Here is a 72,089-nt window from a genome sequence, read left to right as displayed (position 1 = left end):
CTCTCTTTTTCTCTCTCTCTCTCTGTGTCTCTCTCTTTCTCTCAGTTTGTACGTATGTAGTGTGTGTGTGTGTGTGTGTGTGTGTGCCCAGATCTTTTCTAAAATATTAATTTACTCAGCTCAGTAAGAGTCCTCTTAGAAAAAGGTAAGAGCCCAGTTTTACATTTAAAACACTTAGTGAAAATTGGCTTTGTTCATAAGTCAATGAAACAATAAGTTATCTCAAAATTGTTATTATTTTTCCTTTTACAAATTTTGTAGAACATTCACAGAGTCTATACAAAACTTTATAAATTTTGTCTGAGATTGGTAGAAGACAGAAGGATATTTGTTTGTTGTTTGTTTGGTTGTTTGTTTGGTTGGTTGTTTGGTTATTTGGTTGGTTGGTTTGGTTTGTTATTCAAGACAGAGTTTCTGGGTAGCCCTGACTGTCCTGGAACTAACTTTGCAGAGTAGGCTGGCCTCAAAATCAGAAATCCTCCTGCCCTCTGCCTTCCAAGTACTGGGATTAAAGGCATGCACCATCTCTGCCTGGTAAGGATATTTTTAATTAAGATCACGGAATTCTGTTATCTGTCTCTGTTTCTCTGTTGACTCTGCAATTGTGTCTCTGTGCGTCTCTACATTTGCCAGTCTCTCTCTGGCTTTCTCTCTGACTCTGTTTTTGCCTCTCTCATTTAAGACCTTATCATAGTCTCTGAGATACTTTTGAGGCTGCACTGATTTGCTTATTAAGTAAACAAGGGCCTAAAAGTTCCTGATTCTCAGTTACTTGGTTTTCTTAAGAGACTGAGGAAATTAACCAATTAAGCCCTAATGTTTGTATTGTTAGCAAACAATACATTCAATATGTGCAACCAAAGTTATTTCAAAAATAGAGTGCTTTAAAGGAGAAAGCAGTCAGACTCAGGGATGGGGTGGCAGAGGCCTACTTCCTACTACATAAACAGGTATAAGGAACTCTGAATTGTCTGAAGAAGATAGGGTCTGGTACAAGTGTGTCCCTAAAATTGTTGATGCATGGTGAAGTCACAGATGCAAGTTTATAAGCATCTTTGAATGATGTTTGGTTTAGCTGCCTTAAGTAAATTTCTTTTTTGATGTTGATTTGCAGAACTCAATGAATTTCCCAATTGAAAGCTGATAGGAAAAACAAAGTGAAAAGAGATACACATTTTAGGGAAATCCACAAGTTTTCTTTGTGTTGGATACTGAAGAAGAGTTAAACTGGAATTGATAAAGGAGAAGAAACAAGTTAAAAAAGAGTGAATTCTTGAAGGAAGCTTCCAATATAGGGCCAAAAAAAACAAAATAAACAACAACAACAACAACAACAAAAAAAACCAGAAATTTTTCTTAGTACTGGCATCATGTTTTCAAACTCATTTTTATTCATGAACTGAAACTAAGTTCAAATTCCCAGGCCCAAGGCCCTACTGTAGTGAAAGAGGAAAATTACTGAACTTTTCAACTCGGAGTCCTACCCCTCCCATCTAGAGGTTGTTCCCGGAACACACCTGAACTTTTTACCTCAGAGTACATTCTTGAACTCTTCACCCCAGGGTCCGACCCCTCCCAATTGGAAACAGCTCCAGGAACATTTTTTAGATAAGGGGTCTCCTGGAACAAACCTAGTCCTACCCCTCCTAACTGAAGACTATGCCAAGAACATTTTTGAGATAGGGGCCTCCTGGTACTACCCCAGAATGTTCCAATAGATCGAGTACATTGCCAAAATATAGGACACGACCCCTTGGTGACGTAAAACTTGTACTTTTCCCCTGGCTATTTCCTATAAAAGCCTGTGAAAATTTGGGCTAGTTGCCGAATCTCCTCTGCACCTTGCTGGCTGCATGAGTTTCGACCCCAGATATCTGGTATATGTGCTTTTTTATGTGCTTTCTTGTCGTTGCTGTATTAAATCTTACTCTCTATACATCTTAAGTTCGGTCTCAGTGTCTTCTTGGGTGCGCGGCTGCCCCGAGGCTTGAGTGGGCGTCTCCCTTTGGGAGTCTTGGAGTCTTTCAGTAGTCTCCAGTAGCTGAACAGTTTCTTTAATTCATTTTTTGCACCCTGATCTATAATGTCTATTCCTATGTAAAGCTTTCTGAGTCTTAGATTATTTTCACTGCTCAGAATCCACCAACGATTTAGAGTAGTCATGGAAACATAAGAATGTTCAGACTTACTTCTTAGTGCTGAGCAGCCATTAATATTCATTTATCCTAAGAGCTTTCAGAGCCTCTAGACTTCTTGAATACCTGTTTAGTCTTAACAGTTGATGGTCTTCAGAAAGAACTTCAACACTATTGGATGGTGCCTCAAATATGCTCATCAAAATTGATGGTGCCCTTGATTACAGTAGTAACTTTTAACACTGTGATTTCTATCATTAGCTCAGCCATTCTGAGAGTCTCTTTAAAGAGAAACAATTCCCAGAATTGTGTAATACAATATAGAGCAACATGACTTTCATTATATGTAATTGTGTGTGTGTGGTGTGTGCCAGATCTGAATGTAATTTGTTAAATCGAGCATCAAACTTTTTATACAGAAGAAAATAGGGAGGTTAGGTAACACACCTGCAAGGTACAATGAGGTTACTGGATTATTACACAAAACAGAGGAATGCAAACACGGAAGGACTGGCAAAAACCAACTGGGATAAAATTTAACTTTAACAACTAGGATCAAAAACAGCCCCATCAAAGGTCCACTTAATCTTAGAGGCCAGGGGCAAGGGCTTTCTGCCCTTGCCATAGTTCCTATTCTAGTCTACTATATAGCCCACCTTCCCCTATGCCATTGTAAATACTTGTATGTGGGTGTAACTCAGCTATGTATAGTTCTAAGAATCTATTCTCAGTAGATTCTTTATATGTAAATTGTCATAAAATTAAATATGTTCCAGAAAATAAAACAGCTAAATCATGACTCATAATCCAAACCAATAGGGTATGCTTCATTTTATAAGTTAAATTCATCTCACATCTTCATAAAATATATTGTTTTATAATTATAACTTTTATTACTTTTCATATATTGTGATCACATATCACTCCCACACTTTCTCCAGCTCCTCCCTACTTCTGTACCCTTTGATTCTGCACTGTTACTATGATAATATATGTAAGAAAAGACTGTCTTGAATTTGGAAATGGCATATTGTCATTTAATTGTTTACAGACAATTCTGCCACTTTTTGGTTTTACTCATATGAAAATGTATACTCACCCACTGGCCATGGCCAGGTTTCAACCTTTATATCTTCTATCTCTATGGATTTCAATCTACCACATGTCTCTTGTGTGCAAAATGTCATACTATTTGCTTACTTGTAATTTTCTCTTTTCAGAAGATTTCATAATTGCTTCTCGGCCTTTTGGCTAAGATCAAGCGCAGAAGATTTCATATGGTATTCATGTTCTGGGCCAGCTGTGGTGCAAAAGCATCACTTTCTCCCTCATGATTTCTAGGAGCTAGTGCACAGTAGGCTGAAATGATGAAGTGAAGCTGGGAATAGATGGGATCTATACTATCCCAGGCTATAGGATTCCAGTCTGGCTAGGAGAGATTGCCAGGAGAAGTCCTTCTCCAAGGATTTTAATGAAACACTTTTTAAAACCAAGCTAAACTTCTGTACATACTTTATTCAGAATGAGTTTGTAGGCACACATTTTATTTAGGCTCAACCAGGACTGTATATGAACCTTGGAGAGTGAGCATATTTTCCAGGTAGAGGGGGGCAGGGGTTGAGATCCCCAGAAAAGATCACAGGAGTTGAAGCCCTATGGTAAAGGGAATCGTCCACTTTGGATTGAGCTCAGAGAAGTTATACGGGCATGGTAGTGTATGTCCTTAATTAGCATGGTTTCCCCCACACTCTCACATATTAAATAACCTGCCAAAATCTTCTTCTTCAGATTTTTATATGCTTCAGTGATAAATGAACATATATTTGGATGACACTTTTGCTTTTTGTGAATAGTTCCATAAACATTGATATATGAACATCTATTTAAAGTTTTTCTTGAACTCTTTTGTAATATGCCCTAAAATTAAAATGATAAATAAACTTGGAATACCATATTTTAGAATTTAGAGATGGCTATGATTCTACAATGCCTACTCCACAGAAAATAAACAAAGATTTTTAACCATCTCACATCTTTTCTTGAGGTATTATGCTTTATTTACTTCTTACACAGAAGCACTTTGAACAAAAAGGCTTTATTCAAGCTGAGATAAGGAAACAAATAGACAAATATATTATATTTTCCTCAAATTTCTCTCCATCATGATTTTCGTTTTTATAGGCCACTGTTGACGACTGCTGTATATAACATAAAATTCAACTGTTTGTAGACAGTCTTACTGTGTGAGTAAAAATTCATCTAATATCAGGAGAGCCTGTGAGCACTGCATTTAATGATGAATTCTCCTGACATTGATTGTTGGTTATTATATCTCTATACTCTTCTGAATTAAAGTATATGATTTCACTATTTTACATTTTGTTCATATTGGATATCATACATTTGAGCATTTATCACAATTTCATGAGTATTGAAAGTTGTTTCTTAGTGAGAAAATAAATTTCATATATAATATCCTCTCTTGATAAATTTTCTCTTCAACAGCTCAACTCCCCCCAGATCGTCCCAGAATAGTCTTCTATTCAGGATTATACCCATTCTACCTGTCACTGGAATAGAAACCAAAATATAAATTAATAGTTAAAAATGGAATAGGATGAAAGCAAACAAGTACAAGAAGAGGACAAAATTCCCACAGAGACAAACAGACACATATAGAGACATATATTCCATAAAACCTCAACACTGAAAAACAAAAGCCATTTTTATAAAAGAAGGAAAGAGAACAAACAAACAAATGAAAAGAAATAAAAAGTGTTCATCCAAAGCATTGTGAGTCAAGGTACCTTCAACAACGTCACTGGGTTTGTTTTGTGTTGGCCATCTACTGCAGGGCATGAGGCCTGAAGTAAGAATAATTTGTATTCCCAGTGAGTCCCTATTAGAGTCTCAATTGGAGACAGTGATATTGGTTAGTGATAGGAGTGTTGTAGGACCAAAGAACGAGCAACTTGTTTAATAATCTTTATGCAAATTCATAGAACTAGATCATGAGGATAATGTGTGTATGTGTATGTGTGTGTGTGTGTGTGTGTGTGTATGTGTGTGTGTGTGTGTGTGTGTGTGTGTGTGTGTGTGTGTGTGTGTGTGTGTCAATGGGAGCCCTTGGTCTTGCGAAGATTATATGCCCCAGTACAGGGAATATATGTAATTCCAGGGCCAAGAAATGAGAGTGGATGTGTTGGGGAGCAGGGTCGGGGAGGGTATAGGGGGCTTTTGGGATAACACTTGAAATGTAAATGAAGACAGTATCTAATAAAAATTTTTGCATGTATTTTTACAATAGTACCAAATTAAAATATTTAGTTCTCTATACCAAGCAATCTTCTTTTTGATGAAACCAGATGCATAGCTTATTACTTTTAGGTATGTGGTTATGTTGATGGCAGAACAAGGTATCGAGGAATTTAACTGACAACTTCTTTATGTTGTTTTCAAACACACTGTATTCTAAGGAAGTAAGATGGACAGGTGAAACAAATGGTTTATTATGTTTCTTAGCCATGATGTAGCATATTGTTTTCTATATTTGCCATTATACCTGACCCTAATATTGCACTACAAATGCATTTAAAAAAACATGTAACTTAATTATGTGCACACTACTTAATAAATTTAGGTTTTGTTCTTATATGTCTGATAATTGTTCATTGGAAATTTAATTATCTGTATCTGATTTCCTAAACACTATTCTGGTGAACATTTGTAGAAATATCATAAGATACAGAGGGACAGCAGTTTAGAGATGTGTCTTCTACTAATGTCAGAATCTATATCCGTAAAGTCTTAGCATCATGACTGTCTGAACATAAAGTAAAATAGGACAAGAGCAATAGATATGTCAATATAGGTGGTACAAAACCTAAATCCTACACAGAGATTGAAAGACAACTAGGAAATACTGAAAGGAGCATATAACTTCTGCAGTATATCTTCAAAAAATGTTTAAAACATATCTCTAAATCACATCACTTGGGAGGCAACAGAGGTAAGTTGTGCATACTCACCGTTGCCTGGCTCTGGGCTTGCCTTTTCATACTGAGGAGCTTTATGGAACTTCAGGAGTACTCTGCTTCCCTAAGCAGGCCTGTGGGACCCCCAAGAACAACCAGCTTGAAGACTGATTCCTACCAACACTTCCCAGTCTGGTTTGCACAGGATCAGAGGTGAGTTACACAAACTCAATCTCCTGACCCCCATTGTCCAGCTCTAGGCTTCCCCTTCTATCTTGAAATTTTTTTCTGGGAACTATGACTTCCATTTTCTGATCTTCAGCTATCCGTCCATTCTTGGGGAATTCGTATCATCTAAATGGCTAAAGAACAGCAGAAAAATATCAGCAAGAGCCAAGGCAATATGGCACCACCAAATCCCAGCTATTTAGCTATAGCAGTTCCTGAATGTCTTAACAAAACTGAACCAAAGAAGATCATGCTAATTGCAATCTTCCAAAAATAATAGGCGTTTAAAGAAGACATTAATAAGTCCCTTCAAGAAATACAATAAAACACGTTCAAAAACAAAAACAAAATGCCTGGAGATGGAAAATTTAAATGGAAGAGGAACCACAGACACAAAAATGATGAAGAGAATACAAGAGTTGGAAGAGAGAGTCCCAGGTGTAAAAAGAAGGTGCATAAGAAATCGATCCATTGAACCAAGAAAGTATTAAAGCTGAAAAGTTTCTATGACAAAATGTCTAGAAAATATGGTGCACTATGTAAAGAGCAAAACATAAAGACATAGAAAAAGGAGAAGTAAGAGAAGATTCCTAGCTCAAAGAGCAATAAAACATCTTCATTAAAATCATAGAAAAAAATTACCTAACCTATACAAAGAAATGCCTGTAAATATACAGGAAGTTTTCATAACACCAAATAGAGTGGAACAGAAATGAAAATCCTTCTGCCAACAAATAATCAAAACACTAAATGTATACAATGAAAAATAAAAACTCCAAGGGGAAAGGCCAAGAAACATAAAAAAGCAGACCTAACAGAATTTCATTCAACTTATCAACAAAGACTATAAAAGCTAGAACTGCTAGGCAGATGTCTTTCAGAGACACATATGTCAGCCCAGACTCAAATTACTGAGAAAAAGTTTCAATGACTATAGATGAAGAAAACAAGATACTCCATGAGCAAACCAAATTTAAACAATATCTTCACTCTAATCCATCCCAAAAGAGAATACAAGTAGGAAAACTCCAACTCAATGGAGCTAAACACACTCAAGGAAACACAAGAAATAAGTAATTTAATACCATTAAAACCAAAAGAAAAGAAACACACACACACAAATACACACACTTCACAATTCTGAACAGTTATGCCCTATATGCAATGGCACACATTCATAATAGAAACATTACTAATTGATGGGGCTGGCCTGCGGCTCTCCTGTCTGAGTTCGAGCCTGGGATGCATCTTGGAACTGAAAGAAAAGAGGGAATCTAGGTAGGTGGAGACAGAAATGGATTCAAGACTGTATTCTGATCAAGACTCAACCTTAATGTCAGTGAACACGCTTTATAAAGAAGAGGGGAGGCCCATTCCCAGTCACACAAAGTTCCTTTGAAGTTGTCAGGTCAGCCTTTTAGTAGGAACCCATGAAAATCACAGTTTGAAGCTAACCAAGTACCTGTTCAGCCTCAGGCAGGTAGCAGGTAGTGGTACATCAAAGGAAAGGGATGAGAAGCAGCATAGCAGGTGGCTTTGCCTCAGTGAGCCTTGCTAGGCTGGAAGGAGGTAACATTTCCCCCCTTTAAATAATATTAAACAAAACTGGACTGAGGCATAAAATTTATTTATGCTCTAAAGTCCTGCCTGGGAATTATGGTGGCTGGTGGCCATGCCTGCCTTAGGATCTCAGATCTTCTCGAATTCTGTCATAGGAGGCTACGTGCAGCTAGTTTGTGTAATATTTCACACAAACATGGCTCTGTGGTGTATTATCAACAGCCATGGTCTTTTGGCATGAACCCCTGATTCTGGATTTGGTTCCCCAGTCATTGACTAACCGACCCTCATAGCACACCTTATTCCCAAATCAGACCAAAGCCACAATATGTACTTAGAATTCTTCTTGATGAAAATTAATAACTGACACCTGCCTTGTTGGAGGCAAGGTTTTACATCTGCCGTAGTCAGGCTGAAGAGCTTAGCTGGCCTGCTTGAAAAACAAAGGTGAGACAGTGAAAGGCAACAGTATAAAAGCTGCTTTGAAGAAGTCCAGGTATTCCATTCAGTTGCAAATTAGCAATGATCAAGCTCAGGCTTTGAGCTCCAGGTGTGGGGGCTTTGAGAATTAGCAGAAAGGCCAGAGATTCTCTGGAAGGTGCGGCTGAGCTCCAAATTAACTTTGCTAAGTAATTAAGAATTTTAGCTATCTACAATAGGAACCTCTAATATTGGAATTATTACTAGACCAGTTTAAGATTGAGTTAGAATAACTGGTCACATTGAAGAAAAGAGAAAAATCATTATGACTATATTATATGACTAATATTTCTAAGTCAGAATATACAGTCTCTGATGTTCTTTTTGCCATAAAGTTAAAAAGCTTGAAGCAAGGCAGCTTCACTAGTCCAAACTGGAAAAATGGTAAGCAGGGATGGGTCGAAAACATGTACCCAATTTAGCTTCCTTGTCACTTCAGTCAGGACTCTGAGCCAACTTATCTGCCAGCTTGTCACACGAATTAGCCATCATGCTTCTGCAGCATTCTGTGGAGAGAACGAACCTATGTTTTTCTCTTCCCTAGTAAGGTAGCTGTTCAGGATCAAACTATATGCCAATAAGTAGATCCTTTTAAGATACTATAAGGCATTTATTAAATTCTTTGACATCCAAATTTCATAATTCTAAAATAAAAGTATGATTTAAGTATTGTGCATAGGAATGCACTAAATAATATGCATGGGGATATAATTTCCCCCTTTTTTGTCTTTTAAGAAGCTAAAATTTTAAAGTTCCACAATACCTTATAATAATTTGTTGACAAAACGTCTCAAATACTTGACTGTTATAGTCAGTATTCAAGTAACATGGGCAGTGACTAATAGCACGTTCAATTGTTTCTCTTGAAGAGCGGTTGTAGCTCTAAAGCTTGAAAAGTTATTAATAGTCACATATGCATAATTTATTTATTTATTAATCAGAAATAGGAGCATTTATTTGCAGCAATTTATTAAGTATAAGTCCTCAAGAATTAACACTATTATGTAGAAACAAGTAGTAACTGAGGACACTAATAGCAAAGAAATTGACATGCACCATTTCCAAGAATATTAAAATATTTTCTTAAACCATAACTGTTTTGAATATATAAAGAACGAGATTATATATCCAATCTATCTTATATGTAAGACCTATAGATTGCCTGAGATATAAATCCAGCACGGCATTGCTTTAAGATGTCCAGGCAATCCAGAACAATTTATTAGATGTCTAAAAACAGCCTTCTTAAAAGGACAGCATTTTTTCTTATGAATTGTATATGCATAAGCAATCACAAATTTGAGAATTAATAGCATCTGAGGGACGAACAATCTTAAGCAATTGTGAGCTCTGAGATATAATATTGACCATTAATATACAAATTAAGGTTTGATTGTTCAGCATTTTAAAACACCATCTACAGCACATAACCAAATTATCTGTGCTGAAGTAGGGGGAAGCTCAAAAGCATAAGCGTGTGATCTAATTCACATGTATTTATTTCCCATAGAGGGGTTGTTTTTAAACACAATAATTGGGATGCATGCATGTATGCATTTATAAAAGATACAGAAGCATGCTTAAAAACAATTTTTAACTTATCTTTAGGATATTGATTGTCAATTTTATTTAAAATTATGGTATGCAATAGATCAATTATTAATTAAGAATTAATATTCTGTAATAAACAAATTAAATGCTGTTTGGAACAAGGAACAGACATTTTGTCAGGTTCCTAAGACACAATTTTTGTTATAGGTTTTCAAAATACACGGGTATATCTTACAATTCTTTATTAGCACCACAGTAGATTTAATAGGTTTTTGAAACTGTGCTTTGAGGTGAGTAATATCCTCAGCCCAGCCCACCTGCCTTGTCACAGCTCCTTGATCTCAGGCCCAACTTTGCCTACTCCTATGCAGAGCCACTCTGAAAAGGACTCTGGATTTTAACCCGCTGCTGAGCCCCACATCTCTGAAGTGGAGGCAGTACACGCCTGATGCACCCACACCGCTGCAATGTCAAGCTGTAGCTCTGAGGTCCTGGCACTGGTGGCGGAGCCGGCCCCCCCCACCCCCCCCACCCCCCCACAGCCTCTTCTGCCACTGCTGCCACCACCTCTCTCAAGGAAAGGTGTTTGCGCGCTAAGCAGGCCTGGGGACCTGTCCACCATGGGGCTTGGCCCTTGGCCCCCGGCCCCCGGCTAACCCGGCTAACCCGGCTAACCCGGCTAACCCGGCTAACCCGGCTAACCCGGCTAACCCGGCTAACCCGGCTAACCCGGCTAACCCGGCCCCGGCCCCGGCCCCGGCCCCGGCCCCGGCCCCGGCCCCGGCCCCGGCTAACCCGGCTAACCCGGCTAACCCGGCTAACCCGGCTAACCCGGCTAACCCGGCTAACCCGGCTAACCCGGCTAACCCGGCCAACCCAACCCGGCCAACCCAACCCGGCCAACCCAACCCGGCCAACCCGGCCAACCCGGCCAACCCGGCCAACCCGGCCAACCCAACCCGGCCAACCCAACCCGGCCAACCCAACCCGGCCAACCCGGCCAACCCGGCCAACCCGGCCAACCCGGCCAACCCGGCCAACCCGGCCAACCCGGCCAACCCGGCCAACCCGGCCAACCCGGCCAACCCGGCCAACCCGGCCAACCCGGCCCCGGCCAACCCGGCCAACCCGGCCCTGGCCCCGGCCCCGGCCCCGGCCCTGCGGTGGAGCACCCCAGAGCCTTAGTGGGAAAAATATGGCTATCCCAGTGGAGACAGGCGGAGGCTCATGGGCCAATGGCGGGCAAGGCCCTACCCTGAGTTCAATACAAAGCCGCCTGCTTTTTGGCAGCTTCCTGCATCACCACATTCAGGGAAAGCTGCATGCCCAAGGGCACCGCCCTGCAGCCCCCAGAGACTGGCTGGCCAGGAGCCAAAGAATACAGATAATAAAGGGTGTTGGAAGTTACAACAGGCAAAATACTAGAAGTTACCTGATAAAAAACAAAGGAATGACTTCAAAAGGATTAACAGGAACCAGATAAATGTTTACAGTAAGGATAAAGCAGCTCTGCCTAGGGATAGACTAAAGACAGCTAAGGTTTTAAGTAAACTTCCCTTGAGAGACATTAGCTAATGAAATACTTTCCACTTAGAAAGCAAAATACACTGAGAGATTCAAACTCTTGGCTTCTTGTATAGAAGCAGAAATGATAAAAAATTTCTTACATGATGTAGACCTATATTTAGTCATACCTAGAGGCAAAATTTTCCAGTTATTACAAACTCACTAGGAGCTAAACCTTTACAATTATTAAGATGCAAAGAGAAAAAACAAACAAACAAACAAACAAACTTTTTGATCTATAATAACTATATAAAAAGTAGGCAAACCAGATTGTAATGCCTTTATAAATTCAACAGTCTGATTGACCCTTATGAATTTGAACTTTATTAAAACAGCATCTGGCTAGATCTGTAAAGGTGCTCTTTTAGCTAAAAGAAAATTTCCTAGGAGGCAAAGAGGGGCAAGGAGAGATTCTTTAGGCACTGTTTGTAAGACAAAAGAAAGTCACACTAACCTCACTGAGGCTGGTCTGAGCTTAGTTCCTCCTTCCCTAAGGACAGATTTTAGAACTTTTAAGTTTCTTTTACAATATTAGACCATAACTATAACTTTGGGAAAGCAAAACCCAATTTCAAAACAATTTATCATCTATAGAATCAATATTAGAAGCATTACTATCATATTATAAAGTTTGGCTGCCAATTTATACCTATGAATACATGACAGTGAAAGGTTTAATGCTTCATTAAAGAGGCATTGCTTTAAATCTTATCTTTAATTTTACTTTCTAGGATAAGAATCCCATTAAATATTATCTCAGCTAGAAGTAACTTAGGAGGCCCAGTTTTTTTGGTCTGCTTATGCCACATGTTTGAAAAACTCCTGAGTTGCCAATTTAAGGCTAACCCTCTGTTACCAATGTAACAATTATTTAATCCTAAACAATAACTCATGAGCTGATTGTGAAGACACACAGAGCACATTATCAATAAAAAACCCAATGAAGCAGCTAAACTTAGACCAATCAGAAAATATTAATTTTTCTAGCTATAATTATAAAATAAAAAGCACCTTGTAATTAGCTAAATGCAGTAATCACGAATGCAGAGAATTTTCTTAGGACAAAACCATCTATCAGCTTTTTCCTCCCCAATACCATGAGGCTGTAGACTCTCTTCTTTATTAAAAACAAATAAACAAACCAACAAAAAAAACAAAAAAACAAAAACAAAATAAAACAAAACAAAAAACCAATTTTCCAGTAGGGGCCCTCCTGCTGTGCCTGATGCTGTGGCCACTCTCAGCTTTGCTATACCAGCAGAGAAAGTTTTAGTCATCTTTTATCTTCCAACATAAATCACAGAACATTCATTCCTTCAGACTAGACACAAACATACATGAGTTGAACATGTGAACAGACTGGTGCACCAGACATTAGACAAGACCTTAGACAAAAACACAAAGAGAGCAGAGAACTTCTGCTGTTGGGTCCAGAGAGAACAAAGCAGGGCATCACCTAAAATTTCTCTCTGCTTCTGGAACATTTTCCTCCCGCCTGATGCAGTTTCTGACTGTGGCCAATCCGCCTAATTATTAAATCTAAACCCTTTTTTCTCTCTCACCTAAGAAACAGCTTCTGGAGGCTGCGGCTAACTGCCTGTTATGTTACTAGATTCTGATAACTCACTGCTAAACCAAAGTGAATCCAGTGTACGGGTTTAGCGTTGTCCAGCTTAGACCTTAGCACACGGGTCAACCTTATGCCTGTTGCTTCTCGTGTTCTGGCACAAATTTACTTTAATTCTTTTCTTCTTCCATGAAGCTCCAAACCAGCAGTGCTTCTTCCAGTGTCCTCTGTCTCTCCCAGGCCCCACGTGGGACGCCAATTTGTTGGGGCCAGCCTGTGGCTCTCATGTCTGGGTTTAAGCCTGGGATGCATCTTGGAACTGAAAGAAAATAGAGAATCAAGGCGGGTAGAGAAAGAACTAATCCTTGAATTACACATCACAACCTATACTTTCATAGTGAGAGATTTTGACATCCTACTCTCATCAACGAGTGACATTAACAACAGCAACACGAAAATAATGGGAACTAACAATTATTGGTCATTATTATCTCTCAATATCAATGAAATCAATTCCGCAATAAAAAGCTACAGGCTAAGAGAATGGATGCATAAACTGAATCCATAATTCTCCCATATACAGGAAAGACATCTCAGCCACAAAGGTAGATATTAACAGAGAAAAGGGCTAAAAGATTTACCACCAAACAGACACAAGAAATAAGCTGGAGTAGCCATTCTAATACCTTATAAAATAGACATTCAGTCCAGTCGGGGCCACCCCAACCATCTTCCTTCTGAGCCCAGCGGAGACCTCTAAGGGCTCTAGAGTGCTCTCCTCGCCACAGTATATCAGGCTTAGCTCGGGATCATGGGTGAGTGGAACTGAACATCAGCTCAAAAGAATTGCAGAGAGTCTTGTGCCAGCAGGAACAGGGACAAAAGAACCCCACCCGACCAGAGTCTGGGATCCATTCAGGTTGGTTATTATAGTAAAAATGGCTACCCTGCTGAAAGCAATCTACAGATTCATTGCAATCCCCATCGAACTTCCAACTTAATTATTCAATGAGTTAAAAAAGGGCAATTTGCGAGTCCGCCCTGCAGGGAGCGCCATCTTGGCTCCAGAACTCCGCCAAACTTAACCTGCACAGGTGAGAGTGAGGACCACAGAGGCAGACAGCTTCTGGGACAGGCGGGAGCCACAGAGCCGCTGAGGCAGCACCCTTTTGGGGCCGCAGACATCCGGCACCCTCCCAGCTGGAAGACAGTGGTCTGCCCTGCACAGGAGCCCTCTGCCTCAGGAGCAGGGAGCACATCTTGGATCCAGGACTCCACCGAACTTAGGAACTTAGTCTGCACAGCTGAGAGTGTGCACCACAGAAGCTGACAGCTTCTGTGACCTGCCAAAGCAACACAGCACCTGGGAAAGGTCCTGTTTGCGGCCTTATTCTTCGGCCAGGAGGAGGTCCAAACACCACATATCTGTACACCTTCCCTTTAAGAGGAAAGCTTGTCAGCAGGGAGGCTCTAACCACTGAAACTCAGAGGAGAGAGACTGTCTCCCAGGTCTGCTGACAGATGGTACTCAGAATCACCAGAAGAACAACCTCTGAACAGAGACAACTATAACAACTCCAGAGATTACCAGATGGCGAGAGGTAAACGTAAGAATCTTACTAACAGAAACCAAGACCACTCACCATCATCAGGACCCAGCACTCCCACTTCGCCCAGTCCAGGGCACCCCAACACACCTGAAAAGCTAGACCTGGATTTAAAAGCATATCTCATGATGATGGTAGAGGACATCAAGAAGGACTTTAAATAACTACAGGAGAACATGGCTAAAGAGTTACAAGTCCTTAAAGAAAAACAGGAAAACACATCCAATCAGATGATGGAAATGAACAAAACCATACTAGACCTAAAAAGGGAAGTAGACACAATAAGGAAAACCCAAAATGAGGCAACACTGGAGATAGAAACCCTAGGAAAGAAATCTGGAACCATAGTTTCCAGCATCAGAAACAGAATACAAGAGATGGAAGAGAGAATCTCAGGTGCAGAAGATTCCATAGAGAACATCGGCACAAAAATCAAGGAAAATGGAAAATGCAAAAAGATCCTAACTCAAAACATCCAAGAAATACAGGACACAATGAGAAGACCAAACCTACGGATAATAGGAGTGGATGAGAATGAAGATTTTCAACTCAAAGGACCAGCAAACATCTTCAACAAAATTATAGAAAAAAACTTCCCAAATATAAAGAAAGAGATGCCCATGAACATACATGAAGCCTACAGAAATCCAAATAGGCTGGACCAGAAAAGAAATACCTCCTGACACATAATAATCAGAACAACAAATGCTCTAAATAAGGATAGAATACTAAAAGCAGTAAGAGAAAAAGGCCAAGTAACATATAAAGGCAAGCCTATCAGAATTACACCAGATTTTTCACCAGAGACTATGAAAGCCAGAAGATCCTGGACAGATGTTATACAGACACTAAAAGAACACAAACTCCAGCCCAGGCTACTATACCCAGCCAAACTCTCAATTAACATAGATGGAGAAACCAAAGTATTCCACGACAAAACCAAATTCACACATTATCTCTCCAGGAATCCAGCCCTTCAAAGGATAATAACAGAAAAAAAACAATACAAGGACGGGAACCAGGCCCTAGAAACAACAAGAAGGTAATCCCTCAACAAACCTAAAAGAAGACAGCCACAAGAACAGAATGCCAACTTTAACAACAAAAATAACAGGAAACAACAATTACTTTTCCTTAATATCTCTTAATATCAATGGACTCAACTCCCCGATAAAAAGACATAGACTAACAAACTGGCTACACAAACAAGACCCAACATTTTGCTGCTTACAGGAAACTCATCTCAGAGAAAAAGATAGACACTACCTCAGAATGAAAGGCTGGAAAACAATTTTCCAAGCAAATGGTATGAAGAAACAAGCTGGAGTAGCCATTCTAATATCTGATAAGATTGACTTCCAACCCAAAGTCATTAAAAAAGACAGGGAGGGGCACTTCATACTCATCAAAGGTAAAATCCTCCAAGAGGAACTATCAATCCTGAATATCTATGCTCCAAATACAAAGGCAGCCTCATTCATTAAAGAAACTTTAGTAAATCTCAAAGCACGCATTGCACCTCATACAATAATAGTGGGAGACTTCAACACACCACTTTCACCAAGGGACAGATCATGGAAACAGAAACTAAACAGGGACACAGTGAAACTAACAGAAGTTATGGATCAAATGGATCTGGCAGATATCTACAGAACATTTTACCCTAAAACAAAAGGATATACCTTCTTCTCAGCACCTCATGATACCTTCTCCAAAATTGACCACGTAATTGGTCACAAAACAGGCCTCAACAGATACAAAAATATTGAAAGTGTCCCATGCATCCTATCAGATCACCATGGACTAAGGCTGATCTTCAATAACAAAATAAATAATAGAAAGCCAACATTCACGTGGAAACTGAACAACATTCTTCTCAATGATACCTTGGTCAAGGAAGGAATAAAGAAAGAAATTAAGGACTTTTTAGAGTTCAATGAAAATGAAGCCACAACATACCCAAACTTATGGGACGCAATGAAAGCATTTCTAAGAGGAAAACTCATAGCTCTGAGTGCCTCCAAAAAGAAACTAGAAAGAGCACACATTAGCAGCTTGACAACACACCTAAAAGCACTAGAACAAAAGGAAGCAAATTCACCCAAGAGGAGTAGACGGCAGGAAATAATCAAACTCAGGGGGGAAATCAATCAAGTGGAAACAAGAAGAACTATTCAAAGAATCAACCAATCAAGGAGCTGGTTCTTTGAGAAAATCAACAAGATAGATAAACCCTTAGCCAGACTCACTAGAGGGCACAGTGAAAGCATCCTAATTAACAAAATCAGAAATGAAAAAGGAGACATAACAACAGATCCTGAGGACATCCAAAACACCATTAGATCCTTCTACCAAAGGCTATACTCAACAAAACTGGAAAACCTGGATGAAATGGAGAAGTTCCTAGACAGATACCAGGTACCAAAGTTGAATCAAGATCAGGTTAATGATCTAAACAGCCCTATATCCCCCAAAGAAATAGAAGCAGTCATTAATAGTCTCCCAACCAAAAAAAGCCCAGGACCAGATGGGTTTAGTGGAGAGTTCTATCAGACCTTCAAAGAAGATCTAATCCCAGTTCTTCACAAACTATTCCACAAAATAGAAACAGAAGGTACTCTACCCAACTCATTCTATGAAGCCACAATTACTCTGATACCTAAACCACAAAAAGACCCAACAAAGATAGAAAACTTCAGAACAATATCCCTTATGAATATTGATGCAAAAATCCTCAATAAAGTTCTTGCAAACCGAATCCGAGAACACATCAAAACAATCATCCATCCTGACCAAGTAGGTTTCATCCCAGGGATGCAGGGATGGTTCAATATACGAAAATCCATCAACGTAATCCAGTATATAAACAAACTCAAAGACAAAAACCACATGGTCATCTCGTTAGATGCGGAAAAAGCATTTGACAAGATCCAACACCCATTCATGATAAAAGTCTTGGAAAGATCAGGAATTCAAGGCCCATACCTAAACATGATAAAAGCAATCTACAGCAAACCAGTAGCCAACATCAAAGTAAATTGTGAGAAGCTTGAAGCAATCCCTGTAAAATCAGGGACTAGACAAGGCTGTCCACTTTCTCCATACCTATTCAACATAGTACTTGAAGTCCTAGCCAGAGCAATTCGACAACAAAAGGAGATCAAAGGGATACAAATTGGAAAAGATGAAGTCAAAATATCACTTTTTGCAGATGATATGATAGTATATATAAGTGACCCTAAAAATTCCACCAGAGAACTCCTAAACCTGATAAACAGCTTCGATGAAGTAGCTGGATATAAAATTAACTCAAACAAATCAATCGCCTTTCTCTACACAAAGAATAAACAGGCTGAGAAAGAAATTAGAAAAACAACACCCTTCTCAATAGTCACAAATAATATAAAATATCTTGGCATGACTCTAACTAAGGAAGTGAAAGATCTGTATAATAAAAATTTCAAGTCTCTGAAGAAAGAAATTCTAGAAGATCTCAGAAGATGGAAAAATCTCCCATGCTCATGGATTGGCAGGATCAACATTGTAAAAATGGCTATCTTGCCAAAAGCAATCTACAGATTCAATGCAATCCCCATCAAAATTCCAACTCAATTCTTCAACAAATTAGAAAGTGCAATCTGCAAATTCATCTGGAATAACAAAAAACCTAGGATAGCAAAAACTCTTCTCAAGGATAAAAGAACCTCTGGTGGAATCACCATGCCAGACCTAAAGCTTTACTACAGAGCAATTGTGATAAAAACTGCGTGGTACTGGTATAGTTACAGACAAATAGACCAATGGAAAAGAATTGAAGACCCAGAAATGAACCCACACACCTACGGTCACTTGATCTTCGACAAGGGAGCTAAAACCATCCAGTGGAAGAAAGACAGCATTTTCAACAAATGGTGCTGGCACAACTGGTTGTTATCATGTAGAAGAATGCGAATTGATCCATTCCTATCTCCTTGTACTAAGGTCAAGTCTAAGTGGATCAAGGAACTTCACATAAAACCAGAAACACTGAAACTTATAGAGGAGAAAGTGGGGAAAAGCCTTGAAGATATGGGCACAGGGGAAAAATTCTTGAAATGGACAGCAATGGCTTGTGCTGTAAGATCGAGAATTGACAAGTGGGACCTCATAAAACTGCAAAGCTTCTGCAAGGCAAAAGACACCATCAATAAGACAAAAAAACCATCAACATATTGGAAAGGATCTTTACCTATCCTAAATCAGATAAGGGTCTAATATCCAATATATATAAGGAACCCAAGAAGGTGGACTCCAGAAAGTCAAATAACCCCATTAAAAAATGGGGCTCAGAACTGGACAAAGAATTCTCACCTGAAGAATACCGAATGGCAGAGAAGCACCTGAAAAAATGTTCAACATCCTTAATCATCAGGGAAATGCAAATCAAAACAACCCTGAGATTCCACCTCACACCAGTCAGAATGGCTAAGATCAAAAATTCAGGTGACAGCAGATGCTGGCGAGGATGTGGAGAAAGAAGAACACTCCTCCATTGTTGGTGGGATTGCAAGCTTGTACAACTACTCTGGAAATCAGTCTGGCGGTTCCTCAGGAAATTGGACATAGTACTACCGGAGGATCCAGCAATACCTCTCCTGGGCATATATCCAGAAGATGTCCCAACCGGTAAGAAGGACCCGTGCTCCACTATGTTCATAGCAGCCCTATTTATAATAGCCAGAAGCTGGAAAGAACCCAGATGTCCCTCAACAGAGGAATGGATACAGAAATTATGGTACATTTACACAATGGAGTACTACTCAGCTATTAAAAAGAATGAATTTATGAAATTCCTAGCCAAATGGATGGACCTGGAGGGCATCATCTTGAGTGAGGTAATACAATCACAAAGGAACTCACACAATATGTATTCACTGATAAGTGGATATTAGCCCAAAACTTAGGATACCCAAGACATAAGATACAATTTGCTAAACGCATGAAACTCAAGAAGAATGAAGACCAAAATGTGGACACTGTTCCCCTTCTTAGAATTGGGAACAAAACACCCATGGAAGGAGTTACAGAGACAAAGTTTGGAGCTGTGATGAAAGGATGGACCATCTAGAGACTGCCGTATCCAGGGATCCATCCCATAATCAGCTTCTAAACGCGGACACCATTTCATACACTAGCAAGATTTTGCTGAAAGGACCCAAATATAGCTGTCTCTTGTGAGACTATGCAGGGGCCTAGCAAACACAGGAGTGGATGCTCACAGTCAGCTATTGGATGTATCACAGGGCTCCCAATGGAGAAGCTAGAGAAAGTACCCAAGGAGCTAAAGGGATCTGCAACCCTATAGTTGGAACAACATGATGAACTAACCAGTACCCCGGAGCTCTTGTCTCTAGCTGCATATGTATCAGTAGATGGCCTAGTTGGCCATCAATGGAAAGAGAGGCCCATTGGACTTGCAAACTTTATATGCCCCAATATAGGGGAATGCCAGGGCCAAAAGAATGGGAATGGGTGGGTAGGGAAGTGGGGGGCGCTATGGGGGACTTTTGGGATAGCATTGGAAATGTAATTGAGGAAAATATGTAATAAAAATATTAAAAATTAAAAAAAAGAAAGGGCAATTTGCAAATTCATCTGGAATAACAAAAAACCCAAGATAGCAAAACAATTCTCAACAATTAAAGAACCTCTGGGGGAATCACCAAGCCTGACCTAAACCTGTACTACAGAGCAATTGTGATAAAAACTGCATGGTACTAGTACAGTGACAGCAGGTAGATCAATGTAATATAATTGAAGACCCAGAAATGAACCAACATACCTATGGTCACTTGATCTTTGAAAAGGGAACTATAACCATCCAGTGGACAAAAGACAGCACTTTCAACAATTGGTGCTGGCACAACTGGCATTTATCATGTTGAAGAATGAGAATTGATCCATTCTTATCTCCTTGTACAAAGCTCAAGTCTAAGTGGATCAAAGAACTCCACATAGAACTCGAGACACTGAAATTCATAGAGGAGAAAATGGGGAAAACCCTCAAAGATATGGACACAGGGGAAAAAAATTCCTAAACCGAACAGCAATGGCTGTGCTATAAGATCAAGAGTTGACAAATGGGACCTCATAAAATTGCAAAACTTCTGTAGGGCAAAAGATACTATCAATAAGACAAAAATGCCACCAACAGATTGGGAAAGAATTTTTACCATTCCTAAGTCTGATAGGGGACTAATATCCGACATATACAAAGAAGGGCTGAGAAGCACTTTAAAAATGTTCAACATCCTTAATCATCAGGGAAATGCAAATCAAAACAACCCTGAAATTCCACCTCACACCAATCAGAATGTCTAGGATCAAATTTTCCAGTGGCAGCAGATGCTGGCAAGGATGTGGAGAAAAAAGGAACATTGCTCCATTGCTGGTGGGATTGCAAGCTGGTATAACCACTCTGGAAATCTGTCTGTAGGTTCCTCAGAATACTGGACGTAGTACTACCTCTAGATCTAGCAGTACCTCTTGAGGGCATATACCCAGACGATGTTCCAACTGGTAATAAGGATACATGCTCCACTACTTTCATAGTGGCCTTATTCATAGTAGCCAGAAGCTGGAAAGAACCCAGATGTTCCTCAACTGAGGTATGGATACAGTAAATTTGGTACACAATGGAGTACTACTCTGCTATTAAAAACACTTTAATAGCATAGGTATGTTGGTTTATTTAAAAACACACATAAAAAATTTATGAAATGCTTTGGCAAATGAATGTGTCTGGAGGATATCATCCTTAGTGAGATAACCCAGTCACTTGATGTACACTAATTGATAAGTTGATATTAGCTCAGAAACCTAGAATACCCAAGATACAACTTCTTAAACAGAAGAAAAACAAGAAGGAAGACCAGTGTGTGGATACTTCATTCCTCCCTAATATCGGGAATAAAATGTCCATGGGAGAAAGTTACAGGGACAAAGTGTGGAGCTAATACATAAGGATGGACCATCCAGAGACTGCCCCTCCCTGGGGTCCAACCCATAATCAGCCACCAAACACAGACACTATTGCTAATGCCAGCAAGTTTTTGCTGAAAAGACACTGATATAGCTGTCTCATGTGAGGATTTGCCAGTACCTTGCAAATTCCAACGTGGATGCTCACAGTCATCTATAGGATGGAACATAGGGCCCTCAGTGTAGGAGCTAGAGAAAGTACCCAAGAGTTGATGGGGTGGGCAACCCTATATGTGGAACAATAATATTCACTAATCAGTACCCCTAGAGCTGGTGTCTCTAGCTGCATATGTAGCAGAAGATGGCCTAGTCGGCCATCATTGGGAAGAGAGGCCCCTTGGTCTAGCAAACTTTATATGCCCCAGTATAGGGGAACGCCAGGGCCAAAAAGTAGGAATAGGTGGGTAGGGGAGCAGGAAGGGTGGAGGATATAGGGGCCTTTTTGGATAGCATTTGAAATGTAAGTGAAAAAAATATCTAATAAAAAATGTAAGATAAAAAACAAAATAAAAACAAAAAAAGAATATAAAAGAAGTATGGGAATGTGAAAGATAAATAGTAGGAACTGCAAAATCGGGACATTAAAGAAGAGAAAAGAAACTAATGGTGAAATTACTAAAAGAATGACTGGTTGTTTAAGGGGTTCCTGAAAACATGATAATGAAGTACAGCCATATTTAAAAATTCAATGATATTACAGGGCAATGGTTTGCAAAGAAAGACTCAAGGTAGTAAATCTGTACATAGGAAACCATCGCAATTCCACTTGTTTTCAATAGCATTCTACTCACACCTATAGTTATAAGCTTCTTGATATTTTATCATGCAAGGTTACAGGTTTTGCTTTTACATGCTGCACACCAAAGCAGTTATCAAGATTACTATAAAAGTTCAAATTACTAAAATAGGTGGATTTGGTGCTTAATCAGAAAACATGTAGAAAATAGAATGAATGGAGTTAAATGAAGAAATAATGAAAAATAATGTACATAAAGAAGAATCAGATGCAATATTTTAAAAAGTATATAGGAGGAATAAGGAAAGATAACTAGGGTAAAGCAGGTAGATGTGTTGACAAAAATACACAGTGGAAAATGAATGAAATTAATGATGGACATGTATGTAGGAAAGCTCTATTTCTTCATTTTGTAATCTACACACACAAAGTTGTGTATACCAACAATTGGTGAGAAAAGTCGTGGCATCCCATAACCCATTATTCTCTATTCTCCATTTCATTGAACCTGTTTTACATTGAGTAAGGTTTTAACCAGGGCTCACATGTCTTCCTATGGACCAGGATCATCTTGGCAGTTGGTCTTCGGGTGATTGTGAGGTCATACTTGTGTACACAATGGCATATTATGATGTCACAAGTAGTATATAAGGCCAGGCCGGAAGCAGCTCATGCCAGTTATCATCAGGCAGAATAGTGCAAATCGGTTACTAAAAACAGATCCAGCTTGATTAATCTAATTTCTATTGCCAGATTTCAAATTAAGATTGGTAATAGTGAGCTGCCATGAACCTCGAATTTATCCTTATTGGGAGCATTGTGTTTGCATTCATTTTCTTCATCCTAAAAGTTTTAATACAGGTAAGTTGTATATAGGTGATTGTATTAACATTAATATAACACAGTACATGGGTGGGCACATTTTTGTAATGCTATGGAAACATAGAAGGAACTACTAGATGTAGTTATTGTGGTGCCTTCCTGCCCTAAATATTTCTGACATACACTTGGTATGTTCCTTGATAGAAATTTCCAAGTTTTTATTAAGGCTTAAATGGTTGTTGTTTGTTAGAAAACAAATATAGGTCAATAATTATATGTTGAACTCTATAGAGACCATCTCATTCAGCATGAGGTAACAGGAAGGCTTAAAATACCCATTCACCAAGAATGAATTATCTTAAAATTGTGTCAGTTCTCTTGAATTCTCTCTTTACATGAATAAGTTTGTCTAAAACAAAAATCATTGCTATTGGCTTAAAGTAATAAGTGAATGATTTTACAATTGTATTTTTTTGCATCTCCAAAACATAATTATGATTTCTTCATATGTTGTGGGATGATTGTTTAATGATAATTTACCTTTTTGTGAAAAAAATTAGCCTCATGTGGTTTCATTTATTGATTGAGGATCTTTCTGAATATATTGGAGTCCTGTTCTAAAACTCCCATTCTCGAGTTGCAATCTTGAAATATTTTTTCATGACATTGACTTCGCTCAAAAAAATGGATTTAATATACAGAAGATACCCAAATTACAAATAATGAATTATTTAAGAATGTGTCACTTTTTAATTTATATCTCCTGCTTGCCTACTATACCTCTAATTTGAGCTGTTTAAATTTTACCCCTACCATGATTTTGGAAATTTGTGTTATTTCTAATTATTATCAAATTCAGTTATCAGTGTGAGTTTATGTTTGTTTTTGTTTTAACTAAAAAGCAAATGGAGAATACTTTGCCATAAGGATTAGAGATATTGCTGGTGGATAACATGGAACTTCTGAAGGTAAGACATTAAACAATGGTTTCCATTTTTTTTCTCACTCTATGTCTGTGATGCCCTTCCACCCAAGTCCATCTATATAGCTTGTGGTAATTTTGGTCATTATCATAAGGAAGATATAATGAGGAAGTTATCCCAACTCCTAGGCTACAAAAATCAACAGAGTTGAAATTTATTTTACAGATCACTCCGTATGAAAGGCCATCAAACTTAACATCTACAATACATCTAAGAACAACTCCTTCTCAGTCAAACAAGAACAATGATGTGGATCTTTGGGTCAACGATTTCAACCATCTTATGATTATTACATCCCCACAAACAGTAGTCATATTCAAGGGGATCCTAGTTGATCTGAACAATGGCAACTGTCTCAAATTAAAAAACTCCTATCTATGAGAAACCACTTGGCCACATTAAGATTAGAAAAATACATACTCTGAATGTTTCAATAGACAGTGATTGCACAACCAGCAAATAAAATCTTAAATTAGTTCACATCATTTCCTTTTTGTAACTGTGTGTTATTTAGAAGTGAAGACCACGCTGATGCTCCAGAAACATATTTTACACTTATATTTAAACAATTAATTAAATGTATTTGCTAACTCCCATATGATGGCAGAAGGATTTAGAATCACAATACAGAAAAATAAAATTCAAATTGCTGAGTACTTGCCAGTTAAATGCATTTAAATTTTATAGCCAAGATGTCACAATCAGACTGCATATAGATTTTAAATTTTTATCTAAGTGATTGTAGTATGAAATTATATCTGTCTACAGCTTTTACTTATGTAAGAGGAGTTACATGAGCCTGTTTTCTATTAAAAACCTAAAGTTTTCAATCAATGAATTTTTTTAGTGAGAACTATCATTTATCATTTTTAATGTATTTTTTCAATGTATATTTCAGTGTAATTGTATGAGTTTTTAACCTCATTTGTGCTCACATTGTGAGCAAAACCATCTATGTTTCAAATAAATACAGATTAATTATAATGATTTACAATATGTCAGAATCTTGAATATAGCAATAGAATAGCCTATAAAAAATGGCCTATATAGAATTTCTAACAAATCTGTCAGTCTGATTCAGAGGAACAATAAAGGCACATTGGAGGCTTGTCTACTTATTTCAACTTGATGCCACAGAAAATGTATTTATCTGTCACTGGTGATTATGCACTGAGCTCCTGTATAAAATAGATTTAACAACCCAAGGCCAAAGCCTAGGATTCCAAATGTTATATGGGAGAGTTACTTGAATGATTGTGGAAATTTCCCAAGAGAGGGATTTTTTTTTTCATGATTTTTTATTAGATTTTTTTAATGTACATTTCAAATGCTATCTCAAAATTTCCCTATATCGTACCCCCAAACCTGCTCCCCTACCCACCTACTCCCACTTCTTGGCCCTCGAGTTCCCCTCTACTGGGGCATGTAAAGTTTGATAGACCAAGGGACCTCTCTTCCCAATGTTGGCTGACTAGGTCATATTCTGCTACATATGCAGCTAGAGACACGAGCTCTGGGAATACTGGTTAGTTCATATTGCTGTTCCACCTATAGGGTTGCAAACCCCTTCAGCTCCTTATGTGCTTTCTCTATCTTCTCCATTGGGGGCCCTGAGTTCTATCCTATAGATGACTGTGAACACACACTTCTGTATTTGCCAGGCACTGGCATAGCCTCATACCAGACACCAGTCCTTTCATCAAAATCTTGCTGGTATATGCAATAGTGTCTGGGTAGGTGGCTATAGTGGCTACTCCTGGTTGTCAACTTGACTATATTTGGAATGAACTACAATCCAGAATTGGAAGGCTCATCAGTGACCCTTATCTAGAGACTGGGAGATAGAAGTTTCTGATCTGGATCTTGATATGGAGATCTTGAGGCATAGTGGCTGTGGATTCCAGAAGATTACATCTCCAAGTTCAAGGTCATCTGGGATTAAAAGTGTGGGAGAACACACCTTTAATGTGGGCTATACCTTCTGCTGGAGAGAATATAAGGACTTTAGAAGAAGGGAGTCTCACTCTTGCTCCCTCGCCTGCTTGCCATGTGGGACTGAGTAACTGCTAGGTCCTTGGACTTCCATTCACAGCTACTACTGAACCATTGTTGGGAATTGGACTGTAGGCTGTAAGTCATCAATAAATTCCTTTACTATATAGAGACTATTCATAAATTCTGTGACTCTAGAGAACCCTAACTAATACAGAAGTTGGTACCAGCAGTGGTTCTAGAGGAGCAGAAGTATAAGAATGAATCTTTTAAAATACTGGAGTGGGCTTGTTGATTCACCAGCACTTTCAACTACTGAAACCTCTCCAGATTCTCTCCCCCTGGGGCTCAGAGAATTTTGAAGACCCATGGTGGAATCTATATTTCAAACTTAAAGAAGCCAATGCCCTTGATTTTCTTGATGAATTGGGTGATTCAGTGTACAAAGCTTTCTACAAGATGGGGGAAAAAAGTGAAAAATTATTTTACTGGTTGGCTGCTCTTAGCATCTAGGGAAAAAAATAATGAATGAAAGGAAGGAGTTGTATGATAAAATAGAAAGGCTCCAGACACAAGTAAATGATCTAAAAGTTGCTAAGTGTGTCCTTGAAGAGAATCTTCTCTCCTGCAGCCACGGAGGTCAAGTTGCAGAAAATCAAACTAAAACCCTCATTGTAAGGTTGGCTGAACTACAGCAAAAATTCAAGTATCAGCCTCAGAGTGTGTTGACAGTTAAAGTAAGGGCACTTAATGGCAAAGAATGGGATCCTATAACTTGGGATGGGGATGTGTGGGAAGACCATGTTGAAGCTGAGAATTTTGAATCTTCAGATTCTCAAGGGTTTGCCCCACCTGAGGAAGTAGTACCCTCAGCCCCCCACCCCTTGAAATAATGTCTTCCCCACATGAGGAAATTAATTCTGCAGAGTCTGATAAACCAGCAGTGACTTTCACTGAAGAAAATGCCAGACAAGACAATACTGATGTTTCTCAAGGCCCACCATTAGTTTCTTCTAGACCTGTAACCAGACTTAAAGCAAAACAGGCTTTTAGCAGGGAGGTAGAAAGTGTAGTCTACTGGAAATGACTTGGACATGCCTGATTTTCCATGGCTTAGTGTTGATGAAGGGATTTTAAGACTTGGGGAAAATGCAATGCTAGAGTGGATATATTGTGTAAAATCTAATCTTCCACAATGGGAAGGTCCAGAAGATATGCCTTTACCATCTCTATAAGACACAAACTGGTAAGAGGGGCACCAGCACATTTGAAAGGTTTTGTTCTTTCCTTTTTTCCCTTGTGCCAGATCTTAGCATTGGAGATGCTGCTGCTCAATTAGATGAATTAAATTCAATAGGTTTAATTGGATTCTAAGGTAACAAGGGTCAGGAGGTAGCATTGAATCGCCAGAGACAAGGTGATCCTAGTTATTATAATGGACAGCATAGACAAAACAATGTTTATAATAACATACCTAGTAATGGTCAGCACAGGATAGGTGAAATTTATATTGGCATGACTTGCTTGGACATTTGATACTGGCTAATCAATAATGGTGTTTCCAGGAACGAAATACATAGGAAGTCTACTGCATATCTGTTTGATCTGTATAAGCAGAAAAATTCTCAAACAAGTGAAAGAAAGGCTACATTAGATTGTCGTAAACGGCAATCTCAGCCAGTGAATCAATTTCCAGATTTGAGCCAGTCCGCAGATCCGGATCCCCTTGAATGAAGGTGTGGCCAGATTCCGCTGAGGAAGGATCTTGATAAAACACCTAAAGGTTTTGCTGTTACCATTTCTCCAGTTCTTCCCCCAAGGGACCTACGGCCATTTACAATGGTAACTGTACACTGGGGGAAAGGAAATAATCAGACTTTCCGGGGTCTTTTGGATACGGTTCTGAGTTGACAGTGATCCCAGGAGATCCCAAGAAACCTTGTGGCCCTCCAGTTAAAGTAGGGGCTTATGGAAGTCAGGTGATTAATGGAATTTTGACTGATGTCCGACTCACATCAGGTCCAATAGGTCCCCGAACAGAATACATCCTGTGGTCATTTCCCCAGTTCCAGAATGTATAATTGGGGTACATATACTCAGAAATTGACAGAATTCTCATATTGGTTCCCTGAACTGTAGAGTGAGGGCTATTATGGTTGGAAGGGCTAAATGGAAGACTATAGAGTTGCCTCTGCCAAAGAAAATAGTGAATCAAATACAGTATCATATTCCTGAAGGAATTGCAGAAATTATTGCCACTATCAAGGACTTGAAAGATGCAGGGATGGTGGTTCCCACCACATCTCCTATCTGGCCAGTGCAGAAAACAGATGGATCATGGAGAATGACAGTTGACTATCTGAAACTAAATCAGGTAGTAACTACAATTGCAGCTGCTGTACCAGATGTAGTTTCATTATTTGAGCAAATTAACACATCTTCTGGCACCTGGTATGCGGCTATTGATCTGTCAAATGCCTTCTTCTCAGTACCTGTTCATAAAACCACCAGATGCAATTTGCTTTCAGTTGGCAAGGCCAACAGTATACCTTCACAGTTTTGCCTCAAGGATATATTAGCTCTCCTGCCCTGTGTCATAATTTAGTTAGAAGGGATCTTGATCATTTGGCTCTTCCACAAAATATCATTGGTACACTATATTGATGACATTATGCTGATTGGAGGAAGTAGCAACCACTTTGGACTCATTGGTAACACATATGTGTATCAGAGGATGGGAAATAAATCCAATCAAAATTCAAGGACCATACCTCAGTGAAATTCTTAGTAGTCCAGTGGTGTGGGGCATGTAGAGATATTCCTTCTAAGGTGAAAGATAAGTTATTGCACCTGACCCCTCCTACAACCAAGAAAGAAGCACAACGTTTAGTGGGTCTATTTGGATTCTGGAGACAGCACATCCCTCACTTGGGTGTGTTACTTAGGCCTATTTACCAAGTGACTTGGAAAGCTGCTAGCTTTGTGTGGGGCCTGGAACAGGAGAAGACCCTTCAACAGGTCCCGGCTGCTGTGCAGGTTGCTCTACCATTTGGACCATATGATCCAGCAGACCCGATGGTACTTGAGGTGTCTGTGGCTGATAGAGATGCTGTTTGGAGCCTCTGGAAGACCACTGTAGGTGAATCACAGAAGAGACCTTTGGGATTTTGGAGCAAAGCTCTACCATCATCTGCAGACAACTATTCTCCCTTTGAAAAACAGCTCTTGGGCCTTAGTGGAAACTGAACGTTTGACAATAGGACACCAAGTTACTATTGGACCTGAATAGCCATCAGGAGCTGGGTGCTATCAGACCCTTCAAATCATAAAGTGGGACGTGCACAGCAGCAGTCTATTATCAAATGGAAGTGATATATACGTGATCAGGCCAGAGCAGGTCCTGAAGGCACAAGCAAGTTACATGAAGAAGTTGCTCAAATGCCTATGATTTCTACTCCTCTTACAATGCCATCTGCTGCCAAGCAGATAGCCTCATGGGGTGTTCCCTATGATCTGCTGACTGAAGAGGGAAAGACTAGGGCCTGGTTTACTGATGGCTTTGCATGTTATGCAGGCACCACCCAGAAGTGGACAGCTGCAGCATTACAACCCCTTTCTGGGACAACCCTGAAAGGCACAGGTGAAGGGAAATCTTCACAGTGGGCAGATCTTCTGGCAGTACACATGGTATTACAGTTTGTTCGTAAGAAGAAATGGCCAGATGTACAATTATTCACTGACTCATGGGAATTAGTCAATGGATTGGCTAGATGGTTAGGAACTTGGAAAGATCACAATTGGAAAATTGGTGAGAAAGACATCTGGGGAAGAAGTATGTGGATAGATCTCTCCAAATGGGCAAAAGATGTGAAAATATTTGTGTCCCATGTAAATGTTCACCAAAAGATTACTTAAGCCGAGGAGAAGTTCAATAATCAAGTGGATAAGATGACCTGTTCTGTAGACAGTCAGCCTCTCTCCCCTGCTATCCATTTCATTGCTCAATGAGCACATGAACAAAGTGGCCATGGTTTTCAAAATGGAGGTCAAAATGGAGCTTGGGCTCAGCAACACGGACTTCCACTCACCAAGGCTGACCTGACTACAGCTGCTGCTGAATGCTAGATATGCCAACAGCAGAAACTAACACTGAGCCCCAGATATGGTACCGTTCCTCGAGGTGACCAGCCAGTAACCTGGTGGCAGGGTTGGACCTGCCACATTGGACCACTTCCTTCATGGAAAGGACAGTGTTTTTTCTTACTGGAATCGATACTTATTCTGGTTATGGATTTGCCTTTCCTGCACGTAATGCCTCTGCTAAAACCACCATCCATGGACTGACAGAATGCCTTATCTATTGTCATGGTATTCCACATAGTATTGCTTCTTACCAAAGAACTCATTTCACAGCCAGAGAAGTGCGACAGTGGGCCCACGGTCATGGAATTCACTGGTCTTACCATGTTCCCCATCATCCTGAAGCAGCTGGTCTGATAGAAAGATTGAATGGCCTTTTGAAGATGCAGTTACAGTGCCAATTAGGTGGTAACACCATGGAAGGCTGGGGCAGAATTCTTCAGAAGTCAGTATATGCTTTGAATCAGCATTGGATATATGGTACAGTTTCACCCATAGCCAGGATCCATGGTTCCAGGAATCAAGGGGTGGAAAAGGAAATAGATCCACTTACTATCACTCCTAGTGACCCTCTAGGAAAATTTTTTCTTCCTGTCCCCATAACTCTAGGTTCTGCTGGCCTAGAAGTTTTGGCTCCAGAGGGGGGAGTGCTCCTACCAGTAACTACAACAAACATTCCATTGAGCTGGAAGCTCAGACTTCCCCTTGTTATTTTGGACTTATAATGCCCTTAAAATGTTAAAAAAGGAATAACAGTGGTAGGAGGGGTGATAGATCCAGATTACCATGGGGAAATTGGATTACCTCTTCACAATGGAGGTAAGCAAGATTATGTCTGGAATGTAGGAGATCTCTTAGGGCACCGTGTCCTGTGATTAAAGTCAACAGGAAACTACAACAGCCTAATCTGAGCAGGATGACAAAGGACTCAGACCCATCAGGAATGAAGGTATGGGTAAATCATCCAGGATAAGAGTCAAGACCTGCTGAGGTGCTGGCTGAAGGTGAAGGAAATACAGAATGGGTAGTAGAGGAAGGTAGTTATAAATATCAATTAAGGCCATGTAACCAGTTGCAGAAACAAAGATTATAAAGTAATATGAATGTTCCTGTCTTAGTTTGCTAACGAATACATTTATCTTTCATCCAATTTCTTTAACATCAATTTGTATTTAAGTTGAGACACTACAAGGATGTTACCAAGGGACATTGCTTCATTGTAAATCTACAAATTCCTCTTTCAATTCCTCTTTCCAATTCCTCTTTCTCCACATCCTCGCCAGAATCTGCTGTCACCTGAATTTTTGATCTTAGCCATTCTGACTGGTGTGAGGTAGAATCTCAAGGTTGTTTTGATTTGCATTTCCCTGATGATTAAGGATGTTGAACATTTTTTCAGGTGCTTCTCAGCCATTCCACATTCCTCAGTTGAGAATTCTTTGTTCAGCTCTGTACTCAATTTTAATGTGGTTATTTGAATTTCTGGAGTCCAGCTTCTTGGGCTCTTTGTATATATTGGAAATTATTTCCCTATCAGATTTAGGATTGGTAAAAATCCTTTCTCAATCTGTTGGTGTCCTTTTTATTTTATTGACAGTATCTTTTGCCTTACAGAAGCTTTGCAATTTTATGAGATCCCATTTGTCAATTCTTGATCTTACAGCACAGGCCATTGTTGTCCTGTTCAGAAATTCTTCCCCTGTGCCCATATGTTCGAGGCTTTTCCCCACTTTCTCCTCTATAAATTTCATTGTCTCTGGTTTTACTTCAAGGTCTTTGATCCACTTAGACTTGAGCTTTGTACAAGTAGATAAGAATGGATCAATTCACATTCTTCTACGTAATAATCACCAGTAGTGCCAGCACCATTTGCCATTTGAAATTATTAAGCCCATTTTGCCCTTTAAAAATGCTTTTCTTTGTTGCAATACCATCATTCATTTGAACACAGACAGACAGACAGACAGACAGACAGACAGACAGACAGAGCGTCAGAGACAAACAGACGGAGAGACAGACAGAGCGTCAGAGACAAACAGAGGGAGAGAGAGAGAGAGAGAGAGAGAGAGAGAGAGAGAGAGAGAGAGAGAGAGAGAGAGAGAGAGAGAGAGAGAGAGAGAGAGAGAGAGAGAGAGTTATTGTGAGGTCTGATTGTTGCCAAGGACCAGTGTCAATGTTTTATGTGATGAATGGATCAGTGTTTATTTATATTGATAGGCAAGTGTCAGATACAAGCTAACAAGTAACTCACTGTTATTCTGAAACTTCTCAGGGGCAGTTTTCTGGTTTTTTCTGTCTCTTTGAGGTCAAATCATTCTTTTATGAGTTACACTCGTGCTTGTTATGCAATAATACATAATTAAATATAGAATTTCCTTCCAATTCTTTATTTTTCTAAAATCTTCCTGGTCAGTTAATCAGCAATGGGGAAAAATGCACACAGGTATAGTTGAGTGCCCACAAAGGTAAAAACATGTTTACTGCAATTACATGAAAAGAGAAAGGAGCTAAACAGGTTAGGGTAATGGTGAAATTTTTGCTTATGTATTTTAAACAATCACTTCCTCCAGTTTTTTTTAACCTCATCTGAATATCTTTCTATTGTTCTTTCAAACATTTTCCCTGTGCAATATGCAATATTATTTCCTCTTGAAGTTTTCCCCAGTGCTCTGTCATAAGTCATAATTCTTTTTCATAGAAATTTTACTCTAGATTTCTTTAGTAGTGGATTCCAAATGGTCAAATTAGTATGTTTCAATATTTCAAGTTATGTCATTTTTACAATCCTCTAACACCATTATAGAATTCGAACTCTTTTAGCCATCCAGTTTTTCCCATAAATATTACTGGTCCCAACATACTCTATTAGAGATATCCTCATGGTGAGTCTCAGTATTGGACCATAATCCAGTAAATACAGTTATTTCTTCACCCCATTTTTTACTGAATCAAACCAAGTTATCCTTTACTTTTACCTTTTCTAGTCTCTAATAAACGAACAGGTTTCTCAGAAACTTTTATGCTTCAAATACATCCTGTAACAACTTAATCATTATGAACATGATGATAAAAATTTCCAGAGAACAGATAGTGCAGTTTGTTGACACATCCCATAACTCATATTTGAACAGAATGGCCAGTGCCAGAACATTTCATTCCTAACATGTAGCCTCCCCCAGCCTAGAGTAGGCTGGCTTTGACCTTGCTGCCACTGAGAATGAGACCAACTGGGGTGGAACCTTCCAATTTAGATGGCTCTATTGTTCTGTCACCTCCTGCTGCTCTTCTCCAAGACACTTCTACCTACTGAGAGGCCCTTGAGATATTCCTGAGACAGCATTCAGCAGATCTGCCTACAGGCTGGCAACAGGCACCAAGAATGGACTGGCAGGAGATGGGCCTCCCCCACCCACCCCCCTTTATAAGCACAGGCTCAGTAAACTTTGGCGGCCTTGAACAGAAACATGCCTTGGCCTCCATTATTTCTCTTGCCATTTACTTCTGGAAAACAGCTCCAGCCTCCCACTCAGGAAGCCAGTTAGTGTGGCCACAGGTGGTTACAGGTGGTGCCTGACCAGTGTCCTGAGTTCTGGTGGATCAACTGAGAGAACACTGTCTTGGTAGAGCTTTACAAGAAAGATTAAGAAGATGTATCCAGCACAGTGAGCAACATATATATACTCTTTGGTTGATGTCTTTAGTGTCTGGGTGCTCTTGTAGTCTGGTTAGTTAATATTGTTCTTCCTCTAGGGTTGCAATCCCCTACATCTCCTAGAGTTCTTCCCCTAGCTCCACCATTTGGGTCCCTGTGCTCAGACCAATGGTTATTTGTGCACATCCATATCTCTATTTGTCAGGTTCTGTCAGACTCTCTCAGGGGACAGCCATACCAGGCAGCTGTCAGCAAGGACTTCTTGGCATCAGCAATAGTGTCACAATGTCAACTGCAAAATTTGTTGTCAATTCTGCACTACATCTTAATCATTCTGACTGGCGAAAGATGATAACTTTTGTTATGTTTTATTTCCATTTACTCATCATTAAAGATGCTAACAGCAAAACTCATAGGTATGAGTGCCTCCATAAAAAACTGTTGAAAGCAAACACTAGCAGATTGACAGCACATCTGATAGATCTAGAACAAAAAGAAGCAAATATAACAAAGAGGACTACATGGTAGGAAATATTTAAAATCACGGCTGAAATCAACCAAGTAGAAATTAAGGGAACTCTACAAAGAATTAAAAAAAAAAATCAGGATAACCTCAACATGATAGATAACTACGTATCCAGACTAACAGAGACAGCATCCAAATTAAAAAATGAGATATTAAAAGGCAAAAACAAAAACCAAGGAAATCCAAAAAGTCATCAGATCTTTCTAAAAGAGCCTATACTCAACAAAACTGGAAAGTCTGGAGGAAATGGATAATTTCCCAGACAGATACCAGGTACCAAAGCATAGGTGTGTTTTCTTTCTCTATTAAGGGAGCTTAATAAATATATATTTAATTATTAAATATTAAAAATAATTAAATATAATTTTAGGAATTCTTATACGATCTCTGTTCAGTATTAAGAAATCATCCATTTGTCTATATAGAATCACTACAAGACAGTGCATCTTTGTGTTTCTGCAGAAATCTGCCCAAAAGTATGTGTTAATACCTAGTGGTTGTTATATATTTACTAAACATTTATAGGGAATAACACCATTAGGATTTTCAGAAATCATAAGTATACAAAGTTTAATGGAGCACAAATCTTAGCTTGAAAAGACCAGAAGTCTCAGAAATGAAACCGCTGATAATGGACCCAGAGTTTTAGTCCAATTCTTCCATAGCAATACAGTGACATGGAGATTGCTGATGACCTCTCATCTGGTATCTGATAGCCAGATTCATGGGTGATTCAAAATGCAAAGAATCTTTCAAAGTGATTTTTCTACTGGCATAATTGCCTTTAGAGACGATCATAAAAACATAAAAACTTCAGTCTAGTGTAAGAAGTGGCTTCACACCTGGTATGCACCAGAAAACTCCCACTTTCTTGTGTATTAATGGGTCTTTGAGTTTCTTGGTCAAGATTTTAAATTCTTGTGCAACATGTTATTCACCAGCTAGGAGGCATCTCAGAGAACCTAAAGTAGCAGGTGATCTTACTGAGATAATTCATTCCTTATCTATAAAATTATGAGGTATTTACTCCTTTAGGTAAAGCTGAGAAGATACATTTTAAGATTTGTGCTGTTAATATGGTTTTCCTGATTTCATTAAAAGAACACATGGACACACACACACACACACACACACACACACACTTACACACACACATACAAACAAGCAAACAAACAGACATACACTCTGTGTGTGTGTGTGTGTGTGTGTGTGTGTGTGTGTGTGTGTGTGTTATAACATCAAAATCACTGGGTATTACCACACAATTTTGATCTGATTTCTACAGATTAATCAAGATGTGCTCTCTTGTAGTTATATATATATTATTGAATATATAGATTCAATAAGATATATATGAAGATTCAATAAGATATATACATCTTATTGAAGATATATATATAAGATATATATATATATAGATAAGATATATATAGATAAGATATATAGATAAGATATATAAGATATATAATATATATATATTATAAGAATTCCTAAAATTGTATTAATAATTATTAAGATCTTCTATAGTAGGTCTGGTATTAAGTGCATTATATGTCAAAACTGCAATGACAACTCTGACAGTCTTATGTTGGCTACTGGTTTGCTCTATATTGCTTTTATTATGTTTAGGTATGGGCCTTGAATTCCTGATTTTTCCATGAGTTTTATCATGAAGGGGTGTTGGATTTTGTCAAATGCTTTCTCATGATCTAACGAGATGATCATGTGATTTTTGTCTTTGAGTTTGTTTATATAGTGGATTACATTGATTGATTTTCAAATATTGGGGTATCCAGGACTCATTGTGGTTGGCGTACTGGGTTCTGATGATGTCCAGTTTTCTAGGTTTCTGTTAGTAAGATTCTTACATTTGTATTTTTGCCATCTGGAAATCTCTGGTGTTAATGTTCGAGCTGTCTCTGGTTGGATCTTGATCCTCCTGTGATTCCTTTAGCCTCTGTCAGCACTCCTGGGAGTCCAACTCTCTCCTGAGTTCCAGTGGTCAGAGCACTCTCTGCAGAGAGCTCTCTGAAAGAGCTTTCCTCTTTCAGAGCAGGTGTCCAGCTTTCTGGATCCACCTCCTGAGTTCTTGGGTCAGAATTCTCCCTTGGCTGACTCTCTGGCAAGGATTGTGCCCAGGGGTCTGCATCTCAGCTCTGCCTCCTGGCAGAGGATGAAGGCCCAATGGGACCTTGACCAAGAAGCTCTATTGCTTCTATCGTCCACATGCTCTAAAGTGATTAGGAGTTCCTGAGTGTGCTAGGGGTCCTGCGGAGTCCTCTGGTGTCCTAGAAGACCTTGGTCAGGTTCATGCAGAAGATGGTGGGGCTGGCCCTGACCTGAATGGATCCCAGCCTCTGGTCGGGCAGGGTCCCTTTGTCCCTGTTCCTGCTGGCATAAGACCCTCTGCAATTCCTTTGAGCTGATGTTGAGTTCCACTCACCCATGATCCCAAGGTAATCCTGAGGTACTTCAGCTGGAGAGCACTCTGGAGCCCTTAGAGCCTCCGCTGGGCTCTGAAGGAAGAAGGCAGGGGGCGGGGTGGTGGGGGTGGTGGTGGTGGCCCCGACAGGACTGTCTATTTTATAAGGTATTAGAATGGCTACTCCAGCTTATTTCTTGTGTCTGGTGGGAAATGTGTCTTCCAGCCTTTTACTCTGAGTTAATATCTACCTTTGTGGCTGAGATGTCTTTCCTGTATATGGGAGAATTATGGATTCAGTTTATGCATCCATTCTCTTAACCTGTAGCTTTTTATTGCAGAATTGATTTCATTGACAATAATGAATATATTTTTAAAAATATTTTTATTACGTATTTTCCTCAATTACATTTCCAATGCTCTCCCAAAAGTCCCCTGTACACTTCCCCCACACTTCCCCACCCACCCATTCCCATTTTTTGGCCCTGGCATTCCTCCTCTACACTGGGGCATATAAAAGTTTGTGTGTCCAATAGGCCTCTCTTTCCAGTGATGGCCGACCAGGCCATCTTTTGATACATATGCAGCTATAGTCAAGCGCTCTGGGGTACTGGTTAGTTCAGAATGTTGTTCCACCTATAAGGTTGCAGATCCTTTTAGCTCCTTGGGTACTTTCTCTAGCTCCTCCATTGGGAGCCCTGTGATCCATCCAATAGCTGACTGTGAGCATCCACTTCTGTGTTTGCTAGGCCCCGGCAGAGTCTCACAACAGACAGCTATATCTGGGACCTTCCAGCAAACTCTTACTAGTGTATGCAATGGTGTCAGGGTTTGGAAGCTGATTATGGGGTGGATCCCTGGATATGGCAGTCTCTAGATGGTCCAATCTTTCGTCACAGCTCCAAACTTTGTCTCTGTAACTCCTTCCACGGGTGTTTTGTTCTCAATTCTAAGAAGGGGCACAGTGTCCCTACTTTGGTCTTCATTCTTCTTGAGTTTCATGCGTTTAGCAAATTGTATCTTATATCTTGGGTATCCTAAGTTTTGGGCTAATATGCACTTATCAGTGAGTACATATTGTGTGAGTTCCTTTGTGATTGTGTTACCTCACTCAGGATGATGCCCTCCAGGTCCATCCATTTGGCTAGGAATTTCATAAATTCATTCTTTTTAATAGCTGAGTAATACTCAATTGTGTAAATGTACCACATTTTCTGTATCCATTCCTCTGTTGAGGGACATCTGGGTTCTTTCCAGCTTCTGGCTATTATAAATAAGGCTGCTATGAACATAGTGACGCATGTGTCCTTCTTACCTGTTGGGACATCTTCTGGATATATGCCCAGGAGAGGTATTGCGGGATCCTCTCTTAGTAATATGTCCAGTTTTCTAAGGAACCGCCAGACTGATTTCCAGAGTGGTTGTACAAGCTTGCAATCCCACCAACAATGGAGGAGTGTTCCTCTTTCTCCACATCCTTGCCAGCATCTGCTGTCACCTGAATTTTTGATCTTAGCCATTCTGACTGGTGTGAGGTGGAATCTCAGGGTTGTTTTGATTTGCATTTCCCTGATGATTAAGGATGTTGAACATTTTTTCAGGTGCTTCTCTGCCATTCGGTATTCCTCAGGTGAGAATTCTTTGTTCAGTTCTGAGCCCCATTTTTTAATGGGGTTATTTGATTTTCTGGAGTCCACCTTCTTGAGTTCTTTGTATATATTGGATATTAGTCCCCTATCTGATTTAGGATAGGTAAAGATACTTTCCCAATCTGTTGGTGGTCTTTTTGTGTTACTGACGGTGTCTTTTGCCTTGCAGAAGCTTTGCAGTTTCATGAGGTCCCATTTGTCAATTCTCGATTTTACTGCACAAGCTATTGCTGTTCTATTCAGGAATTTTTCCCCTGTTCCCATATCTTCAAGGCTTTTCCCCATTTTCTCTTCTATAAGTTTCAGTGTCTCTGGTTTTATGTGAAGTTCCTTGATCCACTTAGATTTGACCTTAGTACAAGGAGATAGGAATGGATCAATTCGCATTCTTCTACATGATAACAACCAGTTGTGCCAGCACCATTTGTTGAAAATGCTGTCTTTCTTCCACTGGATGGTTTTAGCTCCCTTGTGGAAGATCAAGTGACCTTTGGTGTGTGGGTTCATTTCTGGGTCTTCAATTCTATTCCATTGGTCTATTTGTCTGTCACTATACCAGTACCATGCAGTTTTTAACACAATTGCACTGTAGTAAAGCTTTAGGTCAGGCATGGTGATTTCACCAGAGATTCTTTTATCCTTGAGAAGAGTTTTTGCTATCCTAAATTTTTTGATTTCCAGATGAATTGGCAGATTGCTCTTTCTAGTTCGTTGAAGAATTGAGTTGGAATTTTGATGGGGATTGCATTGAATCTGTAGATTGCTTTTGGCAAGATAGCCATTTTTACAATGTTGATCCTGCCAATCCATGAGCATGGGAGATCTTTCCATCTTCTGAGATCTTCTTTAATTTCTTTCTTCAGAGACTTGAAGTTTTTATCATACAGATCTTTCACTTCCTTAGTTAGAGTCACGCCAAGATATTTTATATTATTTGTGACTATTGAGAAGGGTATTGTTTCCCTAATATCTTTCTCAGCTGTTTATTCTTGGTGTGGAGAAAGGCCATTGACTTGTTTGAGTTAATTTTAGATAATAATGAATATTTAAGAGATAATAATGACCAATAATTGTTAGTTCCCATTTTTTTGTGTGTGTGTTGGTGGTGTTAGTGTCACTCTTTCATGAGAGTGGGATATCAAAATCTCTCACTATGAAAGTGTGGGTTGTGATGTGTAATTCAAGCATTAGTACGGTTTCTATTATGAATGTGTGTGTCTTTGCATATGGGGCATAATTGTGAAGTGTGATTATTTGTGTGTGTGTGTTTCTTTTTTTGGGAGGGGGTTTAATGATATTAAGTTACTTATTTCTTGTGTTTTCTTGAGTGTGTTTAGCTTGATTGAGTTGAAGTTTTCCTAGTTGTATTCTCTTTTGGGATGGATTAGAGTGAAGATATTGTTTAAATTTGGTTTGCTCATAGAGTATCTTGTTTTCTTCGTCTATAGTTATTGAAACTTTTTCTGGGTAATTTGAGTCTAGGCTGACATGTGTGTCTCTGAAAGACATCTGCCTAGCTGTTCTAGCTTTTATAGTCTTTGTTGAGAAGTTGAGTGAAATTCTGGTAGGTCTGCTTTTTTATGTTTCTTAGCCTTTTCCCCTTGCAATTTGATTTTTCATTGTATGCATTTAGTGTTTTGATTATTTGTTAGCAGGAGGATTTTCATTTCTGTTCTACTCCATTTGGTGTTCTGAAAACTTCCTTTATATTTACAGGTATTTCTTTGTTTAGATCAGATAATTTTTTCTATGATTTTAATGAAGATTTTTGTGTCTTTGGTTCCTCTTCCCTCTAAATTTTCCATCTCCAGGCATTTCTTTTTTGTTTTTGAATGTGCTTTATTATATTTCTTGAAGGGACTTATTAATTATTTCTTTAAAGACCTATCATTTTTGGGAGATTGCAATTAGCATGCTCTTCTTTGCTTCAGTTTTGATAAGACATTCAGGGACTGCTATAGCAGGATAGCTGGGATCTGGTGGTGCCATAATGCCTTGGCTCTTGCTGATATTTTTCTGCTGTTCTTTAGCCATCTAGATGATCCGGATTCCATAGGAAGGGAGAAATACCTGTGGGTCAGGCAATGAAAGTCATAGTTCCCACAAAAAATTTCAAGATAGAAGGGCAAGCCTAGAGTTGGACAATGGGTGTCAGGAGATTGAGCTTGTGTAACTCACCTCTGTTGGCTGTGCAAACCAGACTGACAAGTGTTTGGTAGGAACCAGTGTTGAAGCAGGTTGTTCTTGGGGTACCACATGCTTCCTTGGGGAAGCAGGGTACTCCTGAAGTTCCATAAAGCTCCTTAATATGTAAAGGCAAGCCCAGAGCCAGGCAGTGGTGGTCAGATGAGTATGCACAACTTACCTCTGTTGCCTCCCAAGTGTTGTGATTTAGAGATATATTTCAAACTTTTTTAGAGGATATACTGCAGAAGTTATATGCTCCTTTCAGTATTTCCTAGTTGCCTTTCATTCTCTGTGTAGGATTTAGGTTTTGTACCACCTATATTGACATATCTATTGCTCTTGTCCTATTTTACTTTGTTCAGACAGTCATGATGCTAAGACTTTACGAATATAGATTCTGATATTAGTAGAAGACACACCTTTAAACTGCTTTTCTCTCTGTATCTTATATTTCTACAAATGTTCACCAGAATAGTGTTTATGAAATCAGATACAAATAATTAAATTTCCAATGACCAGTAATCAGACATATAAGAACAAAAATTAAATTTATTAAGTAGTGTGAACATTTTTAAGTTACATATTTGTTTTAAAATGCATTTGTAATGCAATATTAAGTTCAGGTTTAATGGCAAATATAGAAAAAATTAGGCTACAAAGTGGCTAAGAAACATAATAAACCATTTGTTTCACCTGTCCATCTTACTTCCTTAGAATACAGTATATTTGAAAGCAACATAAAGAAGTTGTCAGTTAAATTCCTGGATATCTCATTCTGCCACCATCAACATAACCACATGCCTAAAAGTAATAAGCTATGCATCTGGATTCATCAAAAAGAAGATTGCTTGGTATAGATAACTAAAATTTTTAATTTGGTACTATTGTAAAAATACATGTAAAATTTTTTTATTAGATATTTTCTTCATTTACATTTCAAATGTTATCCTGAAAGTCCTCTATAGCCTCACCCACCTTGCTCCCCAACCCACTCACTCCTGCTTCCTGGCCCTGGCATTACATATATCCCCTGTACTGGGGCATATAATCTTTGCAAGACCAAGGGTTCACATTGATGACTGACTAGGCCATCCTCTGCTACATATGCAACTAGAGACACAGTTCTGGGGGTTACTGGTTAGTTCATATTGTTGATCATCCTATAGGGTTGCTGACCCCTTTAGCTCCTTGGTTGTTTTCTCTAGCTACTTCTTTAGTGGCCCTGTGTTCCATCCAATAGATAGATGACTATGAGCATCCACTTCAGTATTTGCCAGGCACTGGCATCATGTTGTAAGAGATAGCTATATCAGGGTCCTGTCAGCAAAATCTTGCTGGCATATGCAATAGTGTCTGGGTTTGGTGGTTGAATTTGGGATGGATCCCCGGATGGGGCAGTCTCTAGATGGTCTTTCCTTCCATCTCAGCTCCAAACTTTGTCTCTGTCACTCCTTCCATGGGTATTTTATTCATACTTCATATGTAGAGACTATTTTATGATAGTTTTCCTTCCAGAAAGTTTTTTTAAATGTAAAGTTCTTAGAAAAAATGTTGTTTAATTCATATTCTTCAAGTATTGATACATACATCATTAGAAATTTATTATGCCACTTCATGTTATGGTGAATTTTTGTGGCAGAATTCAGGGATAATATGTTTTGGGGAATTTTTCAAATATCAAATGTACAAGGAATTTATAAATGGAAATAGTAACTACAAATATACATATGTGAATATATCAAAATATATTCTATAGCTTATTTTTATGCTTATGTGTAATTTCTATATTGTGAAATTTGCTATGTATACTACATGTATATCATAAGTATGTGTAAATTGTATTTGTTTCTTCATTCAGATACAGCAAGGTAGTCCTGTTCTCTGTGTCTTTGGCAGTCACTGGGAAGTAGTAGGCCTCATCAGTGAATCTTCAATGACATGTGGTAATCCTATTCTTGTCATCAAAACAGCCCCATATCTATCGTGGATGAGGTGGTTTATTAAGACAGATCAAAAGCCGTTGGATCCAAGTTTTCCTCTGCTTTGCAATTTTTACCCTGGAATAGAAGATGGTCTTAGTAATGACGTAAGCGATGCTGATTTTGCCTCCCATGGATTCTCATTTCAGTCATTGAGTAGATTAATTACTTCCTCACAAAGCAGACTACGACGGAATCCTCCTCCATTTTTTTTAATTTCAAATAACAAAGACTCTTTTGCAGGCAGTCAGCACCATTTTCAAGATGGACATATATATTCAGCTAGCAAATTCTCAACATTGCGACCCTGGGCAACTCCTATGTTTAAAACTTTGGGTATTTATAATTCAGCTGTTTTATCCAATAACCCAATATCTAGTCATTCTGAGTGTTTTATTCATTCTGAGACCTCAACTCACCCCAAAGCCTATGTATCATCTAGCATTCCTCAGAGAAATGCATTCAAGTACCAAAATGGAATAATTTCTGGTTCAGGGAGATACTCGATTGATCTTCTATGTGCTATAACTGGATTTCATAGTATACCAATTAATGCTGTTGAATCTTTGATTCAATTTTCAAAGCAAATAGATGGAGTCCAAGTATGTTCTGAAATATTTTCTCTGCATTCTCAAACTAAACCTAGTATATTTCCTTCTCTTAGTCAATTTGTAGTTGGATCATGGCTAGAAACTTCCCCTGATATTAGAGCTTTGGCACAGACAGATGTTGTGCCATATGAAACTGAAACAGTGATGTGGAGCCCATTTAATAAAGAAATTAATCAAGAACAAACATATTATACTGTGGAAAAAATAACTACTGGTGCAGATGTAGAAACTTTTAGTGTAAATCTATGGACCCCTTTTTTAGTTAGTAAAGTTGAGCTATTAACTCATTCCATGCTTAATGACTATGGATATCAGTATTCTTCAGCAACTCCTAAATTGAATGCATTGTTCAATAGAGCTTGGTATTTAATGAAATTTCAAAGCACCTCTACAAAATCTGATGGAAAAATGATCTCTTCTATATCTAAGTCAAATCGCTTATCCTCTACACTTACCATTCCATTTTCTTGGCCTCTACCAACAGACAATCCTTCTTTGTCTTGGGCCTATTATAAACAAAGTAAGATCATAGAATCAAGTAAACTTCATATAATTAGCCCATTGAATAAGCATGAGACCAATATATTAAAACCACCAGAACAGATTGAAAATATACCATGGCCTTTGTTCTACTCTAATATTAAACCTCTCATTTATTCTAAAATTAATTTCAAAAGACAATGGATACAGACTGCTTCAGACATACTACAGCTATTGACATTTTCAGAAACTGAGTCAGGGAAATATTTGGATAACCTTAAATGCAATAAAGCAAGACTGTTGTTGCAGACTAAGAATAAAGAAATAAAATTCAAGAAACACCCTAATTTTCAATTTGATAGTTCCAGAATCAAGAGTACAGAAGGTAAATTCAAATATTGGATGAAGGCAAGAGGAGGCACAATTACATCCTTGGACCAAACAGAAACTCAAACAATTGCACCATGGAACCAACGTGAATCCAGTAAACTTGGATATTGGTACTGGCCTAACTCTTATCATACATTGATGAAGACACAAGATATTAAGACTTCCCTACATTTTACTTATCTTGATGTTGATACAGCCAGTCCATTGGCCAGGTCTGCTGGAAATACTGAACACTTGAAAAAGTCTGAATCCTTTAGTGTTAGGTCTTGGATATACACTGAGAGGCTGAAAAACACATACTGGACAAAATCACATACTGAAGAAACTAAAGTGGTTTGGTTTCCCATACAAACAAGAAGGGTCTGGCATCAATCTGAAACTCAAGTGAATCATTACTTGTCCAAGATGCAAGATGAAAAAATACTACCTTGGTATCAATCACAAATAGATAAATTCAAAACTTTGATTAAGACAAAGTTTCCAATACTGCCCTCTTGGACCAAACATGAAGGTGATCAACCAGGACTTTGGACTCAAAGCCAAAATGATTTTGTTATACATGGGTCTCAAATTCAAATGAAAACCATCTCACAGTGGACACAGCCAATAACTCAAGCAGAATACAAAGGAAGATTGTCTGAAACTGAAACAAGTAGGCTCTGGAAACCACCTATGCTTGATGAATTAAGAAACTGGATACATCATGAAGTTTATACAGTTAAGATCTTGGATGATTTAGATGTTGGTATAATTAAACCAAGGGTACAGAAAGAAGCCAAAACATTAATAAAATGGAGGCAGGCTGAAACTCCAAATGTAAATTCCCAGATACCATATGAAATTGACATAGCCAATTTATGGAATCAAGATGAAACACCAATAAATAATGACTGGAAGGACTTATTAGAAGATACAACATGGATGAATTCGCAACTTCAAGAACTAAATGACTGGACACAATCTAAAATTGATAGATTCACAAGATGGACAAAGACAGAAGCACCACTATCACGTCTCAGGATTTTGTCTGAAATGGATACATTTACACAATCAACCATAAGTAAATCTTCAAACATAAATCTCTTGATAGATTCTATAGTTTACACTGTGCCATCGTGGACCAAAAATAAGCCAGCAGTAAAGTCAAAAAGTATCAGTGATACACTAATTTTATGGGCACAAACAAAAATACCAGCAACAAGTCTCTGGACACAATCCCTAAGGAATAAACCCACGCCATGGCTACAGTATGAGCTTCAAGAAACAAATAACCAGATGATTTCTGAATCTTATTTAACTTCCTTGTGGCCTAAAGCTCACTATTCAGAAATAAACTCTCCAGTAAAGTTTAAGGGTGAAATAATTACAATATGGGCCCCTGAGGAATATCCTACACTAAATCTATGGAAACAGATTGAAGTAGACATAACCACAAAACTGACCCACACTGAATCATCGCTAGGATCTTCATTTATATTTCCAGGATCTACAATAACCATTTTTAACCAGGTGAATTCTCCATCAGGAATGCATTCAGTGAATCCTGACTATGATGAAATAACTACATGGCTCCCATCCAAAACAAATCCCTGGACTTCACAAGGTAGGAATTCAATCTTGACTCATGAAGCTTCAGGAAAAAATCTCTTCTCAGAAATAAAATATGATACAGATATTCCATGGTTTCACACTGATGTTTTTACAGAAATCTCATTGACAGAGGTTGAAACTATCTCAGAACTGGTACTAAATAATGCTGAAACTGTAAATGTGTGGGCACAGATTATTGATGCGTTGGAAAAATCATGGACAAAAGATAAATTCCAAATACTCACTTCCATCACAGGGATGAGAACTGATAGTTTTACACCATTGATTCAGACAGAGTCTCTAACATCTAATAAATGGCCACTCCGTGTATCTGATAAAATCAATTTATGGACTCAAGCTATACATCCAACAGGATATCAGTTGACAGAAAGTGTAGCTCCAACTGTCACAGTCTGGCTGAAAAGCAATCCTCTGTTAGTAAATCTATGGCTACAGGAAATATCTGATAGAGTTATAATGCCATTGCCCCAGGTTGAATACCCACCATTAATCCTGCAGTCACTGGCTGTATCTTACACAGTCATATCACAGTTACTTCAAGCTGAATATGCACCAATTAATTTGTGGAGAAAACCTGTGTCTGATATAGTCAGAATATCATGGAATCAACCTGAATTATTTAATGAGAAAACACATCTGGTATCTAATACAAGAATGCTTCCATGGCCTGAGCCTGAACAGATACCCGAGTATTTATGGTTACTGCATACACTCATACCACAGTGGCCCCAGGATGAATCTCCTAAAGTAAATATGGTGTCACCAGTAAACTTTGATGCACTGATAATATCTACATCACCAGGGCCACAGAAGCACACATCTGAAATGAATCTAAAGACACTACTTGCATCTGACAAAAAGACAACAGTTTCGTCTCAGAGTGAATATTCAACAGGAAATATGCTTATATTATCTATGTATGACAAAGTCACATCTAGGTCCCAGTATAAGTCCCTATCAGCCTATCTGCAGAAATGGACTATATTTGATACAATGGTGCAATCATGTACTGAAGATATGCATACACTAAAAAACCAATGGTTACACATTTTGTGTGGTGCAATTTCATCATCACGGCATTTGGATGATTTTCAAGCAACAGATGTATGGGAACAACTTGTGTCTGATGAATTCATTCTATCAAGGATACTAGTTTCATCTCCAGAAGCAAATCCATGGGATTTTCTGATATCTGATACAATCATAGTCTCATTGCCTGAATCAAAATATTTACCAGTCAATAGGGGACCACTTTTTCTATATAATGAAATTTCACCATCATGGCCTGAACTTCCACTAGTAGATTTAACAACATCATCTGTATCTAATATAATCATACCACATTGTTTACATAAAACATCTTCAGGAGGAAATGTATGGCCATGGAGTTTGTCTGATACAGTGACACCAACGTCGATCCAGATAGAATCTCCAATATTGAGTCTGTTGACACTGTTACATTCTAATCCAGAGCCTTCAAATGCATTTTCAACAAGACATATATTGCCTAACCACTCGGCTGACATAAGCACAGGACCATGGAATCATACTGAAACTCCATGGATATTTCATGTATCTGTTATTTCACCATTAACTCAAACTGAGTTTCGAGCTGGAAGTCTTTGGTCATTGCCTTTGTCTGATACAGTGATACCGTTATTGACCCATTTGGATTCTTTGCCACTACATCCAAAGACACTGCTACTGTCTGATTTTATCACTTCACCATGGACCCTTCCAGAACTTTTGCCATCAAAGCTATGGAAATCACCTATATTTAATAGACACATACTATCTTTGCTCAAGACTGAATCTATAAAAGTAAATACACAGACACTGTTTGTGGCTGATACATTCATACTGCGATGGACCCCATCTACACACCAAACATTAACTACTTGGACAGAGAAAATTGATAATATAATATCACAATGGACCAAGTCTGCAGTTATTTTTGTACAGTCTCAGATTCAATCTGTACCTGATATAAATCAAAACCATTTTCCAACTGCAACATTCACACATTGGACACATGTAATATCTGATCATGGTTTGTACAGAAACCAAGATGCTTCACCTGCAATATATTTTGGGAAAAAATATGAAGTTGATGCATTTGCTGAGTGGGCCTCTTCAGAATTCACAAATACAAAGCACTCAACAGAGCCTATATCTGGTATATTCAAGCAGGCCAAAATTTCAACAATAGATCTTTGGACAAATTTTGAAACAAATAGTATCTCACAGATGTCCCAATCTAATTCCAGAATCCTTAATCTCTGGACACACATTTTCAGAAATACAGTAACTTCACTGTTTCAAAGTGTTTCTCTAAAGTTAATTCCTTGGGCAAAATTTCAATCTAGTACAATCAAAATAAGGACCCAGGCAGAGACTTCAGTATTAACTCACTGGACACAGTCTATCTTTGATAGAGTTACTCCATGGGCTGAAACTCTATTAGCAGTAGAAAATCCAACACTTCATATAGCTAGTACAAAACTACTGTGGACATTGACTGATATTAAAGTAATCAAATCTGGGAAGCAACCTACAACAGAAATGGCCTCACAAATGATAACAGAGAAATATTCTACAGTAAATTTCTTTTCAAAATTTGTATTAGATAATATGTTCCTTTCTGGTCATACAGTCAGTCAAATAGAAAGTCAATTGACACAGAATGAGGCTGATGCAGTGATATGGACACGAGACAAGTCCCTTAAAACATATATCCAGACAAATCCTTACTCTAAAATACTCACAAAATTGGGACCAAGTGAATTTTCAGAACAATTTGTCTGGACAGAACCTGAAGCCGGGAAAGCTATAGTCTGGCAACAGGGCAAATCTACATCTTTTATTCCAAGGATAGGAGATACAGTTAAAGTAGTAAAAGTAAGAACAGAAACTGAATCCTCAGTCATAACTTATTTTGCAAAATCAGTTGCCAATTCACTGACCACACAGATAGAAACACACTTCCTAGCAATGAATGTTGATACACAACCTCTAAATAATAAATTTAGAACAAAAGGTAACTACCCATTAACAAAAAGTTGGATAAAGGAGGAAAATGCAGCAGGAATCCCTGAAAATGACTTGGTACTATCTTCAACAGAAATTGTAAGATTGTGCATATACATGGTGTATTCAACATTTAATTATTTGTTACAAAAAGAAACTGTAGTAACTGTATTGTCTCAAGTTGAACCTCAACAAATAAAGTTTCCTTGGGAGAAGACTAAACTGTCAAACATAATACACTGGACACAGAGTGACTCACCATCAATATATCCATGCATAAATAATAAATTATCTAAACTCATAACTTGGACCCATGTTCAATATTTACCAGAATATCACTTGGCAGATTCAAAAGCAATATCTTGGATGGAAACTGGATCTTTTCTAGCAAATGTATGGAGAGAAACCACATTTTCAAAAGTCATATACTGGACACAACCTGAGTCTCTGTCAGTAAGTCATTCAACAAGGGTTTCTATAGTCATACCCTGGATCCAGAGGGAATCTCCACAAGAAGATATCTGGATAGGATATACTGCTCCAAAAGTCATTCAATGGATTCAGGAGGAATCTGCATTAGAAAGTTCTGAGTCCATGGAACTTCAATCTACAACAATAAACAAAAGGGTGTGGCCTTCATATAGTCCTATCATATTAGCCCTTTCTAAACCCTCAGAAGTATTTTTGCCAATGAGCTCTCTTTATGAAACTTTCACACCATTGAACTGGAATGACTTTCCATTAAACAATCACTGGGCACAGCCTGTATCTAATAAAATTATACCATGGACCAAGGTTTTATACATACCAGAAAACCTTTGGACAGAAGTTGTATATTCTACATTTGTACCAAGGACAAAGTTTATATCGTCATCAGAAATTATTCCTATACAACTTACTTATGATGAACTCACACCATGGGCTAAGGATAAGATTTCAGAAATAATTACCTACATATTGTCTGATTATCATGAATGTGTATCAAGGATCCAAAGTAGGTCTCTAAATTCAGTACTAATAGGGGCTGATAGTTATATAGTAACAAAGACATTCCAAGCTCAGTCTTCTTTAGATCTTTTGGCACCAACAATAACCACTAAATTTACAACATGGAGTCTACATGAATTGTCATTACTGGAAACTGAGTTGAAGCCTATAACTTCCATACTTGTTGCATGGACCCAAGCTGAAGTTTCACAAAACTTAATAGCAGAAACTTCAAAAACAATTGGCACATCTCTTAAGTCAACTATAATTCCATCTGTACAGACAGAAACTGATAAAGGACAATTTTTAACAGTGACTGAAAATGAAGCTAAGAAAAGTTTAATGATGTCTAATATTAATACTTTAATAGTTTCAGTGCATTCTCCAACTTATGTTATCCAACATTCAACCCAAAATAGGCAAAAATCTTTTCTGTGGGCACCTACAGAAACTCTAGACAGAAATACATGGTCTTTTTCTGAACTAGGATCACTTTTATCCTGGAAGGTGCCTGTTCCTTTTGCAACTGGTTATGAGCTTCACCATAAACCAAAATATTGGTTTAAAACTAAAGATGAAAGAATAAAACCATGGACCCAGTCAGACTTTCAGATAATCAATATTTTTACTTCACTGACGATTAGCAAAGTAGAGTCCTATGAACAACATAAAATGGGTATGCATTCTGCTACTGGTGTATCTAATGCCTGGATCCAGTCTGAAACAGAAAGTATAAGATTCTGGAATGTTTCAAAAGACAATACATTAAGGCCATGGTTCCAAATTGAAGATAGCACAGACAGTGCTAGGATCCAGCTGAAATCTAATACAGTAAAAATGTGGCCTCATACTGTATCAGAAGTAATTAGGCTTTGGACTGAGTCTGTATCTAATATACAATTGTCACAAGCTAAAATAGAACCAGAAAAGTACTTGAACATGTCTGACATTAATGCTATCTTATCTTGGTTCCAGATTAAAAAAATTTCAACAAGACAAAGAACTAAACTTGAACACGAAACTGTTAACCCTTGGCTCCAGCAAGAATGGCAAATAGCACGTTCCTGAAATGAACTTGAAATAAAGGTAGTAAAAACTAGGTCAGATTTTTAAAACGGATGCATCACAGATATTCTTAACCTATTCAAAGTCTGATGAAATTAAACTTTGGACTCAAGCTGAATCTCAGCTTGTCAGGAGATGGCCTGAAGATGTTATATTCACACTTTGGTCCCTGACTAAGAATGATGCAACTAAACCATGGCCAGAACTGGAGTATGAAACTGCACAATCTTTGGCACATCTTAGTGTTGGTATAATTAATCCTTGGATTCAGTGTAAGTCTTCTACTGAAACTGTAAATATGATTTCCTGGATTCATTTTGATACAATAATACCATACTCATTACAGATTCAAATAGACTATACATTTCAATCTCTGACTCAAATCTATGCAATTAGGCAATCCTCATGACCAGAATGTGAAACTACAGAATTGTTTACACATTCTAATGTTGGTATGACCTACCCTTGGATTCAGCATGCGACTTCTACTGAAACTCTAAAAATCATTCCCTGGATTCATTCTGGTACATCATGCTCATTACAGACGCAAATAGATTCCTTATTTCAGTCCCTAACTCAAATGTATTCAATTAGGCAACTGTCACATCCAGAATTTGATATTACAAAATATTTGGCACATCCCAATGTTGGTATAATCAAACCTTGGACTCTGCATAAGTCATCTACTGAAACTCTAAGAATCATTGCCTGGGCCCCTTCTGATACAGTAATATCATACCCATTACAGACTGAAATAGATTCTACATTTCAGTTCCTGACTCAAATCTATGCCATTAGACAATGGTCACAACAGGAATATGAAACTAAAGAATCATCGACACAGTCTAATGTTGGTATAGCTTATCCTTGGATTAAGCATAAAGGTTCTACTGAAACTCTAGAAATCATTTCGTGGACTCATTCCAATACATTATTATACCCGTTACAGACTCAAATAGATTTCACACTTCAGGATCTACCTCAAAATTATGCACTTAGGCAGTCATCACAGTCTGAATATGAAGCTACAAGATCTTTGACACAAACTAATGGTTATAAAATCAACCCTTGGATTCAACACAAAGCATCCACTGAAACTCAAAAAATAATTTTCTGGACTCACTCTGATGCAGGAATATCATATTCAATGCAGACTCTAATAGATTCGTTTAGATTTTGGAACCAGTTTCAACCAAAACCAACCCAAATTTGGAATCCAACTGCAGAACAATTTGGAGAAACATCAGTTTTGACTGAAGTTGGTACAGTGACACCATCATTTCAGTTTCAAGGTAATACAAGTCTTGCTTTATTTCTATTCTAAAACTCGATAATATAGATAGCTGAATTCCGTAGGCTTGACAAAGAGTCAAGAGACAGACTTCAGTACTGCAGTTGAAAAATAAGAGTCAGCACTCTGCATCTAAAAACTACTCTGGAATCTACCATAAGACTCAGATATCAAGATCTTAGTCCATGGTAGGCATTAAATCTCCAGGGTCAAGCTACACAAATACACAAAGGCAGAATATCACAGCCCCTTTTAGAGTTTCAAATGTTTGGTCTCCAAATTTATTCTAAAATGGTTAAATCTCTATAGATCCACCTTATTATCAAATGTGAGAAACCCTGGACTCAGCTTGAAACTTTATTATTCAGATTTTAGTCTATAACTCAAATGGTCAATCTATCCATTATATATCAAAGTAGATAATCCACAGAAAAATCTACTATAAAAACCAGATAGATCTGGAACTTTATATAAAACTGGTCTTACCTTTTTGTTTTCAGTTCCAAAACTGATAATGTAAAAAGTGGGACCAAGCTTGAATAAGACATATTAAAGTCTAGCCTTTATTTTTTAAAGTTGATGAAATATCATTATTTATTAATTTTGAACTCAAGCTTTGTGGAGAAATCATATTAATAAGTCACATGACATTTGTTTGTTTTTATTACCAGTATAAGTATCACAATATCAACACAGATAATTGCTGTGTAAAGAAAAAATAAAAGCAAATCATTCTAACCTAGCAAGCTCACTAATGATCTCATAATTTATATCAAACTGATTTTGGAGACAATTCTTTGTGAGAGCTTTTGTAGCAAATTAGAAGTCATTAGTACAAAAAGAAAGCCTGGATTTCCTATGTGCCTTTTAAATTTTTCTCCTTAGCTCTTTTTTTCGTCTTATTTACAGTACTCTTCAAATCCATGTGCACTCTACTCACATAGTTACTTCTCTTCTTGAACTGATTGTTTTGTTATTACTCATCCTCATTCTCTTCTATCCTGAAATCTCTTCTGTTTTTCAACAACTTCAGATACTATGTTTCAGGAACTAAGGCTCTCACACTTACTGAGTATAGTATTATCTTATATCTTTATTTCCCCACATTTTTCCAGACACACTTTTAAGGAAAGAACCTATGTTGATGCCTCCATCTCAACCTAGCCTTCAAAATAAGCACTCAATAGGACCACAATCAAGAATCAATGTTTCATTGTCTGAATGTCACCTGAGTATGATATGGAAAGATAATCTTCAAGTTCTATGGCTCTACAAAACAGCAATTGTTGATCATAAAACCACAGGCAAGCTTTCTGATAAACATGTTTGAATTGTTTTTGTTTAGATGAAATAATCATATTCTAAATTAAGCACAAAATTTCCAAGATCAGAGATATATTTTTTCATTAATGAAAATAATTCTTGTTTTTGATATCAGTCATTGTCTATTGTATATAGTATTTTCTTTTCTGAGGGTAAAACCATAATTGACAATGAGTTCAGGGAAAAATGTTTATAGATCATTGTGATTTTGCAGTTAGTAAATTAGTGATTGTTCATACATCTTTAATAATCACAACTTCACTAGAACTGACTATGAGTAGTTGGCTATGTTTCCAGTACAAGACATGGCTCTCTCATGTTCAACATGATTTAAGTCCATTTAGAGAGTTAGAGGGTTTGTGTGTGTGTGTGTGTGTGTGTGTGTGTGTGTGTGTGTGTGAAAGTATGATAATATTTCAGTACTCCTCAGTGCTTAGGACTGGGATATTATTTTATTTAAGAACTAGATAAGCAGAATTGAAAAGATTGAGGAAAGTACTAATAGTCTCTCTTCATATAGTGAAAATTGGAATAACTTAGTAACACATTTCTTTGTATTTAGTCAAAGTTAAAGATGTTGGATCCAGAAACATTTTTTTTTGTGTATAAACCCCAGAATAGAAATGTAAGAACACTAACTCAAACTTTATCCTTCTAGAATGTGGCTTACGCCCTGGACTTGTTTCCCACTGTCCCAACTGCTGGGAAGCTGAAATAGGTGAATTTCCCTGGATAGTTTCTGTGCAACTTTCTTACTCACACTTCTGTGCAGGCTCTATACTTAATGAAAGATGGATCCTTACATCTGCTCGATGTGCCAATTTTGTGTAAGTCTGAATAAAATTTGTCAAATTGGTTTCATATCACATATGGGTGTTACCTGAGATTGTTTTTGAATATTTTCCTTTGAAATGCAACATATATATATTTCCTTATTTAACTCTGGTGTATCAACTCACTCTAAGTGATACATTACCTCATCTACTATGACAGCATTCCTCAAGAAATAGATGAAGACAATTTTTAGACTTTTGTCATTATTTGTTTTGCCTCATGATTCTGCCAAAATTATTGTGTATTTTGAGGATACTTTCAATATCCTAATAAAATACTTGTAAGTTATGGTAAATATCGCAATTTTATATTGTTTTACCTATAAGAATATTGAATGTGCTAACTTCAAATCAAAAGATCCTCTATTCTTATAGATATTGTTAGTCTTACAATCATGTAAAAATCATATACATTTATTGTAATTAACATAATTTTAAAAGTATATGGCAGAAATAATTACTGAAAGTATTTACTAGTACAATAATTTCTTACATCATTGTAAGATTTAATTTTAGTTTCTGAAAATGTTTATGTATACCGAGTCCTATAATGAAGTTTTATGATTAACAATGCATTATATGCCTAATAGAGATAATGTAAATAAGTATAGCAAGAGTCCATTCTGCATTCAAAGCTTGTTATTTTGTAATATCAATTAAGAGGCAGAACTAGGAGCATATTACCACTATAGGTTTCAGAATATCTTTAGTGCGTGTACCAGCAACTTAGTAAGATACTAGATAACTAGACTGAATATACTCTAAACCAATACTCATTTCCTCCAAAATATAAACAGTTATTTTGATATAGTATTTTACTGTACACTTGTATTTAATGTGACTTATGTGACCTCTAGGGTTTTTCATATTAAAAAGTAAAATTAAAACTCTTTATAATTTTTTTTTCTCCAGAAAACGGTCAGAAGCCCTGGCTTTAGTCCAAGTGGGGCTGGTTGATCTTCAGGAACCTACCCAAGGTAAAATTGTAGGTATCTACCGTTCCATGCCATATTTAGGTCCCAGTGGACCATTAGGACCTGGTCTAATCTTCCTGAAGGAGCCCCTTCATTTTCAACCTTTGGTGCTTCCTATTTGCCTGGAGGAAACTCAGGAGCAAGAGAAACATATCCAGCTATATGACTGCTGGTTACCCAGTTGGTCCCTTATGAGGGGTAAGTAATGATGGACAGAGTGGATTAATATAGTAGATTTTTTCTTATGATAAATTGAGGTTTTATATTGTTATTTTCATATTTCCCCTGTATAACAATAACACAAAATGAAAATCTTTCTGATTTATTTCAGGAAGTCCTGGTATCCTGCAAAAAAGGCACCTAAGCATCATGCAAGTCAGCACTTGTGCCAAATTTTGGGCTCAAATGAAAGAGTTCACTTTCTGTGTAGAAGCCAAGAAAGCTATGGGGGAATCTGGCTGTAAGGTGACGAACTGAGGAAACCTGGATAGCAGAGATATAAAGAACTATCATTTAGTAACAAATAGGATTTTTCTCGTTCTTCAGTTTGTCAGTTAATATTGTGTTTCTTATTTTTTATAGGGTGATCTTAGGGCACCATTGGTATGTCATCTGCAACGTAAAGATACATGGGTACAGATAGGAATTTTAATTCACTTTGATGAAAACTGCAAAAAGCCCTATGTCTTCAGCCATATTAGCCCTTTTATTTTGTGGCTCCAGAGAGTTACACAGCCCAGCCATGCTCCCTGGTCCAATCAAAGATCTGTGACTATTTCAGTTTCCAATTCTTTGTCAGTTTTTACCAAGAGAAAACTCTCTACTTTGAGATCTTCAACTGATTCTATTCATCCACACTACATGTCTCTGTCACAGCCTCAGGTTAAGGTCAAAGAATATTATATAGAAAAAAATTAAGAATAGAAATACATGAGTCAGAAAACAAATTGTGCCCCCAGGAGTTACATTATTTTTGTTTGCCTCATATTCGAGGCTGAGTGTGTGTGTGTTTGTGTGTGTGTGTGTGTGTGTGTGTGTGTGTGTGCATGTGTGTTTGCAAAGGCACTTTACAATTATTATACTACCCAGATCTTATGATGCTAATATACAATATATAAGTAATTGGCTATTCTTATTATAGTCATAGCAGCTGAGTACTCTGAGAGCTTAGAAAAGTTTATAATTTGTTACATTTTTAGAAGCCAAAGTGCAGATCTGATTTTGGTAATTTAATTACTAAAGAAATTTTTGTTTATTAGTGTACCAATTTCATCATTAGGTGGTAAAATAATTTTCAAAATAAATGCCTGGTTTTATTGGCAGGTATTATTGACTTTAGAAGGTCCCATATAGATACAACTCTATAATATGTATTTGTGATTGCCATGCTTTCATGTTCAGTTTTTGGAAGCATATCACAATATCAGTAATGGCCATTTTACATTAATTTCTTCTGAAATGCTTAGTAATAGTAATAATTAGTAATAATTATTAATGCAACATATAATCAAGGTTCAATAAAAAATTAAATATGTTTCTGCAATTATATTGAAAAAATATTTTTCAAACACGAGTGAAAATATTTTGTTTATTTGCAGAAATACAAAGCTCAAAACTTTTTATAGAGAGGTCGATGGAATTTGCACCAGAGATAATAGTTAAATTTCCCCTTTTTCTTTATTTCTTTGCTTTTTTATGAACAGAGAAATTATGACAATTTGTATACATATATTAATCAGCATTGGTTGACAAATCAGTGACTAAAGTTTTATATGTTTTATTTATCATGAGCACATTGGCAATACTCAAACTTGAAATTTCTTACTAAGTATTTGAGATCTACATACAAGTTTTTAAAATCAGTAAGCTTAGTCTTGGATACTGTGGAGTCAATGGTCTTATATCTAAAATCGTCATTCATTTTTTATACCTTAGAATGAAACTATTATTTCTTATTTCCTATCCATCCAAATAGTTACAAAAGCCTAAAATGTTATTTACCTAAGTTTGTAAGAAGAAAAAATGTACTACATAAAAAGGTTTCCAATATTTTCCTCAGTGAAATGAAAAAAGTAAGAAGATAAGTCATTTTTTGAGGAAAATCATATACATAAAGATTAAAGAATTTTTCATTACAAAATATAACAACAATGCCAGTTGTTTTAGCAGTTACATTAGGAATTAAAAGTTTGAAAAAAGTGGGTATAAGTTACATTTACAGCAAATTTATCCTGTATTTTTTTTTATTATTTTTTGTCTTTTAACCCAGCTTTGGCAGATCATATTTCTCTGCAATATACTATGCCATGGCAGGTTCTTATTTTCAGTTGTGGCAATCAGATCTGCAGTGACTCCATAATTAGTAGCTATTGGATTCTCACTTCTGCCTACTGTGTCAGGCACATGTAAGTTTATGTCACATATTGTTTCCTATTTTGCATTTTCTCTGCTTTAAGATTTTTGGGGGGCAAGTTGCCTATAATTGTTTAAAGCTTTTCTATTATTATTACATCTTTCTTTCAAGATAAACAGAAAAGTGCTTCAATATTATAATTATATTTGTTTTTAAATGATTCTCATGTCTGATTGTATATGAACTCTGACCTTATTTGTATGGTTCTTCCTCTACAAAGAAGGAAATAAAGCAACTAAGGAGATAAACATAGTTTGTAAAGTTTGCAGTTTCCTGTAGAAACTATTTTAATCAATATCTTCTTATGCCTAGGAATCCAAAAGATACTGTTGTGATACTGGGCCTTCGGAATCCAGGGACACCTCTGAGAGTTGTTAAGGTGACTGCTATTTTACTGCATGAACAATTCCAGTTAGTGAATCAGGTTGCAAGAAATGATCTAGCTCTTGTGCTCCTTCAAGAAAGTCAGAGTTCTATTTACATAGTGGCACCTTTAGGCAATATTAAGAATCTAAACAGCTCAGAATGCTGGCTTTCTGGACCACAAATTCTCAAACAAGGTTAGTAGCACAACTTTCATTTTACTTATTGGGAATAGTTCTATTTTCTTTTAATTGAGTAACACACTTGTAATAGTACACTTAAGGAAAAATTGTAACTATAATTTTTTAAATACCTTTTAAAATATCTTTAAAATTGTTGTGTGAATTGGAAAACTGCCCATATATATATATATATATTTATTCAAAATAATGTTAATACGATGTTATTTCATCATAATAAGGTAAATATGATGGGTATATACAATACATTTTAATTTTATCTAAAATCTGGGTACTTTAAAAATAGCATTTATATACATGAATTTTTTATATTGCATCTGTTTTCCTAGGGGATATATTTGAAAATCCAGAAATGTTACAGGTACAAGTGATGGGAGCTTCCAACTGTGCCTATCTCTATCCAGACATAGAAGATTCTACTGTTTGCTATGCTGCACAGGCCAGGGGACCTGAAATAAATATGGTAACTAGATCAGCTTTTCTTTTTGTTTTTATTTTATGTTATACAAACATAAGACATTTACTTCTTTTTCAGATATAAGGAACATATTTTACTAAACCACAGGGCAATAGTTCTTTTTAAATATGTCAATTTGATGCAATATATTACTATCTACATACATAAAAGAATAATTTTTTCAACTAAGTTAAACAGAAATCTCCAAAATATGTGATCTTATTTCCAATATGTTATTTATTGTTTATCTATGTTTGTATTAAATCTAGTCATTTCATCTTCTTCTTTCTCACATTTCATCTATCCCACTAAATCATGAACTCTCTCCAATTAAAAACTATTTAATTTGTCCATTTAGTATTCCTCTGGGTTTACAGTCATGAAAATTAGATTTTTTTTCTTCATGGCTCTCTCAGTTCAGCCATTTCAATTTTACTTTTTAAAACTTAATCATGTAGTTGAAGACATATTGGCTCTGGTATTTGTGATTAATTTGAGATAGGAAAAATTCATTTATAGATTCACATTGTACATGGATATGACATTGCTATTACAATTTATGAATTTTGAGACAAAATAATAACTTTGGATAGCAACTTACATTTCTTCTTTGTTTTCCTTTTAGGAGTCAGTGAGTCCTGGAAGCACTGTTATGTGCAGACCATTGTCTGGCAACGGCAAATGGAGACAAATAGGTTTCACCAGTCTCAAGCATTTAGCTACTTTAGTGAGCCCACACTTTTCCTGGATCTTATCATCAACAGCAAAGGCAGGTCATCCCTTGAAGCCAACCCTCACTCCTTGGGTAGTCCTCTAGTCTTGTTATACACCCATTCACATTGCTACTTTCCTTTGGAATGGCTATTGCACTGACAAGGATTTTCGTTTTTTAGTTAATTGTATCAAGTTGTACAAATCTGTTGAATTGTACTATGAAATCAGAGAAAAATACAATGTTATTCCCTATAGCTGCTCTTTACATATTCTTTTAATAAACATAATTTCCCTCAACAATGGCTACTTTATATGTCTATTTGAGTTATGTATGATCTTCGATTAATCATATTATGTTTTAAAATGCTATATTTATTTGAATATATGTATACATGTGTACAAGCTTTGGGTGCCTGTGGCAGTTCATAGCCAAAAGATTCTATTGTACATACTCTCAATTGTGGGATTCCTAGCAGAGATGATGAGAACGAAATGTAAATCTTATGCAGAACAGTGAACACTCTAATCACTATGCTATCTCTTGTTCACCTATCTGCCTCATACTGTGTATATTTAAATGTTCACATGAATACAGGTGTACATGAAGATGAGTGGAGAGTACTGGATCTCTTGGAACAGAGATTGCAGCTATTTGTAAGTAGCTGTAAGGTCAGGGAAAGAGCAGTAAGCAATCTTAAGTACTGAATCATCACTCTCCAACTCCTAACTTGTAATTATAAACAATACCAAAACATACTTAACATGAAAAATATACAAGGGCTTGGTTTAGCATTATATTATTCCTTATCAACCAATGAAACTGACCTTATATGGAAATATGTTACTTAAGAGCAAATGTGTATTTTTCCACTCTTCCAGTTTATTGTTAACTATATACGTTCTTGTTCATATGTAAGAAATAATTCATTACTTAAATTGGAAAAAAGTAAAAAAATTTAAAAAATTATTAGATATTTTCTTGATTTACATTTCAAATGATATCCCAAAAGTTCCCTATACCATCCTCTGCCCTGCTCCCCTACTCACCCACTCCCACTTCTTGGCCCTGGCGTTTTCCCTGTACTGGGGCATATAAAGTTTGCAAGATCAAGGGGCCTCTCTTCCCAATGATGGCCCACTAGGCCATCTTCTGATACGTATGCAGCTAGAGACACGGGCTCTGGGGTTACTGGTTAATTCATATTGTTATTCCACCTATAGGGTTGCAGAACACTTTAGCTCCTTGGGTACTTTCTCTAGCTCCTCCATTGGGGCCCTGTGTTCCACCCAATAGCTGACTGTGAACATCTACTTCTGTATTTGCCAGGCACTCACATTGCCTCACAGGAGAGGACTATGACAGGGTCCTGTCAGCAAAATCCTGTTGACATATGCAATAGTGTCTGGGTTTGGTGGCTGATTATGGGAAGGATCCATTCTTAGCTCTAAATGTTGTCTCTGTAACTCCTTCCATGGGTATTTTGTTCTCTAGTCTGCGTGCATTTTGCTGGCGAGATGGTAGCATGGGTCACTAGGAGTTTGAATTTGACCCTAATGTCAAGAAAACTCTGAGAGAAGTAGTACTTCATGGACAGACTTGTGGAGAAATGCCAGGAAGCAAGTTGTCTGGACTTCATCTGTATGTGGCCAGCCTTAGACTAGATTTGCCTTTTACTCCATGTGGAGAAAGTTGTTGTTGAGAATTATATAAATGCCATAGAAAATAAAGTTGTAAGATTGAGCAACTGTCATAGTTAAGATTTCCATAGATGTGTAGAAGACACCATGACCACAGCCACACTTAGAAAGGCAAACATTTAATTGTAGCTGGGTTATACTTCAGAAATTTGTCCATTAACATCATTTTGGAAAGCATGGCAGTGAGCAAGCAGACATGGTGCTGGAGAGGTAGCTGAAAGACATCTGGCTTGGCAGGCAGTAGCAAGAGATTATGAGCCACTAAGCCTGGGTTCTGAGTTTCTAAGATCTCTAAGCTCACCTCTAGTAACACATTGCCTCAAACAAGACCACCCATGCACCCAAAATGTCATATATCATATTGGTGCCAATTCTTGTGAAGTTATAGTGGCCATTTTTTATTGAAACAACCACAGCAATATATCAGAACTCTCTAGAGAAAGAAGTGTTTGAAGTTTAGGACTCTTTTATATTAACTTAGAATTCACACAATGAAAGAAGAATGTATACTCTGACCAAACCATTCATATCAGTATCCTCCCACACAGAGCTTTGTCTTGTTTAGGCTGAGTAGCCTAATGGTTAATCAGGAACAATGAAATAAAACTATACCTGTCTATAAAGCCCACATCAGATAATTCCTTTACTTTTTGATCAAACTAATGAGTGTTCCCATTATTGGCCTCAACTTGTAGATTCTTCTCTCCCTCTCTGGTCTCTTCCATTTCCCACTTTTCTTTTCTCAGTGATGGACATTCTAAATCATTCCTCTTGGGAACATGCTTTCAGTACTTGTTTGGTTTATACCATGCTGACACTTTTAACCAAGATGGATGTGAAGTCACATGATAAAATCCATGCTTTCCAACCCTAACTGAGATGCTTGTCAGCTAGGTGGCTTCCTCCATACTGATAAGGGAACAGTAGCTAACATGTCATTAGGTTATATATTTCTTTAAGATTACCTATATGCAAATGTTTAGTTATTAATCTGAGTGTTATAGTTTTAAGTTAACCATTTTGTTATAAAATTTTAATCATGACCAATACATTTACATATCATGAAGAATGAGAAGTATCTTAGGTTAGGATTTATATCTTAGTAAAAATTTTAGAGCCCGGTGTGGTGGCACACGCCTTTAATCCCAGCACTCGGGAGGCAGAGGCAGGCGGATTTCTGAGTTCGAGGCCAGCCTGGTCTGCAAAGTGAGTTCCAGGACAGCCAGAGCTATACAGAGAAACCCTGTCTTGAAAAACCAAAAAAAAAAATTTAGGGAATTAAATAAAAATCAAGAAATTTTGAGATGCATAGCAATAGTCCCTCTTGGTAATAATCTCTCATTTTTTTTTGTTTTGCTCTCATTTTTCTGTCACATGTCAGCTGGCTCACATGATATGGGACAGAGATTTTAGAGGAAGTCTTTAAATAAGAATGCTTGGGTCTAAAGGAGTGGGAAACCATACTGCAACTTCATCTCTTAATTGAAGTGGGACAACATAAAACAATAATCTAATGCCACTCATACCTAAAAGACACAGTGATGCCTATAAGATAATTTCAATACACTGCAAACAAATAAGACACAAACAGGGTAATTTTGGGACCAGACTTATAGACAGAGACCCTGCAGGAAGGAGCTGAAAGACTAACTAGCTAGACTTTGCTTTCTTCCCATTCTATTAGCTCCCAGTTAGCAACAAACTTACAAGCCCATCTCTGGTGACATAAAAGAGAGTCATTTACACAGTGGGGATGAGGATAAGACAAAACCAAAAAGGGTGTGAAGTAAAGAGAAATAGGGAATGAGGAATTGCTTTCCAATTCCATGATGGCTTACAGTATTTGTAGAGATCCTGCATAATACTGAGGAGTAGAGTAACCATCATCTGGTCAATAGGATTGACAACCTAAGTGGCAATGTGGTCAAATATGATTGTAAAAGAAAAACATTAGGTCACTTCCATGTTGGTTACCAAGTGGAATGGCTGGGGATTTTGGAAAAGGCATCTCAAAGAGGGATAAATAGGTATGGAAGACACCATTTTGTTTTTATGAAGCAGTAGTATCATAAAGAAAGGCAAAAAGAAGGGAATAGTAAACAATTTAAAAGATTTTCTGATGTACCACAAGCATCAACTGACAAGCAAATTGTTTAATACTGTACATGAAAGTGAAAACAACAAGGAACTGTTGAAGTTGGGGCTATGAAATGATTTATCATTCAACCAAAAAAAACAATTAAATGTATTTACTTTCAGACATTCCTGATTGACTCTTCCTGGCATTAAGTTCCAATTTGTTCATCAAACAATTCATGTGCTTAATAAGCCAATATATTCTTATGACCCTGAAGTTGTTTGTATGAGTCTATGTAGCTTGAACTATATGTGAATTTCTTCCTGCTTTTGAATATAGAGCCCAAGACACATAGATTCAAACTTTATTTAGGGTGATTCAAGACCTATGACATTTTGAGCCATTTAGGGTAGGAACAGCCAAGATGGCTAATGGTCATCAGCTAGGTGGTTAGGGTACCTGGAATGCTTCATTAACATGTGGAAGCATTTCAGGAATCTCAGTTCCTGACTGAAAAGAGTTCATCAGGAGAAACAAAATTGATCCTGTAATCAGATTGAGGCTATGAGATGTTCCTCTGGTTGACATAAATATGGGTTATTTCCCCAGATAAGGTCAGAGAAGGAGAAATCCTGTGAATGAAGGGAGTCATCCATATTGCACTGAGCATAGAAACTATCCAGTCATAGTGGACTTCAACTTAAATTAGGAGAGTTTCCCCACATGTATACAGGTGTGTGTGTGTGTGTGTGTGTGTGTGTGTGTGTGTGTGAGTGTGTGTGTTTCTGTGTGTGTCTCTCTCTCTCTCTGTGTTTCTGTGTGTCTCTGTGTGTGTGTGTTTCTGTGTGTCTGTGTGTGTGAGTGTTGTGTTTCTGTGTGTCTGTGTGTGTGTCTGTGTGTCTGTGTGTGATCATTGAAATATAGAAGTGGTCACTTCTCCTGGATGCTGCATTGTGTCCCAGTTGCTTTTTGAGAACAAACAATGACTGAGCTAGACCTACTGAAAAGCAAATTATTTTGAATACCATTTACTCTTGCTCATCTTTACAAATTTATATTATCAGGACTTGACATTGTTTCATGAAAGACAAAGCTTTACAAGTGAAACAGGAAGATTCTGTGTGGTTTATTGCTTACCAATTTTTTTTTTGAATTCTCTTGCTGTAGCAGAGCTCCCATTTGTATGAGGAAAGACTGTGTTCAGCTAAGTAGTTCTCAATAGCAACGCTTACTGTTTGTGAGAGGATAATTATATTTGCATGCCCAGAGTTGACTTGTTCACTGTAGGGGCTTTGTAGGTGTTCTAGTTCTTCTTAGTTGCTCAGGCCCATAGATGTTACCAATTTAGTTCCATTGACTGTGTGGACTCCTTATCATCCAAATACTAACCCAATCATGGGTGCCAGAGCACTGATGCTGTGTTAAACACAAGGCCTCCACATTGCCTTCCAGTGGTAGCTTGCCTATGGTTGCTTTTCTGTATGGTATAAGGTAATTTATTAACTTTCTTTCAACCTGGAGTTTGTTATATGAATCACTGTAGCTTGAACTCATTCCCTTTGTTTGTTAGAAGTATTTATTTATAAGATCTTGGCCTATAGATTTCTTGGAATGAATACATTCAAAGATAGGAATGCATTTGCAGGGTACAGGAGGCTATGATTACATGATACACCAGCATCAGGGTAATCAAGTGGTTGTTCTATTTTAAATGAGTAAATAACTGTAGTAGGTTTAAGTGCATGGAGGAAGAGTTTTTCAGGAGTCTTCTGCAGGTACTTCTGAGACAGAACCTTCAGATCAGGTCTTCTGATGGGGATATTTCATGGAAACCACAGACTTAACTCTGGACATTGGTCTAATTAACCACATCTCATAAAACAACATGGTGATGCTGATGACTGAAAGGACAGCTGTCAGCATCCCCAGTGGGAACACATGGGTTTTCTGCTTTCTTAGCAAGTCATCTTTCCCAACAGAAAACTTTGGTGGAAAATAAAGGGTACTTCCTCGATAAAGGTCCACCACATGATTCTAGCTCACAGCCATAACTGTGCAAATGATGTTTAGAACCAGAAACAATACAGAGGTATTAAAGCACAGGATCATGAAATCAGTATATGGGGCTCTGATCCAGCAGACCATAATAGTTGAAGAACTGAAAATAAGGACTATTGGCTGCATAAAATTAGCCAATAATATCAGGCCCCATGTGTACTCAATTTCAATTGAAATAGTCAAGCTGGAGTTCATAGCACTGTGCACTGGCACTGTGGTTATTTAGCCTGATTTGTTGACTTCTTGATAATAGTAAGCTTCCCACAGTCCAATGTATACCAGTTGTAGAGCCTTGTTGTTGAATTCCCACAGACGCCATTATCTACTTGTAGCAAGGCTGATACCAAATCCCCAGACCATAAAGCTGCACAAAAGGCTTGTCAATCTGAAAATCCACTCCTTCACTTCAGCGGGACTGTAGATGATGTTAGAGAAATACAGATTCAATCAGACACAACATATAAAAGAAAAGAAACAGTATAAGTTATTGTTAGAGAGCTCTAACTATATTTTGTTCTTTTGTCTAGAAGTTGCATTTAAAACTTCTACATACATATTTGTCTTTTAATAATTATAAACAAGAATAAAATAAAGATTTTTTTTTTCCAATCATTATCAAAATATTGGAGACTGCTCAATAGACAAGAGAATTTGCTGTCCCTGAAAATGAAAATGTTTCCCAATATCCTCCTTGGGCAGTTCCCAACCTCTTCCAGAGAAGGCAATTCCTCTTCTGTCCTTAAATTACATGGCATCCATATGCACAATACCCCCAACAGACACATACCTCTGTAATAAGTAAAATAAGATATTTTAAAATTATTTGATATTTTGGAATGGTTTGTCTTCATCTACACCTATGTATGTGTAACCACTTGTGATTCTGGTGCCTGTAGAGTCCAAAGGAGAATGTCAGAAACTGTGAATGGAGTTACAGCTTTTGGTGAGCCATTATGCTGGTACTTTGAATTGTTCCCTAGTCTTCTTGGAGATTAACTAGTGAACAAATTTTTATCAATGAAATATATGTGTTTCATTTATATATACACATAAACATTATGATCTTAAGATTGATAAGCACAAAAGAGTAACTTCAGGTAGACCAGCTAGTTCTACAACTGGCTTAGGTTGGCACTGACATTCTTGTAAACTTACTACAAATTATGAGATTATTTAAAAGAAAAATATGAAATCCTATAAATAACATCAGGGTCCTGAAGATCTATTAAAAATGGATTTAAGGAATATTGGTCAGTGGTATAACCATTTCTAATTATGTATTAGACAGTGATTTCTATAATAAGTAACAGTCCTACACGCATACACTACATAAAACAGAAATAATTGTAACCATCATGGATTTGTTGTTTGTGTTGGTCTTAGTTTGTTGTGGGTTTGGTTCAAATTTCTCCCTTTAGGTAGCCAAATTCACTTCAGTGAAATATGTAATGTATGTGAACATATTTCACAAAAGAAATACATTCTGTAAAGCTAAATTACACTTAACATTGATACTCCAAATGAAGTAAGTTATGAGCATGTCTTATCTGCTTAAATCCATTAGAAAATGTAAACACCACCAAAAATAATATCCTAGGAACCTTCTGCAGTGTGGTTCTGCAAGAAGGGATTTAATTGAATTTCCACTCACTAGAAGTGTAGACCCTGTCCATGATTGAATGGCTAGAAGTCTTCAGATAACCTAAAAATTATATTTTCTTGAGGAGAAAACAATTTTCCACATATCCCCCTGTTCTGGTTTGAATATGTTTGACTCAGGAAGTAGAACTCTTAAGAAGTGTGGCCTTGTTTCAGGAAATGTGTTACTGTGTAGGTGGGTTTTGAGATTCCCTCCTCATGGTTTCCCATGAGACATTCTCTTCTCCTAGATGCCTTTGATTAAGATGCAGAATTCTCAGCTTCTTCTCCAGCATAATGACTGCCTCCCTAGCATGATGATAATGAAGTGAATCTCTGAAAGTGTAAGCCAACCCCCAATTTTATATATATTCATTATATAATGACTTGGTCATGGTGTTTCCTCACAGCAATAGTAACTCTAACTAAGGTGCCCACTATATTTCTAACCAGGTGGAGGCAACATATGTCCTACTTGAAAAGTTACACCAGAAAGGTGGATTTGGAATTGATACCAAGCTTAGTTACTACCTTCTAAATAGAAGAGTAAGCTTTGAAAAAGAGTGAAGGAGTATTGAGATTACTACATCAGACAAAATAAGGAAATACTCTTCTTTGTAAGACTTGGTGATTTCTGTGTCTCAAACTGGGGAACTGGATGTGTGTTTTACCTGAAGAACAAATTTCTAGGAGATTATGATGTCTTTTAGATCTTATGTCTGCATGTTATAGGTGAATTTATACATTTGGAAGATGGATCAAAATGGTTTTCGTAATAATGAATGTTGACATCGGAATCACTGGAAAAAAGGAACCACCTGCCCCCCCCCCCTTCAAAAAAATTACTGTGAGGCAGAATTTAAACCAGCTAAAAAATTCTCACCAATTCTATATCAAGCATGTGCATGCACGCACACACACACACACACACACACACACACACACACACACACACACAATCCTCATGATCTAGTTCTATAAATTTGCATAAAGATTATTAAACAAGTTACTCATTATTTGGTCCTACAGCACTCCTATCACTAACCCGGATGCTATCTCCAATTGACAAAGAAAACTCTTTTTCTCTAATAGGGACTCACTGGGAGTACAAATTACTCTTACTTCAGGCCCCATGCCCTGCAGTAGATGCCCAACACAAAACAAAGCCACTGATATTGTTGAAGGTACTTTGCCTCACAATGCTTTGGGTGAACATTCTTTTTGTTTCTTTTCATTTGTTTGTTTTTTCTCTTTCCTTCATTTAAACTAACAGGGCTTTTGTTTTTCGGTGTTGAGGTTTCATGGTATACATGTCTCTATGTGTGTGTCTGTCTGTCTGGGACTTTTGCCCTCTTCTTCTACTTGCTTGCTTTCCTCCTATGACATTTTTCAACTGTTAATTTATATTTTGGTTTCTATTCCAGTGAGAGGTAGAATGGGTATTATTCTGTATAGAAGAGCATTCAGGGAAGATCTGGGAGGAGTTGAGTTGTTGAAGGGACAATTTATCAAGAGATTATATTATATAAAATTTATTTTCTCAATAAGAAACAACTTTCATTACTCATGAAATTGTGCTAAATGCTCAAATGTATGATATCCAATATGAACAAAATGTAAAACAGTGAAATCATATACTTTAATTCAGAATAGTATAGAGATATAACCTCCAATCAATGTCAGGAGAATTCATCATTAAATGCAGTGATCACAGGCTCTCCTAATATTATCTGAATTTTTATTCACACAGAAAGTCTGTCTACAAACAGTTGAATTTTATGTTATATACAGCAGTGGTCAACAGTGGGCTAGAAAAAGGAAAATCATGAATGACAGAAATTTGTGGAAAAAATAAAATATTTGTCTATGTGCTTCCATATCTCAGCTTTTGAACAAAACCTTTTTGTTCAAAATACATTTGTCTAAGAAGAAAAGCACAGTACCTCAAGAAAAGGTGTTAGATGGTTAAAAATCTTTTTTTCCTGTGGAGTCAGCAGTGTAGAAGCCTAATCATCTTTAAATTCTTTAATATACAGTATTCCAGTGTAATCTATCATTTTAATTTTAGGGTCTATTACAAAAGAATTCAAGAAAAACTTTAAATAAATGTTCATATAGCAATGTTTATGGCACTATTCATAAAAACAAATTCAAATATATGTTCATTTACCACTGAAGGAATATAAAAATCTGAAGAAGATTTTGGCAGGTTATTTAATATGTGAGACTGTGGGGGAAACTCTGCTAATTGAGGTCATAGTCTACAGTGCCCACATAACTTCTCTGAGCTCATTCCAAAGTGGAAGATTCTCTTTACTGTAGGGCTTCAACTCCTCTGATCTTTTCTGAGGATCTCAAGCCCTGCACGCTCTATTTGGAAAATGTTCTCACTGTCCAAGGTTCATATACAGTCCTGGTTGAGCATAAATAAAATATGTGTCTACAAATTCATCCTGAATAAAAGTATGTACACAAGTTTAACTTCTTTTTTTAAAAAGTGTTTCATTAAAATTTTTGGAGAATGAATTCTCTTGGCAATGTCTCCCAGCCAGACTGGGATCCAATAGACTGGGATACTATAGATCCCATCTATTATCTCCACTTCATCCTTTTTCAGCCTGCTGTGCACTAGCTCCTAGAAATTATGAGGGAGAAAGTGGTGCTGTTGAACCATCGCTGGCCCACAACATGAATACCATATGAAATCTGAAAGGAGATAATTACAAATAAGCAAATATTAATGTAATTTCACACATAAGAGACATGTGGTATATTGAAATCCATAGAGATAGACGCTATAAAGGTGGAAATCAGGCAATGGCCAGTGGATGAGTCTACAATTCATCTGAGTAATACTAAAATGTGCCCAAATTGTCTGTGAACAATTAAATGACAATATGCAACAGAATTATATGTTTCCAAAATCAAGACAGTCTTTTGTTACATGTATTCTCATAGTAAAGTGCAGAATCAAAGAGTACAGAAGTAGAGAGGAGCTGGAGAAATTGCGGGAGTGATATGTGATCACAATATATGAAAAGTGATAAAAACATTATAAAACAATATAATTTATGAAGATGTGAGATGAATTTAACTTATAAAATGAAGGATAAACCCTATTGGTTCGGATTACTGAGTCATGATTTAGCTGTTTTATTTCCTGGGACATATTTAATTGTATGACAATCTACATATAAAGAATCAACTCAGAGTAGATTCTTAGAACTACAGATAGCTGAGTTACACCCATATAGAAGTCTGTACAATGACCTAGTGGGGAAGGTGGACTATACAATAGACTAGAATAGAAACTATGGCAAGGGCAGGAAGCCCTTGTCCCTGAATTCTAAGATTATGTGGAGCTTAGGTGGAGCTGCTTTTGATCCCAGTTGTTAACATTGAATTTTATCCCAGTTGGTTCCTGCCAGTCCTTCCATGTTTGCATTCCTCTGTTTTGTGTAAGAATCCATTAACCTCATGTGCCTTGCCACTGTGTCAACTAACTTCCCTATTTTCTTCTTTATAAAAAGTTTGATTTGACAAATTACATTCAGATCCAGCACACACACACACAATTACATATAAAGAAAGTTGTGATGCTCTACATTGTATTACACAATTCTGGGAATGTTTCTTTTTAAAGAAACTCTCAGAATGACTTACCTAATGAAAGAAATCACAGTGTTAGAATTTACTGCTGTGATCAAGGTCACTATCGAATGTGATAAGCAGATTTGAGACACCATCCAATAGTGTTGAAGTTCTTTCTGAAGATCATCAACTGTTAAGACTAAAAAGGTATTAAAGAAGTCTAGAGGCTCTGAAAGCTCTTAGGATACATGAATGTTAATGGCTGTTCAGCACTGAGAAGTAAGTCTAAACATTCTTATGTGTCCATGACTACTCCAACTGGTGGATTCTGAGCAGCAAAAGTAATCTAAGACTCAAAAAGCTTTTTTAGGAATGGAAATTATGGATCAGGGGGCAAAAAATTAATTAAAGAAACTGTTTGGCTACTGGGGAGTACACATCTGCCCTAGAGTCTTAGAACTTGAACTTAGTTTCAGTTCATGAATAAAAATGAGTTTGAAAACAAGAAACTTAGGAAAATTTCTGGTTTTTTTTTTTTTTTTTTTTTTTTTGCCTATCCTGGAAGCTCCCCTTGAGTCTTCACTCTTTTTTTAAACTCATTCTCCTTCTTTATCAATTCCAGTTTAATTCTTCTTCAGTATCCAATACAAAGAAATCTTATGGATTTCCCTAAAATGTGTCTCTCTTTTCACTTTGTTTTTACTATCAGCTTTCACAATGGGAAATTCATTGAGTTCTGCAAACCAACATAAAAAAAGAAATTTACTTAAGGTAGAAAAACCAAACATCATTCAAACATGCTTGTAAACTTTCATCTGTGATTACACCATGCATCAACAATTTTAGGGACACACTTGTCCCAAGCCCTATCTTCATCAGGCAATTCAGCGGACCTTATACCTGTTTATGTAATAGCAAGTAGACCTCTGCCACCCCATCCCTGAGGCTGACTGCTTTCACCTTTAAAGCACTCTAGTTTTGAAATAAGTTTGGATGCACATATTGAATGTATTGTTTGCTAACAATACAAATATTAGGACTTCAATAGAGAGGTTAATTTCCTCAGTCTCTTAAGAAAACCTAGTACCTGAGAATCCAGGAGCCTTTAGGCCCTCATTTACTTAAAAAGCAAATCAGTGGAGCCTCAAATGCATCTCAGAGACTATGACAAGGTCTTAAATGAGAGAGACAAAAACAGAGACAGAGAGAAAGCCATAGAGAGACAAAAAAACATAGATACGCACAGAGACACAAATGCAGAGACAACAGAGAAACAGAAAAAGATAAAGGAGTTCTCTGATCTTAATTAAAAATACCCTTACCAGGCAGTGGTGGTGCATGCCTTTAATCACAGCATTTGGAAGGCAGATGGAAGAGGATTACTGAGTTTGAGACCAGCATAGTCTGCAAAGTTAGTTCCAGGATAGCAAGGAGTACAGTGATATCCTGTCTTGACCAAACCAAACCAAACCAAACCAAACCAAACCAAACCAAACCAAACCAAACCAAACC

The 72,089-nt window shown here is 37.5% G+C and overlaps 1 protein-coding gene, 1 long non-coding RNA gene and 1 pseudogene across 2 annotated transcripts; all 3 read left to right on the top strand.

Annotated features, from left to right (window-relative positions):
* Positions 1–23,121: 23,121 nt before the first annotated feature.
* LOC146999818 (uncharacterized) lies at positions 23,122–24,689 on the top strand. Its single transcript, XR_015046378.1, has 3 exons — positions 23,122–23,285; positions 24,149–24,214; positions 24,395–24,689. It is a non-coding gene; the product is annotated as an uncharacterized LOC146999818 (long non-coding RNA).
* Positions 24,690–35,216: 10,527 nt separating this feature from the next.
* Positions 35,217–56,286, top strand: LOC146999817 (uncharacterized). Its single transcript, XM_085834423.1, is given in 10 exon segments — positions 35,217–35,244; positions 41,512–41,648; positions 42,656–48,172; positions 48,263–50,980; positions 50,982–52,239; positions 53,354–53,542; positions 54,220–54,388; positions 55,307–55,566; positions 55,700–55,833; positions 55,951–56,286. Coding segments are annotated over 10 exon segments (10,746 nt in total).
* Positions 56,287–57,518: 1,232 nt separating this feature from the next.
* LOC146999816 (serine protease 52-like) lies at positions 57,519–59,694 on the top strand (annotated as a pseudogene).
* Positions 59,695–72,089: the final 12,395 nt, after the last annotated feature.

Source organism: Mus caroli, unplaced genomic scaffold (assembly GCF_978045245.1).
Source record: "Mus caroli unplaced genomic scaffold, Mus_caroli_1 scaffold_34, whole genome shotgun sequence".
Classification (NCBI taxonomy): Eukaryota; Metazoa; Chordata; class Mammalia; order Rodentia; family Muridae; genus Mus; species Mus caroli.
This window is presented reverse-complemented; position numbering and strand designations above follow the sequence as displayed.